This window comes from Tenrec ecaudatus, chromosome 3, assembly GCF_050624435.1.
Source record: "Tenrec ecaudatus isolate mTenEca1 chromosome 3, mTenEca1.hap1, whole genome shotgun sequence".
Classification (NCBI taxonomy): Eukaryota; Metazoa; Chordata; class Mammalia; order Afrosoricida; family Tenrecidae; genus Tenrec; species Tenrec ecaudatus.
In genome coordinates, this window is record NC_134532.1 from 8,182,292 (window position 1) to 8,254,380 (window position 72,089).

The 72,089-nt window shown below is 37.0% G+C and overlaps 1 pseudogene; it reads left to right on the forward strand.

Moving 5' to 3' along the window:
* Positions 1 to 28,889: 28,889 nt before the first annotated feature.
* LOC142443128 (signal recognition particle 19 kDa protein pseudogene) lies at positions 28,890 to 40,460 on the forward strand (annotated as a pseudogene).
* The last annotated feature ends 31,629 nt before the right edge of the window (positions 40,461 to 72,089 follow it).

Consider the following 72,089-nt stretch of genomic DNA (forward strand, 5'->3'; position numbering starts at 1 on the left):
TGGCACATTAAGCCTTAATTATCACAGATATGCCAATTATTTTTAAGTTAATTGATCTTAAGTGATTGCTTATGAAATATAAATATTATCTGTGTTGCCATTAGTTTCACTGGCATGCATAAATTCCTTTTATTTATTTTTAATATAAAGACTGAAAGTCTAGCCTATTGAAATTTCTATATTAGCATGTACATATTCATAAAATATTTTAAATTACTTACCAATAGCATTCGATACTACTGGTGTTGGGTTGGGTCCTCTAGAGGGGCAAAATCAGTGATGCCTGTATGTGTTATACATAGACAGAGCTTTACATCAAGAAATGGCTTTCACAGTTGTGGAAATAGAGAAGTACACATGGCAGCTGATGAACAGGAAGCAAAATGACAAAGTACAAACAGCAGAGGTCTGAAGCCAGCTGAATGAGTCCACAGTTGGTAGTCTATTGGTGGCTTCTGGAATGAGCAGGCGATTAAACAAGAGAAAATGGAGCCAGACAAAAGATCCAGTTCCTGCAGAAGGCAAAGGGTCAAAGAAAATTTGCCTCAGTTTGGTTTCTCTCTTATGAAAAAGGCTTATGACACTAAGCAGGTGTCATCAGGCTGCGACTCGATTGATAGATTAGAATGGATTCTACCCCTACACCCACTCTTAAGTGTCTAGTTGACATTATTCTTGACCATCACAATATTTGTGTGGATAACTTCAGTAAAGAACCACTTAATCTAATAAAAAAGTATTTAATATGCATAATCTACATGCTTTTTAAGTTACTGGCTACTGCAGCAGAAAGTACTATTGCATATTGTAAAATCGTTTTCTTATAAATATCAAGACACCATGTGTTTTCATTTCTATTATCCTAATTTTCACAGAGATTTGATATAAATGCAATTTAATCTTACAATGCAATATGCCTATAGAAAATCACAAATTGATTAGAGCTCAAAATCTCTGTTAACATATTTTGGAATTCTTGAATGAAATAGCTATAATATATGAAAAGAGATAAAATTGTATTTCACATATTACTGTTATAATCCAAAGTGTCAATATAATAAAAAATCAAGTAATTTTATTAGGAAAAGATTAAACATAATATGTCTGGTTGCTCAATCTGCACCCTTCCAGAGTAATTGTGGATCATGATTCACCACTAGAAATGCCTGGAGATGTAATGTTAACAGACTTCCTAGCTCATGATGTTATGTTTTAAAAAACAATATCAGCATTAAGATATATTGTAGCAAACTAAGAATAATTTATCAAAATGTATGACATATAGACTGGCATTTGTCCTTGGGCTTAAAGTTTTGGATACCATGGACAGTCATATAGGTAGAATTTGTCTTCATGAATGTCCTACATTAAAAAAAAAAAAGATAAACTGAGACTCAAGTAGGTGTACTGAGCACAGAGTCCACAGGCACACATCTCTCTCATGGGCTAGGAAGGAGATGTGCTCAGAAAGCTGAGCTTATCATCTCTGGGCTTTATCCCCAAACTATTCCTTTTAGTTTTATATTGAATCATTTGCTACTAAAACATGATCACAAGTATAACTAGTTATACTAACTGAGTATTTTGAGAGATTCACCCTGCTTGGGGTATATATGGGGTGCCTGAAACGGAACTAAACAACTGAATTATTTTTCTAAATTCTGTTAAATGAATCGTTTTAAATATGAATTTAAACTTTCTTTAAAAAGTTGATCTAGGGTAAAAATTAAGACTTGTTTTGGGGAAAATCCTTAAGTACATTAAGCCTTACATATATGAGAAACTATGCACATTTTAAAGTTAATTAACAAAAATCTTATAGAAACATGAAGAACATAAAGCATATTGTCACAAGAAACAATATAAAGCATAAGAAGATTTTGTCACAATGTTAGTCTAATAAAATGCTAAATAATATGAAGATGTTTGGTAATATGGATCATTCAAAGCATGCTAAATAAGGGGAAACTATGTATATATACTTATTTTAGAAAAAAAAGATGATTTCTTCAAAGTGTTTTCATGTTATATAGTATCTAAATTTTCATTAATATGCTATTGTTAGATTGGTTTGTATTTCTTGCCCACATTTTATAACAGTGAGAATGGAGGTTGCAATATTTGTACTGGTTCATAGCAACAATGAAAAATACAAATTTCCTCTAGTTGCTACATGCTTCCTCCCCCCACACTGTCATGGTCAAAATTCTACCTTGCAAGTCTGGCTAGATCAGAGGATGTATGCTGGTACAGATAGGAACTGGAAACACAGGGAATCCAGGGTGGATGATCCCTCCAGGACCAGTGGTGAGAGTGATGATACTGGGAGCATAGAGGGAGTGTGGGTTGGAAAGGGGGAACCGATTACAAGGATGTACATGCGACCTCCTCCCTGGGGGACGGACAACAGAAAAGTGGGTAAAGGGAGATGTCAGACAAAATACTAATTTATAAATTATTAAGGGTTCATGAGGGAGGGGGGAGCAGGGACGGAGGGGAAAATGAGGACCTGATGCCAGGGGCTTAAGTGGAGAGCAAATGTTTTGAGAATAGTGAGGGCAATGATTGTACAAATGTGCTTGACACAATTGATATAGGTATGGATTGCGATAAGAGTTCTATGAACCCCTAATAAAATGATTTTTAAAAAGTGAAAAAGTATACTCAAAATTTGTTACTTTAAGTAATTTCTTGTTCTTGTTGTTAAGTACTCGAGTCACTTCTTGTTGTTAGGGACTGTTGCATCATATTGAGCCATGAACAAGGAAAAGAAGCACTGCTTAGTGCTGTGATAGCTTCACAATGAAAGTTATGCTTGCATCCTTTGTTGCAGCCCATGTGTCTAGGTCCTTTAGAGAAGCCAATCCACAGAAACTCATATATATGAGAGAGTTTTATAGAAAGGTTAAGTGTGAACCAAGAAAACATGCCAACCCAGTGCTGCCCAAACCCACAAGTCTAACATTAACCTAATGTCCGACAGCAATCCACAAAATCCTCCTCCATCACACAAACCACACATAATGATGCCAATTGCAGGAGGAAAACCGAGTCAGTGAATGTGTAATCATCTGAGCACAGGCAGGGGTCTCCACACGGGTGCTCCCGTACCCAGGGCTGCATCAGGGTAGGTCCATGTGACTTCTCCTCAGGGATATCTTGCAGGACGCGAGCCTTGCCAGCTAAAACAGGGAACTGACTAAGCAGCTGCACCCTGGTCTGACCATCAGAAGGCAAAAGATCCGAGAACTAGAAAGGCGAGGCTCACTGAGCCATTTATCCCTCCGCCCTTCCATTAACCCTACATGTATTTACCGGCCAGGTTGGCACAATAAACTAACTACCTCACCATGTGTCCCTTCATTTCCTTGAGAGTCTTCTTTGATGCCCCAAATACCTGAGATAAAGTGTGGTATTCCACTCTTCTAAGAAGCATTCTCACTTTACTCTTATAAAAACAGACTTTCAGTTCTCCTATCAGTCCACGATTCCTTAAAAACCCCTAACCAGCACTGTAATACAAATGCCTCCTTGCTTCTGTGTTCTGCCTTCACTGTCGTTCAGATTTCACATGTACGTGCAGCCACTGAAGATTATATGACTTGGGTTAGAGACTCCTTGCTTCTCAAAGTGACATCTTTGCTTTTTAATATTTTAAAACATTCTGTTGTGGTAGATTTGCTCAATGCAAGATATCACTCATGCTTCTGTGAACAATAATTGAGGTACCAAGTAAAATAAAATCCTTACCAACGTTAGTTTTTCAGCATTTATCATGCTAATGTGATGTCTTAGCTCCTTAAAATCAAAGTTGGTTTACTTGATATTTTGACCTAGTTTCTGGCACAATCTTACAAAATAGTGGTTAAGTGGAAAACATTGCAATAAATGCAAGCTGGTTTGAACAACAGTGGGATATCACAGTGATTATGAGCAATAAAAGTGATTTATCCTTAATAAATTCTCAACGTTTAATGAATAGATTAGTAATGTCTAATGCACCTAAATAATTTGAATATTTAAATATTATGTATAAGAAATACATACTGTTTTGAAATTCAAAGACAAATTTATTTCTTTCCTAAAAACTTTAATTGCAAGTATATGAAATACAAAGAAAGAAAGAAACCCAAACTCACTGTCTTGGAATCTATTTCAAATCATAGTAACCCCCATAAGGGATTGCTGACTGTAAATCTTTGTGGGAGCAACCAACCTCAATTTTCTCCTATGGAGTAGCTAGTTGATTTGAACAATTGACCTTACTGCTAGTAGCTCAATACTTAACATTACCACCATGGCATTTTACATATGCTACCTAGATGCATAAATGAAAAATAAATATAGAAATTTCAATAGTTTTAAATGTAGCATAGTAGACACTGCGGAAATCATGTTTTATTCAAAATAGCAAATTCCTACCAGTAACAAATATAATTTCGAACTCATTTCAAATTAATTTCCCCTTTTCAGGTTTTTCATTAACATACCCCATGTGATTAACGTATATTTGAATGAGCAGAGAAATACTATAGAAGACAGTTCATAGTGATTATATTTATAAATATTCTGAATGCCAAAGTAAAAATAAAAATCTTCAAAGCTTTCTTAATATTGAATATTAAGTAATGTGTTTGAAACATTTCAAAACTTAGATTTATGTGTGATCAACCTGCTTATAATTTACTCAATATTTAGTCTCTCATTTTCCTTATATCTAGATTAAATTGTGTTTGATATGTCAATGCATCTAGCTAAAAGCCTACATATCTCACTTTTCTATAAATATGGAAGTGATTCTATGACCATTTATACTCAATGAGATTAAGACTACTTCACGGAGTAAATGTTCTGAGATGGCTTATACAAGGACAAGCTCATCTATCCTTTATTTGTACTCCCCCTTTGTCTTCTGACCACCATTTTCCAGGCACAGAGTAACAAGCTACCTCTGAACTTTTTGTTACATGAGAAAAATAAAACTTCAATCGTGTTACAACTATAAAACTGAAGTTTTGTATTGTTTTCTGCTCGTGAAAATGTCAATGACCATGTCTACAAAAGGCCTAGCACTCAATGGTATTGATTTCTCTGTGACTTGGCCAGAGAAAACATCTAAAAAACATGCAAAACTAGAAACCGTCTTATTAGGAAAGAAATTTATTCTTTCAAATTGTAAGAGCTGTATAGATACAGGTTTTTGGAAATAGCACAGTGTACATATCATCTTATTTTGATTGTGCTATTAAGAGGATGCTGAATCAAATAAAATGTATTGATGCATTTAAAATTATGTCAGTGATAACAAGGAAAGTGTTAAAAATAATTTTAATTCTTACTAACATTTAAAGTGTTTACATTGCTAAACATAAACAATGAACAATTTTTGGTAGTTAAGTTTTTGGGTCAACTTTGCAGGCACAAGATTCTCAGTAAATTGGCAGCTAAATCCCCCATGCTACCACTTATCTGTCAATTTGTGTTACTGTGATGGCTTGTATGTTGCTTACATGCTGGAAGCTATGTCACTGGTATTTCAAATGCTGGTAAGCATCCCAAAGTGAGCAGTTTTTGCCAGACCTTCCAGAGGAAGGACACACTAGCAAGAAGGAATAGGCCGTCCACTTCTGAGGAATTTGTTGTTGTTGGTGGTGGTGGTGATGGTAGTTGCTATTGAGTCAGTTCTAACCCATAGCATCCCTTTGCACAACAAAATGAAACACCGTCTGGCTCTGTGCCAACCTCACAATTGTTCCTATGCTTGAGACCATTGTTGTACTCACTGTGTCAATATATCTCATTCAGAGCCTTTCTGTTGAATCTGGTCCTCTACTTTACCATTCCTGGCGTCCTTTTCCAAGGACTGGAAACTCAGGACAATATGTCCAGAGTCAAGGAGAACATTGTATATGCTTCAATGTTAAATCTTTTTTTTTAGGACTGCTAATAAATGCCCTCAAAAGAAGACCAAAATCTTCACCACTGGAACAATAGGTAACATCATGAACATAGAAAAGATTGAAGTTGTCAAGGATTTTGTCTTGCTTGGGTCCACAATCAACGTGCATGGAAGCAGCCATCAAGAGTTCAAAGGGTAAGTTGCCTTGAGTAAATCTGCTGCCCAAGAGCTCTTTCGAGTTGTAAAGCCAGGATGTTATTTTGATGGGTAAGGTGCACCTGCCTCAAGCATGGTATTTCCAATTGCCTCATATGAAGGTGAAAGTTGGACATCGATTAAGTAAGACCAAAGAAGAATTGATGCATTTTAATTGTGCTGCTAAAGAATATTGAATGCACCATGGACTGCCCAAAGGACAAGCCAATGTGTCTGTGAAGTACAGCCAGATTGCATCTTAGAGGCAAGTATTCATGAATCCATTGGACATGTTATCAGAAGAAATCAGGGTCTGGAAAAGGACATCATGCTTGGTAAAGCAGAGAAGTAGCAAATACAAGGAAGATCTTTAAGGAGTTGGATTAGCAAAGTGACTAGAACAATGGGTTTTAAGCAAGGGAACAGTAGTAAGAATGGCTCAGGACCAGTTAATATTTTTTTCAGTTGTGCATAGGGTCTCTATTGGTTGAAAGCAGGTCAATGGCCCTAACAGCAACAACACACACATTTGAGAAGATGAGCCAAATGATACATGATGATTTGTTACCTGCGGTATTAACAAGAGCGTAACCTTGAAGAAAATTCCTTATATTGCCAGGTGTTACCAGAAAACACTCTAACCACCCATTATTATAAGATGTGGGGCCCGTTAATGTGGGGCTATTAAGAAATAATGTTCTAGGAAAAGATGAAGCACACTGCCAAAGTATGAGTTTTCTAATAATTACAACCAGAAAACTGGAGCATTAATATGAACATAGCTATTAAGATACAGGATAATCGTGCAAGAAACATAAAAGTGGATGAGCCTGTGTTAGCTGACATGAGTCAGCTGAGTACCCAGACTCTTTCCACTCAGAAAGTTAAGAGGGGAGCACACTGCATTATAGATGGTGCAGTGGCCTACAGTGGGTCAAGTTGAATACCACAGCTCCTTGATACAAGAGACAAAGTAGTAGTCAGCATAGTTTTATTTGTATGGACTTTTTTTTCAGCCACCACTAAACATACATACGGCCTTTTTCACAAGTACCTGTTCTTTGGGGGCAGGAGATATGCAGATTTTTCAGGGATTACTTGATACTGGTTTATAAATGACATCAATTCCAGGAGATCAAAAATGTTTTGAAGGCCCAAGTCAGAGAGGGACATATAGAAGTCAAGTTCGTAAGAGGGTCTTATCTCAGATGTGTTTCACAGTTGTCCAGTGGGTCCCAAAACCTATCCTGTAGTTATTTCCCCATTCAGGAATGCATAATTGGGCGTCTTCCTTCAACATCATCTGTTTCGAACAACTGCTTCTTCTTGAAAGTGTTGAATGTGGGTGTTTTCTTTTTGACAGTGTGCATTCCTTTCAATGCTTTTTTGTACTTCAATATTTTGCTCATAGATTCCTTCAATGTTGAAACTTGAGATTTGAATATCATTTTCAATTCTGTCAGATTGAGAATGTTCTTTTGTTTTGATTTTCAAATTCAAATTTTTGCATGTTTCATTATAATACTTCATGATTATCATTAGGACTGACTTTGAAAGGTTGTATTCAGCCCATTTAGCATGACTTAGAATCAGTTTAATGGCACTGAATTTGAGTTTGATTTTGAGGTATCTTTATGATCAAGGGAAAATTTCAGAGTCTCTTCTGACATCATTTTGATTTTTTCTTGTCTTTTGAATGAAATTTTGATTTCTCTATAGATCCTGTTTTTTATGTCATGCCAACTCATATGATGTTCTGTGCATTGTTTCTATTATTGTAATGGTCTTCAAGTTCAGGTTGAATAGACTCTAGATCATAGTTTGGCCTCTCATGAAATTATTTAAATTTCCTCATGAACTTGTATATGAACAATGATGGTATTTGTTCATATAGGTTGAAGACTTGATTCCTGCATATTTCTTCTGGCAAGGTCCATGTGTATGATCTTTGCTTATGTTACTGAGAAAAAAAAGATATTTGGAATGAATAAGTCATTGGTATTGTGAAATTCTAAGAGTAATTTCTATCACCAAGCCCACATTTTTCTAACTATTAACCCTCTCTTTATTTCTGATATTTGCATTCCAATCACCAGAAATTATCAATGCATATTGATTAATGTAGAATAGGAGTAGTTAAAAGTTATCTTCAATTTCTTCATCATTGGCTTTAGTGTTTAAATCTCAACAATAGCCATATGAGGTGGTAGCCCCCCACCCAAAATGTATATGTGTTACAAATTTGAAATATCTGTAAATTGATATTCAATGTTTTCAAACTCCAAACATGAAGATTAAATTCACAAGAGTTTGCTATAAATCCAGGTTAGGTAGATCTATAGAGATAGTAACTGAATTGATAACCGATTACCAGATTGGCAGGAGAAGATGGGGGTGGTGTGTGTGTGTAGAATGTGAGATAAAAGTGAGGACGAGAAGGAAATGTATGTTTTGAAATTGATGGTGGAAATGATTTCTCAAACCTTTTTTTTTCATTTTAATCATTTTACTGGGGCTCATACAGCTCTTATCACAATCAATATATGCATATATTGTGTCAAGCACATTTGTATGTATGTTGCCAGCATCATTTTCAAAACATTTTATTCCTACTTGAGTCCTTGGTATCAGCTCATCCCCCAAACCCCCACCCTCCCTCCTTCATGAACCCTTCCTTTCCAATTTTTTTTTCATGTTGTACACTGACTGCTCTGTCCCCTTGCTCATTTTTATTCTAACTCTACCCCTGTGAGGGAGTTATATGTAGATCATTGTGATTGCTTCCCTCTATCCCCCCCCTCCCCGCCACCTTCACCTTACCCTTCTGGTACTGATACTTTCATTATTGGTCCAGAGGGGTTTACCTGTCTTGGATTTCCTGTGTTTTGAGATCATATCTGTACCAGTGTACATGCTCTCGTCTAGCCAGATCTGTAAGGTAGAATTGGGGTCATGATGGTGGGCAGGGGGGAGAGCATTAAAAAAAACTAGGGGAAAGTTGTGTGTTTCATCAGTGCTATACTGCACTCGAACTGGCTCATTTCTTCCTTGGGACCTGTCTGTAAGGGGATGTCCAATTGTCTACAGATGGGCTTTGGGTGTGCACTCTGCACTCCCCCTCATTCATCTTGATATGATTTTTTGGCTCTGGGTCTTTGATGCCTGATACCTGTTCCCATAACCACCTCATGGTTACACAGACTGGTGTGATTCTTCCATGTGGGCTGTATTACTTCTGAGCTAGATGATCACTTGTGTTCTTTAAGCCATTAAAACCCCAGATGCTATATCTCATTGTAGCCAGGCAGTATCAGTTCTCTTTACTACAGTTGCTTATGCATCCATTTCCCACAAACCTTCTTTTGTTTGTTTGTTTATTTGTTTTGATTTCTTTTTTTCCCATTTCATTAGGGGATCATACAACTCTTATCGCAATCCATACATACATCAATTATGTAAAGCACATTTGTACATTCATTACCCTCATCATTCTCAAAACAATTGCTCTCTACTTAAGACCTTGGCATCAGGTCCTCATTTTTCCCCTCCCGCCCACTGCCCCCTCCCTCATGAACCCTTGATAATTTATGAATTATTATTTTGTCATATCTTGACCTGCCCAACATCTCCATTCACCCCCTTTTCTGTTGTCCATCCCTCATGGAGGAGGTCACATGTAGATCCTTGTAATTGGTTCCCCCTTTCCTACCTACCCTCCTTCTACCCTCTCAGTATTGCCAGTCATACCACTAGTCCTGAAGGGATCATCCGCTCTGGATTCCCTGTGTTTCCAGTTCCTATTTGTATCAGTGTACATCCTCTGGTCTAGCCAGACTTGCAAGGTAGAATTAAGATCATGATAGTTGGTGGGGGGATTGCATTTAGGAATTAGAGGAAAGTTGTATTTTTCATCGTTGCTACATCACACCCTGACTGGCTCATCTCCTCTCTGGGACCCTTGTGTAAGGGGATACCCAGTGGCCTACAAATGGCTTTGGGTCTCCACTCCGCAATCCCCCTCTCATTTCTATGGTAAGATTTTTCGTTCAATAGAAGAAAGTATTCTTGCATTGAGGGAGCACTTGAGTGAAGGTCCAATGTCCTTCTGCTACCTTCATACTAAACCTATAAATATATGCACATGGATCTATTTCATCATCCTCATATATTAATATATTTGCATAAGTACATTTCTTTATCTAAACTTCTATAAATGCCCTTTGCCTCCCAGCTCTTTCCTCTATTTCCCTTGACTTTCTACCTGTCCCACTGTCATGCTCAGTTCCCAACAGGTTCAGCAATTCCTCTTGGTTACATTGCCCTTAATCATGCCCTACCAGGCCTCCCACACCCTCCTCACCACCGATTTGGATCACTTGGTCCCTTGTCCCTGGGCTTGTAAACACCATTACCTTTCCCACCACCTCCCCCTCTCCCATGTCCCTCTGGAACTGTCCATCCCATTGTTTTCTCCCCCAGATTGTTCATTCAGCCTATCTTATTTAGACAGACCTGCGGAGATAATAACATGCACAAAAACAAGACAGAGGAAAACCAAGCAACAATATACAACAAAACAACAATATATCAATGACAAAAAAAAAGAAGAAAGAAAAGCTTGTAGTTAGTTCAAGGATTGTTTGTTGGCTTTTGGGAGTGTTTTCCAGTCCAGTCTTTTGGGGCATCACGCCTTGGCCCAAAGTCCATCTTCAGCATTCCCTGGGGAACTCACCCTCACTTCCCTTGCTGTTTTTTACACCCCCTTAGTGTTTTGCCTTGGTATGGCGGGATCAGATCAGATGCAATTCCCACACTGTGTCTCCTGTGGTGTCCCCTGTAGGGCTATGGGTCAGTGAGGGGTGTTATGTCTCATAGTGGGCCAGCCATGTGGTCCTATCTGTGGACTGGCTGCTCTAATTGGGAACATTGTCCTCAGGGCCTAGTGGGCCAGGATGTGCTCCACTCTCTCCTCCTCCCCCTTCAGCTGCTTCTGTGTGCTTTGATCAGATATGTCCCTCTCCCGGAGCTGCAGATTCAATGCCGTCCTTTGAATTAAATTCTTCTGGAGGGAGGGGTAGGTGTCCACTTAGTAGTTCAGATTGGGGCTGGTCCCCCAGACCTCTCCTCTGGTTCCCTACTCCACTCCGGCATGTTACATTCACATTTTGGAGCACTGGGTTGAAGTCTGGTCCCTCTTTCCCTCCCCTTGGGTGGGTTAGTGCTCTGTGCCCCTGCTACTCATTTCTTTTGTATTATTATTTTTTCCTTTCCCCACTTCCTTTTCAGTTGTCTACCATGTGCTTCCCTGTATTTTGGCTTGTCCCTGTGATTGAACAATTAAATTGTATGATATGTGAAGAACATGCCAATAAAACTATTTAAAAAGTGAAAAGTAAACAATCACAAACAAAAATATAATAAGTATTTGACCTACATCAGAGCCATTTTTAGAATGGAATATTGAAAATAGAAGGCCATCACTGGTTAGGAACTATCACTATATTAAATATATTTATTCATCTTAATAATTGTAACATTCAATTAAACTGGCTAGAGGAAGGTATTATGTGAATTGGCAACATTTAACAGCATTTTCACTTGTTTTATAAATAAAATTATATTCACAAACTTTCATAGATTTAAAAAATATCTTTGGAAACTTAAAAGTAAGCTTATATGGTATGGCCATAAAAGACCTTACTTCTCTCGAACATGCTTGCAATTATATCTTAATATTTGAAGAAGAGACATCGTTCGGGAAAACTTGTGGACAAAAGAGAAGTATGCAATGACAAGAGGAAGTAAATACTACAGCCCAAGCCACATTCCTAACAGCATATCATTACCTTTTATGCCAACTTAACAAAAGGTATTTTTCCCTTTGAGCCTTGCATCTTTCTGCTTTACCACATCAATACAGATCATTAAGTCTAAAGTAGTGTAATAACTATGCAGGTTGATGCTTGACATTGACATGAAATACATCCATGTTACACTATTCTGAGATTTGGAATGAAAGGAAATCATTAGTTTTTTCCAATACACCCTTGAAGATTTTGAGAGAGAATATTAGTATATCGTTGCCAACAATAGATTGAGTACAGCACTTCATAGAAGTATTTTGTTAGTTGCATGGAACAAAAGCAACTAAAACCTGTATGAAAAAGGCAAATAATTAGGAGATTGGATCGCTTAAAGTCCAAAGAGCAGTTCTCCCTGTAGGATGCAGTCGAGAGTTTAGTAAATAAACACATGTAATATGTTGCAGAATTAGATAAAAAATACACGGAGCTGACTTGAACGGTCTCAGGCTGATCTCCCATTTGGTAATAGGGAAAGCAAAATATCACTATTTTTACTAATTATTATTACTAATGGTTATTTAAGAAATTTAATGATGATTTAAATAAAAATATGCATGAATTTACAGTGACATAAACATAGAGGAGAGTATCTTTTCTTTTAAAATGCTAACAAATAAATAATATTAATATATATATTTCAACTAGTAAGTGTATAGAATAATAATCATCATGATAGGTCAAAATTTAAGGGTGAAATAATCCTAGGAGGCAGGGTATTTTATGATCTGAAATTAGCACTTTACCTCTTCCTCAATTAGTACAAAAGGAGAGATATGCCTTTTCACGGGCATATCTCAAGCAGCAATTCAGAGTCTTGATCAAAAGCTTAAGGCTGGCATTTCCCATAGTGCAAGAGCTTGACCACCTGTTTTCTGATAAGGTGCCATAACAAGTACCTAATATTCGTACTATAATGCTTTGTCAAATACGCTGAGTTCAATTCAAATCTTGAAGCACAGCAAGATTAATCGATACTGCAAAATGATTTTCAGTACATCAAACCTAGATTGTTCAAAAGATATCAAGAATAAAAAAATCTCTGGAGGTGCTGTTGAGTGAGCATTGGGCAGCTAATCACAATGTTAGCAATTCATATTTACTAACGACAGATGGTGGGACATAACTCAGGGGAAGGAGAAACAGCTGCAAAAATCTGCTAATTATCAGAATATGGAGCGTGAAGTATGGCTCTAGGTAGAGCGTCACTGCATCAAAAATTACTAGATGACATTCCACTGTTTCAGGAGGTTGCATACGAACAAGAACCAATGGCACTGAAGGGAGACATTCAACTGTATTGAAAGCATTAACCATAAACAAGGCTCCGGGAATTCATGGAATACCCATTGAAATGTTTCAGAAAGCTGAAGAAGCACTGGAAGCATTTACTCACCTTTGCCAAGAAATTTAACAGCCTGTTACTTGGCCAACTGACTAGAAGGAATATACATTGGTATCCACCTCAAAGAAAAGTGGACCAACAGAATGTTCAAACTACAAAACAATATCATGGATATGTGATGATCATCCAAAAATGGTTTCAGCAATCTATTAACAGGGAACTGCCAGAGGTTCAGGCCAGATTCAGAAGAGGCCATGGAGGAAGAGATGTTATTGCTGATATCGGATAGATCTTGGCTGAAAGCAGAGAATATTAGAAGGCTGTTTACTTGTGTACAATTGACTCTGCCAAATATTCAACTGTGGGGATCATGACAAGCGATGAGTAACCTTGCGAAGAATGGGAGTGCCAGGATCCTCCATTGTCCTCATGTAGAACCTGCACATGAATCAAGAGATAGTTGTACAAAGACATCAAGAGAATGTGCATGATCTAAAATCAGAAAAACTGTGCATCATAGCTCTATCCTTTCACTACACTTACAAAGAATGTGGCATGATAAGCAGTAGACATGACCTTACTTGCTGAAGGTGAGAAGGATTGAAGCACTTGCTGATGAAGACTGAGGATTTCCACCTTTAGTGTGGATTACAACTTCATGTGAAGTAAACCAAGATATTCAATTGTTCCAAGAAATAAAATTAAGATAAATAATTACGAAAAGATCGAACTTGTCCAGGGTGTTTTCTTTCTTGAGTCTGCAATCAATACTCATGGAAGCAGCAGCCATGAGATCTGAAGACAGTTGTATTTGGTAAATGTGCTGTACAATACCTCTTTAAAGCATTGAAAAGCAAGGATATTACTTTGAAGACCAAGTAAAGGATGGGTGACTCAAGCCATGATATTTGTGATTATTTTATATGCATGTGAAAATTGGACAGTGAGTAAGGAAGACCTAAAAGGAATCGAAGCATCTGAATCGTGGCGCCAATGAAGAATATCGAATATACCACAGACTGTCAAAAGGAAAACAAGACTGTCTTGGATAAAGGAGGACAAGAACGCTCCTTAGAGGCAAGCCTGTTGGGACTTTGGCATCGTTATTGAGGGAGACCAATTCCTGCAAAAGACAGCATTCTTGGTAAAATACAGGGAAGGGGAAAGAGGATGATTCTTGATAAGATGGATTGATACAGCGGCTGCAGCAATGAGCCTAAGCGTAAGAACAAATGAGGATGGCGCAGAAGGAGACAACTCAACACCCAACACCAGCAGTCAATAGTTTAGCAAAAGAGGTATGTTAGTGTGTATCTATAGATTTATTTCTTTACGTATCGCTATTGTTATATCTGCATCTATAGTTACCACCACTATATATTTTTATTCAGAGAAGAATGTTATATAATTTTGGAATGATAATTAGACAAAACATACAATGGAAATCTTTGAAAGAAGTTTGTTGAACCTGCTTCATGACTCTTTTTGTGTTCCATTGGTCACAGAGTGACTACCTGTTTAAATGTCTCAAAAAAGAGAAAGACAGGGAGTATTAAGCTTATTCTGGCCATGGAACTATAGAATTTAAAGTTTCAGTTATTGAGAGATATGAAAGGATAGATGTGAGACATCATTTAGTAACTTCTGCTGGTGAGTTGTCAATTGAATTAAAAGGTTAGCTAGGCAGACATGTATAAAAGGGCCTGAACTTATTAATGCTTGCTTATTCACCTTTTGTTCCCCACTTCCTCATTTCTGATGGGGAAAGATTCTTATTGGGCAATGTATGCTATCAAATAATGTTGGTAACTCATTATTACAATTCAGTGTTTTTCGTAGTTTTGAAAAATCACATTGACAATTTCAAAGAAAACACTCTTATATGTAAAACAAAACTGATTTCTCACAGAACTTTCACAGAAGAATAGTGCTTGGTGGAGCTAAGATAAATGAATGACTGAATGAGAACAGAAGTGTCTAAGTAAATAGCTTAGTGAAAGAGATCATTTTGTGTTTCCAAGGATTGGGAAAATTTGAAGGGAGAGAAGAAAGGCTGTCACCAATTAGATTTTCAGGAAAACTTTGAGAAGAGAACAAAGAGACAGAATTTATTGTTATTATTAATTGGGAATGAATACATTTATCATCTCACTCCACAGTTCAATCCTGACCAAACGAATTGTGCATTTGCTACCACAATCAATTTCCAAACATTTCTATTCTACGTGGACTCCTTGACATCAGCCCCCATCCCCAAACCACCACTTATTATGGTTTAGGTTCTGTTTCAAAAATTAAATGAATTCTTTATTTTTAATGAACTCTTGAATTGCTTTATTTGTGTTTGTCATACTACTGCTTCTTTTGAGGGTATCCCATGAAGCCTCAGTTAGTTGTTGCTGTTGGGTGCCATTGAGTAGTTTCCAACCCAAGGGATCATGCGTACAACAAAATAAAATGCTGCCCTGTCGTGCACCATCCTAACAATTTTTCCCATGCTTGAACCCATTGTTGCAGCCACTGCGTTCATCTAGCACTTTGAGGGAATTCTTCCATGACAATCCACTTTACCAAGCATAATGTCCCTCCAAAGGGACTGGTATCTCCTGGCAAGATTTCCAAAGGAACTCCGATGAAGTCTCACTATCTTTTCCTCTAAGGAGCACATTGGCCCTGCTTCTTCCAAGACAAATTAATTGCCCCTCTGACCATGGTACTTTCAATATTCTTCTCCAGCACCTCAATTCAAATGTATCCGTCCTTTTTCAGTCATATTTCAATGCAGACAATTATTTCATATTGGTCTTTGAGCCACAGTCTCTGTAACTCCCCAGAAGGACATATTTCTGATGGGTCCGGTTAAGAGAGGATGGAGAAATAACATGAGAGCCTTCCTTTGTGGAATGACTGTCAATGGGTTAATGGATCTTGCCAACATGCTTGATATGAAATGAACCATCTCATAAGCAGAAACTAAGGTTTTCATTCCCAAGAGATAAAAGATCCAGGAGTGGAGCGTGTCTTTACATCTGAGGATCCCTGTGCATTGCAGTTCCTTGATCCAGGAAACAGCCTTGACACCAAAGGAGCAGCATCAAAATGAAGAGTCAGCACACAGTGCAAGTCATGCTGAAAGTCTCTGAGCAGTTGGTTGGCTTGTGGAGTGAGGTGGGTACATCTGGGCACTGAATCGGGGGAGCTAGATCTGCTTACCTACAGAGTTCGAGCTGAGTGCTTTCCAAATGAAGTTTATGGTGGAGGGTCATGTTCCTTAATCATGTATTGCCAGCTCCAAAGGAGCATTATAACCTTGAAGGAGTGGGCAGAGGCCAATGACTCATGTGGTTGAGAAGACAAAGATATCTGCCCGTGGGCCCAGTTGTAAAGAGGCTGTGCTCTCTGAATAAGTCTCGCCTGACCATCTGGAATCTGTTAATTTCCTTAATAAATCTCATAATCATGAGTATTGTCTGTGAGCTCTTTGTGGCCATTTCAGTGCATAGAGTGCTGTGGGAAGAAAGTATTTTGTCTGAAAAAGTAGGGTGAGCCATGTCTGACCTCAGCATTAGAGCAATCTGCCTGGAGAAAGGAGGATGAAGAGTTTTCATGTCTTTCCCTCTTGTCAGTCACCCGCCCCCTGCCCTCATGTCACAGAAACGTACTTGAGTTTATGTGTGTGTCATACAGAATTAATGTTTTGTATAACATTGCTGTTAGTTGCCATCAAATCACTTCTGACCCATAGTGATCCTACACACAACAGAACCAAACACAGTTTGGTCCTGTTCCATCCTCCCAATTGTGCCTATACCAGAGCTCATTGATGCCACCACTGTGTCACTCCATCTCTTTGAGGACTTTCCTCTTTTTTGCTTCCTCTCCACTTTACTAAGTATGATGTCCTTCTCTGGGGACTGGTCTCTCCTGACAATGTGTGCAAAGTATGTAAGACAATGTCTTGCCATACTTGCCTCTAAGGAGTACTACTTCCAATGTCCTTTGTCAGTCCATATACTTTTAAAAATTCTTTGCCTGTCCTTCAATTCAAATTGTATCAATTCAGTTAGTTACATTGGCTTTATAATTAATATGCACACATTGGAAAAGTATTGCTTCATACTGACACCCATGATTTAACCAGTGAATATGCTATAATATAGACAATGTAAAGCATGAAAAAATACGATTAAATGAATTGGTGTAATATTTTTAAAATAAAGAAAGGTATTCTTGCAATCTTAAGAATAGCTTGAAGAATAAGAGCAATCCAAGGACTGTTCCTATAATTAGAAAAATTTCATTAAATGAAATCATTTTTTACTTAAATTATACTATCATATTTTGGTGAAATAAACTGTAAAGTGGGTTAAGGATGTTCATATCCATAAAAATGTGTCTGATTTATTTTTGAATATAAACCCTTCTGCATTTCGTAACAGGTAGTACAGCATCTTGTTCTTCCCTTTTTTCCTTCACCGAACAGGAAGAAAAATCAGTTAGGATTCCATTTTTGTCCTATTTATTAGAATAGGCATGTGTGTCATGTGTAGCAAGAAGGTTAGCAGGTATGGGCCACTAGAGAAGTGTGCTAAAGCCCATGCTACCGCTTTAACCCCCAATTGGCTACATTTCTGAAGAGAAAGTGAATTAAGCAGAGACAGGAGGGTCACTGGAGAGAGTGATGCAGAAAAATAGGTTAAAAATGATATATTTTGTAGTGGCAGATTGATCTTCACGTCTTCTCTGCTGCTCATAACATGGATGTAGGGTTGTGCTTGTACCCTTAAATTCCTGGCACACTCCTAAATTGTTGAGCAGTCAGAGCTAGAAGCCTTTATACGGAACAGTAGTTAGGATAGATTTTGTCCAACAATTTTCAATTAGCAGGTTCATTTGTGATACTTATTCTTGGATTCATTCAGTATTTATTGAATGCCTGCTATCTTCCCAGGCACAGCAACTAGTTTGGGAATATACAGATTAATGAGATGCTTTCCAGTTTTTAAAATACTCATGATCGAGTGAAATAGATTCCAGTATAAACCACATAAAACCAGCTAATGATGTCATGGAAACAAAGCTCTAGGGACATGGTGTGAGAATAGGAAGACAACTAGAAAGATTTATTTTTTTCATTTTTTTTAAAAATACACACTAAGCTGAACATGAAGGAAGAACATAAAGTGCTCGGTTGAGAGAGTGAGAAATATATGTCTAGACCCAACAGACATAAGGGAAAATGACTGTATGCTAATGGAAAATAGAACTAGTTTTGTGCTGATATAACATGTATAGGGTTAGGTTCAGGGTCAGGGTATTAAAAAAGAAAAAAAAAGAAAAAACAAACAAACATGTATAACATGCAGTATTCACCCGTGAATAGCACACTGGAGCCTGTCTGAACAGAAAGGTCATGACCATACAGAAAACAGAAAACAAGGTCATGCTCAGTCACTGGACTTTTTAGTTTGTGTTTGATTACTCTTTGTGTTTTCATTAGATTATTGCTTATTTTATTGGTGTTGGTTGAGCAGAATTAAATTGTTCATCATCTACATTGACTTATTTAATTTTATCATTGGTCACTATATAGGTCATTTATATTATATATGTATGTGAATATATATTTATATACATATGCATATATAGCTTTATTTTAAGAGTATGATTATATACCTTACATTCAGCATGCAAAGTTACATATTGATCATGACCGATTTATATATGTGTACACATACATATAGCATTTGGTGTTTAAGAGTATGAATAGTTATGTACATTCCACTCATGGTGCAAAATTAAATATTCACAGTAATTGATTTGTTCATATGTGCGACCACTTCATTCCCTTATCCATCACCACCAAAGTTAACACGCCTTTCAATCCCGTCTTGATCATTGTTTTCTTAAAAACATAATTTGATACCTGGTTTATTATGCTAGGACTGTTGTTGATAGAGGCTGTCAATTTGGATTCAACACATGCTTACCTTGCATCTAACAGAGCAGACACCTTGGAGAGTCTACCATGCTCACAATTGTTGCTCTGCTTGGGAACACGGCAACCACTGAGCCAGTCCATCATATTTAAAGTCATTCTTGGTTTCTCTACTTTACTTGACCCACCTGATGACACGTCCACAATGCAGGCAACAAAGTTTTGCCATCCTTAGCACTGTGGTGATACTTTTTCAAGGGAATATTTGTTTGTTCTTCTGGTATCCCTGGTATGCTGAAGGCAGTTTCTAAAGGTAATAATTCAAAGGCATCAATTGTTTTTTGATTTTCCATATTCAGTGTACAGTTTAGGATGCACATAAAGTTACTGAAAATGCCATGGCCTGCTATTTGGGATCTCATGCACCTAAGCCTTTAAGTGACATCTTTACTGTCTAACACTTTAAATGGATTTTTCATGGAGGATTTGCCAATGCAATTATCTATCTTTCAAATCTTGACTGTCACTTCCATGGACACGGATTCATGTAAAAGGAAACCATTGACAACTTCAAGCCTTTCTTCATTTATCATAATGTAGCTTACTTGTCAAAGTAGGGAGAAATTTAGTTTTCATCATGTCGAGATTCAGATCCTATAGTTGGTAAAACAAATTACTACCCAGTACATTCCATTAAAAAATGAATATTGTCTCACAGTTCTGAAAGTTAGAAGTTAAAACTCAAGTTTCCTGCAAGACCATGTTTTCTTAGAAGGCTTTACAAGATCATTTCTTGTCTTTCTTAGCTTTTTAACACCAAATGTTTCTTTGCTTGCAACTTTACCATTTGTCCCTCATCTCCGGGCAGTCTTTCTGTCTGTCCTCTTACACGAGACAAGAGAGGTTGGATTAACACCCTTGTTATTGCAATATGATCTCTTATTAACTGACATCTTCCAAAGCTCATTTCAAAACAAATAGTGTGGATTTCATTTGCATAGGAAACATACTTAGGATTTCAACATAAATTTTAGGAGGACTGAAATCAATCAGTAGTCATCATCTTTGTCAAAATTTCTATGAATTATGTGGCTTCATATTAAGCACTTTGGAGTATTGTACTTCATTCATTCTTTTTGAGATTAAAAAATTTTTAAATGCTATACTGATAATCTTACATCATAAGTTCCCAAACTTAATTGGCCACCTACCCACTCTTCCATAATAAATAAACCACTTACCCCTTCCACCTCCACCCCTTCAGCAATTAAAAACTTTTGTGCTATGGACTATTTTCCAGGATAAAATGTAGATATCTGCTTCTGCAGCCCCCTGTGTTGCTACTCGGTTGATTCCACTGAGTAAGGAGATCATTCCTACTGCCCCCGGGGAGGAGTCCCACTGAGTTTGGGGAAGACTGGTTTACTCTACAAGTGTTGTTAAAGATTTTTTACTCTAAGAAATGTCTAATATTTTCTTATTTAAATATTCCACAGTTGATTTATCCATGCTCCTGTTGCTGCACAGGTTGCTGCTGTACTACATAGTGCTCCAAATAACACCAGCAGTCCTCAGATCTTACACCACCAACATATTTATAGTGTGTCCACTTTGTATGCCAGATGAAGTGAAGTACGGAGATTGTAAGGGTAGCACATATTACAATGTGGAGGGTAATGTCAAATGTTTTGTTTATTTTAATGGCTATACCAACTACTCATACACATTTGTGCGATTTGTTAATCACGTATACTAGACTATAATGAACCACTCTTTTAAGCACATAGTATTGTCACATACTTTTATTTTTTCTGTTTGAAAATACATAGAGTTGAATCTCATTTAGGTTTCAATTTATATTTATCTTATCATAAATATGATTGAATACTTCTTCATATCTTCACTGACCATAAGCATTTGCCTTTTCTATAAAGAACTTTCTCAGGCCGTCATTTTCATACTTATTTTTAGAAGCTCTGTGTATATTTTATTGGCTGTGTGAAACAAATATCTTGCTCTAGTTTGTAACTTGTACATTTAATTTTATAAGGTATTTTTTGATTTACAGAATATTTTTATTTAAATGTTATCATTGTTAATTATCCTGAATTCAGAAATAAAAACAGTTTCATTTAATAGCAAATGTTTTAAATGATTTTTGATATTTAGCTTCTTAATTCAGATTATTTTGACTCTTGTTAATGGTATTTTCTAAAGGGATAGTACACCATGTTTCAAATGAATTCGTATTTGTTCCTTTCTAAAATTTATATATGCCGTATGATCTTGCACTATCATATTGCAATTGAGCCCTGGTGTCATATGTATATGCATTAGGCTACCAACAAGCAGGTCAGCAGTTTGAAACCACCAGGAGCTCTGTGGGTGAAAGTTGGTTCTTTCTACTCCCCCAAAGAGGTAACATTCTTGGAAACACATGGGGGTAGTTCTATAGGGAGGCTATGAGTCAGGAATAACTGTATGTTCTACAGGGATGCTATGGGTCAGGAACAACCATAGATTCTACAGGGATGCTATGAGTCAGGAACAACCGTGTGTTCTACTGGGATGCTATGGGTCAGGAACAACGGTATGTTCTACAGGGATGATATGGGCCAGGAATAACTGTATGTTCTACAGGAATGCTATGAGTCAGGAACAACCGCATGTTCTACAGGGATGTTATGAATCAGGAACAACTGTATAGCAGTGAGAGAGAACATATTGGAAGTATCATAAAAGACTCTGCATTTGGTTTTCTATTCTGTTATTAGAATTATTCATTCGCATTCTTTAATACTTAATGCTCTAACTAAATTACATATTAATCAATATGACTTTATAAGATGTGATATCCTGCAGTGCAAAATGTCTTTTCTTATGATTGAAGTGAATTGGCTGTTCTTTTTACATTTCTGCATACATTTTTGAAATAGCCTATCAAGTGTATAAAAGGTCTTCAGAATCTTAATTTGAACTGCATTGAATTAATGTAAATTTTGTGAAAATTTTAAATATTTGCAATATTACTTTTCTATTTATAAATAAATGATTTCAACCCACTATCTATTTTAGTGGTTTATCCCAAAGATTAAATAATACATTGTATATAAATATTAATTTTTCTTGTTAATGTATTTTCAAATAGTTAATATTCCTTGGGGTCATTTTAATTGCTAAAATATTTCCGTGAATTTCTGCATATAAAATTTAGTGACATTATTCACATTCTTCAAATTTTGCAATTTTTTAAATACTATCCTTGCCACTATTAATTTAAGCTCACTGCTCCTTAAGCTTCACATGCAACATTTCAAGTTGTCTTAGACAATTTTATCCTACAATCATACAAACACTTAATTTGCTAAAAGTGCCAGGCTGGAAGCAGGCATATTTCATCAATTAAAATAACAAATACTTTGGCTCAAAGATTTCAGACACAGAATCTGTTGTTTCGTTGTTAGGTACCATTGAGACAGTTCCCTAGGGACCCCGTACATGAGAGAAGGAAGCCCTGCCCCGTTCTGCGCACAATTGTTCCTTTGCTTGAGTTTATTGCTGCAGACATGGTGTCCATCCATCTCCTCTACATGAAATCCTTCTCCAGAAATGGATCCCTCCTGCTAGGTCCAAGATATGCTAGAGGACGTCTTGCCATCCTTCCCTCTAGCTACTGATCTTGCTGTACTTCTTCCAAGTGATGCACTTTCTTAGTCTTTTAAGTGAAGATGATCTCAGGGGCATGGTTTCAGTGGTCCATCCAGTCTTAATTGCTCCTAAAGGTCCAGACTCCACTGAGAATTTGCAAATATACCACTGCAAGTCCGTGAACTATTCAATGTGGCTCTTCTAGCTATATTCTCTGCAGCTACCATCAAAAGACCTTTCCGGATGGATGTGATTAAAATCGGGGGGAGATACAGTACTACCTCAAAAGCAGGAGTGGGGATCCCACTAGAATCAAGAGCCAGCATGGACCATGATATCCTAGTGCAGTGAATCGCCTTGATCCAGCGACGCCAGAGTGGCAAAGTAGCAGCAATAGAAGCTAGAGTGTAAGACACAGGGGTGGATGGCTCAGCCCACAGGGCAAGTGAAACTGAGTGACTTGGGGCAGTAAACTGGCTTGGAGAGTAGGATGAGTTGACTTTTCTTTATAGATCTGGAGCTGGCACTGAATGCCTTTAGGTGGAGGCTTACTCAAAAGGGAGACCCTGGGCACTTAATCCAGGGAGCTGGGTCCATTGCAACAGGCAAGGGAAGCTAAGGGCATTGGATTGAAGGATCACAGCAGAATGGCGTGTCCTTAGGCAATTAATAGCCACCGTGGATGCGAACTTTGTGTCATGTGATGACTGAACAATTCTATCATGAGCATTTTCACCTGAAGTGTTATCTATTAATTGTGAGAATTATCTGCAAGTTTTTTTTTTAATTGTAAGAATTATCTGCCAGTTCACAGTGACTCTTGCAATGAATTATGGAACCATCAGAAAACTAGGTAGTGCTGTGAGAAACAGAATTTTAAAAAGTAGAGTGTTGGGTGAGATAAAGCCTGATGTGTTTTTGATCAGGATTCTTATCTAGAACTTGATCAAAGTCTTTGGCAATGATAACCGGGTGCCATATGTCTCTTCCGTTCTCATGCCAGAGGAGGGAGGCAATGGTTCAGGAGGCATGCAGAAATATATTCACATTCCTCCCCTGATACCTGGTTTTTCTCCCTTAGTGGATTCTGATAAATTGAGGCCAATCGTTGTACCTTGGATTACTGCTTGCTAGTTTTCAAAACCCCATCCTTATGTAACCAGCTATGAGGTAGAATTTAAGTATGGCCTTAAATTCAGGGTCTTACGCGTCCACCAGTGAAAAATATGATATTTATCAAATTCTTTCAGATTTCTGGAATTATTTATACCTTTTGTGGTGGTGGGGGGATTTCAAGGCATAGGTCTTACATTTGATATGCCCTGAAGTATTTTATTGTATAGGTGCTATTTTAAATGCTATTACTAAATTTCTACTTTAACTTGTTCATTGTTAGCATATGGAAAATAAATGGTTTTTAAAAAAATATTGGCCAAAAAGTGAGCAAACTTGAAACCTTTAGCTGCTCTGTGCCGGTTTAAAGACTTACTACATCCACAATCAGAGTATCAGGTATACTTTGGGCTATGATCCTTAAGGATAGCAAACACACTAGCCACCCTATGGGTGTAAGACGAGGCTGTTCTCATAAAGATTTACAAAACCTGAAAAGCCTGTGTAGGGTTGCTATGAGTTAGGATGGGCTCATGGCAATGCATTCATATAGCCAATCCCAGTTTCTACTGGTAAAAACAGTTTTCATCTTTCCATGCAGTGTACATTCCTTTAATTTCTAATGAATAATGGCAAGGAGCCCTTGTGGTATATGCAATTGTTACTACCCTCTAAGGAGATGAAGCTTTCTACTCACATGAAAATTTAAGGTTTCAGAATCCACGGTGACTGTTCCATCCTGTCCCATGGAATGGCCACGGGTCAGACCTCACTGGAAGACAGGAAGTTTGGCTTAGGATAAGATAAGGGAGTTTTGTACGACACAAGGACATATAAAGTTAGCATTATAATTTTAATTTCCTTCTCTAATGTTTGTGAATGCCTTGATTAATTTTCTAATGTTAATTTCCAACCTAATTTTAGCATTCCATTATTCATTTTGAGTTCCGCTTAATAGCATTTCTTTAGGCGGTAGTTCATGGTTTTTCTTCATTAGGATCACTTTGTTTCACTTTGGTATGGTTATAATAAGAGCCATATCAAATGAGTTCTGAAATATTTCCTCCTCTTGTTTTTCTGAAATAGTTTATGTAATATTGATATTATTGCACCTTCAAATAGTTTGCTCAATTCACTGGAGGTACAAATATCTTAGCGCTGATTTTCTTAGGAAGAAGATTTTATTCACTACAACACAGACTTATTTAAGAGATACGGGGCTATTAAAATTTTCTTTTTCTACTTAGGTCAGTTTTGGATGTGTTTTAAGGAATTTTTCCATTTTGTTTTAAATTTATTGAAATGAACTTCATCATAATATTCTTCCTTAATTAGTTTTAGGTGGATAGATATCCAGTAGCATTCGCTCTCATCATCGGTGCTGTTCCTTTGAGCATTCCTCCTTTTGGAGCCTGCTCAGATTAGCTAATCGACAATCTTTTAAAATAATCATAACAACTTTTAAAATCATTATTTTTCTCCCTTTATTCATTTTCTGTAGCCTGAATTTGTGTTCTTGTATTTTTATTTAGAACATTTTTTGGATAATTTACCTTTTCTTCTTCAAAAGATGTATGCTATGGTGGTGGTAAAGGGCTGGGCAGCTAACCTTAAGGTCAGCAGCTAGAACCCACTAGCAGCAATGGTGGTGGGAAAGGTGGGGCTATGCTATGCAGGAGAAGGATGCGGCTTTACACTCTGTCAAGATTTGCAGCCTCAGAAACGCACAGGAAGAGTTCTATCCTGCCCTCCAAGGTTGGAACGGACTCAACGGCAGTGAGTTTGGCTTTGAAGTTGTACTTTCTAATATAAAAACTTACAACTTGAACTTTCTCTCCAAGCCCACTTTTACCTATATCACAATAATTTTCATAGATTTTCATTTTGTTAGACATTTTCTGACTTCACTTGCAAATTCACCTTTCACTTAGTGAAAGCCTGTTGTTTATTGCTAAAAAACCAAAAAGAATGATGAACATTATCCGATAAATTTGCTATAGATTTCTAATTTAAGACCATTGTGGTCAGAGACCATATATATACACTTCTAATTTATTAAGATGTACTTCCTTTTTGTCAAGCAGATGGTTTGTGAGAGTGAATGTCATACATGCCAGGTAAAGAATGAGCAGTATCTATCTATTAGTTCAAGTCAATCGATAGTGCTGTATAATTTCAAGAACAAACTGTGCTTTACTTTTTTCACATTTGTTTAATGTCTTTATACTTACAGGTATTTTACTTAATGTATTTTTAACATTGTGATACACACAGGATTTCTATTTATTATTAAAGAATAAACATCTGTATCATCATAAAATATATCTTCTAATATTTCATGTTCTGAAATCCAAATGATATGATCTCACTGTAGGCACCTTGTGTTTAGGGTTTCCATGGAAAAATAGTTTTCTTCATTTTATCATTCAACCTAATTTTTGTGCTTGTATTTCACTATATATTTTAAAAATATATTTACAGGATAAAATGAGTAATCCATTATAATGCAAATTGCTAAATTTTATATTTTCCTGTGTTGGTTGGACAATTTATATTCAGTGTAATAACCAACACAGATTTGCTTAAATCTGTAATTCTCCTCACTATTTTTAACATGCGCTACATACTTTTCCTCTTTCTTAACTTTTAGTAATTTAATAGTTTCATTACCTATGTATTTTCTGCTATATGCTTATTAATCATACTTCTTTCTAGTTACTGATTGCTCTGTCTTTAATTTATCATATTCTACTTTCAATAATATTGTAAGACTCAAGCATCTAAATTTCCTTTCTGTTGTACTTTCCATGTTTTACATGATACGCTGTTGCTATTTAAAATTTTGCTTTAGCTTTAGGAAATTATTTTTTATGTTGGCAACGTATGCCTTTTTTATCTACTTAATTCAATTCTTTGCTGAACTGTGACTGAAATCTCCCAGCTGTTTCCAGGCTTTCTCAACTCTGCATTCCACCTCTTAAACTAAATGAGTCCCCCTGTGCTGTGCGGGTTTCCTTCCCGCATCTTTGGTCAGAGAAAGAGAGTCAGCATAGGAATTCCTTCTTGGTTACTCCTTCCAATGAAACAACGTATCGCACAGTCTGCTTTTTGTCTTAATACTTGGTCCATTGACATAGATGTTTATTCTTAGTGGTTAAATCAATTCCTTATTATGGTAAGTGAAACTTCATGTTAACTATTTTTAATGACCATGATACATTTGGCAAAAAAATGAAAGTTAATTAAATGTACTTATTGGAAATTACTTAATTCATACAGCATTTATGCAGGCAGTCCCTGGATTCCAAAAGAATTCATCCTTATAGTGTCTTAAGTCTTTAAGCAGAAAACGTAGGTAAGTCAGAGCAGGTGCATAATACTCTTATATAGTAATACTGCAGTGGAAGATAAAAATTTGAATTCTGTTCAGTGATTTAAAATCTGGACTTGCAACAAGGGAGAATGATTGCTGCAATAAGTAAAGAATGTGTTGCCAGTAGGGGATAGTTCAATCATTTTAAAGTATTGGAAAATTTATATAACATGAAAGGGCAAGTCAAAGTTTTCTGTAAGTTGGTCATGCTTAACTCTTGGAAACTATGTGTAGTGGAATTCTTGAAACTCTCATGGAAAATGCGTTATTTTTGTATTAAAATTTTGAGTGCTCTTGCTCAGTCCCTGAGCATATATTGATGTATTAACAATAGATTTAAAGGTGTTCTTGGAAAAGTAGAAACATAACTGATGAAACAAAGCCAAAGAGACTTATAGACACTCATCTAATTCCTGGGTCAACTGCTTAGAATGATGTAAATACAGTTGACATTGCAATAAAGAAGTCTCAATGCTCTATAATGTCTGTTCAATGATAGAATAAGTCTTTAGTGGCTGAAAATAATATATTTTATTTACATAAAAATATACCTATGCCAGCTTAAACTGTAATGGTATATTAATTTACTTGAGTTAGATACATCTGGAGAATGTGAGTAAATTTTCTAAAAAGAGCCAGTAACAATTTCAAAGTTATTTCTGTTGTGTATAATACAGTATTTATATAAATGCCCAACACATGAGTATACTAGGCACTCAAAAACATTTGATAATATAAAATATATATGATGAATTCTGACATTGAACAATCAGGTCTAACTACAGTAGAGTTAAGCCTAAGAAACTAATAAACTGCACAAGAGAGATGCTCTTGCTTCATATCCTATATTCACACATTAACATATTAACTAGGTGTGGGAAACAGAATGGGAAGATAGTGTATATCCCTCAAATAAAGAATAAAGATGAATTCCATATTCTCATATTGAGAAGCTTAGCAGGCTGGTTTTCTAGGGTGGAGGGAGATCTTCATCCGTGTGAGTTACAGATGAAACCAAATCATGATCTCATAATTAATATTGCTCTCCACTCCATCCTCCCATTATAATGCTGCTTTAAAATTACCTCTTACAAGCACATGGCTGGTTGCCATCTATGCAGCAGTTTGAACTATAGGAACAGACATGGGCTCTTTCTAAATTCTGAAGACAGCCACTTTCCCGTACCTGCCTCAGCACTGATATTAGGTTACTCTTCCAATATCCTCAGGGACCTTGAGGGTTAGGGTACTGTCCACTTTGTTACATATGTGTTTACCTGCAACTAGGGGGGCTTGCATGTCCCTAGAGTGTATATAAGCCTTGGTTTGAAAAATATTTTCTCTCATGACATACGAACAGCAGAAAATCTGGTCCACGTGCTCTCATAAGAATTTGCTCATGAGGACTGGAGGAATGCAGTATGTCCATACAGGGAGCAGGGCACGCTTTTAGACTTCTTTAGCTTGCCAAGAAAGTAGGATCTGAGAAGGTCAAGGTGGACCTCCTAGCCACCACGATGGCCAATTACACCAACCCCAAGAGGAAATGTCTCAGCTGCGGGAAGATTGGTCTTTTTCAGAGAGAATGCTGGCAGCTGAGGCCAATCAGTCGAGATGGGAGAAGTAAGCTGCAGACTACACCAGAGCACAAGGCAGGCTCACCAAGTCAGGTTCAAAAAACCCCCAGACGTTGCCCTTGTTACCAGAAGGAAACTCCTTGGGCGCATAAATGCTGCTCTTGGTTCAACAGCAGAGGAATTCTACTAGCAGACAGGATGCAGCAGGGGGATAGGGAAGAAAACTTGCTCCAAGCCGAAGCCAGCAGAGCATGCATGGAGGCATGGCTTCTGCTTAACCCAGCAAAGGAATCCTTCAGTACTGGTCCCCCTAGTGGCATTTAACCCCCAGCTTCCCAGCAAGGGGCCGAACCTAACCAAACTGGCAAAAGCCCAGTCTTTGTTCTTGCTGCAGTAAGTTTAATTAACCAGCACAAAGCTCAAGCACACCCACATCAGTCTGTTGAAAGGAAGAGCAGGAGCTCCTGCTTGAGAGAGCAGTACAGTTTTTATCGGGGATATTAACCTAAGTAGTCAAGGCGTTCAAATCAATAGAGGAGGTAATATTAATCAAAGTTATGAAGAAAAGCTAAAAGCTGTAATTAAACCAGATATTATTAAAATTGGTACCTGGGGTCCACTGCCTAAAAGAACTCTAGGGTGTTTATTAGGAAGATCCAGCCTAAATTGTCAAGGTGTTCAGATTGTTACTGGAGGTATGGATCAGGATTATGAAGGAGAAATTAAGACAGTGGTTAAATCTGATGTACCATGATTTATAAAGAAAGATCGCATAAGCCAATTATTTTTGCTCCCTTCCATTCGTGGATTTAAAGTTTATGCCTCTCAAGAAAGGGCACCTGAGAAATCAGACTGGTCTATAAATCAAGGGGTCTTTTGGAATGCTGTTGTGAGGAAGCAACATTACCCCGACTTGAAATTAGAAATTGAAGGAAAAAGGTTTTTAAATTCTGGATATGGGGTCACTCCCTTAAGACACCAACAAGGGCCTAAGACCCATTCACAAACTGTTAGATCTCTCATGGAAGAGCTATACCTCGGTCCATGACTCCCCAATAGAAAGAATTCACGCAGAAGCCTGGTTTATGATCCCAGTAGGTTTATAGAGAATAGTAGCAGTTTCAGGTCCTACAGTAAATGGACCACAAGCCAGACAGGGTCTGCGGCACAGTTGCGGGACTGAGGCCTAGCTGCTCAGACCACAGCCCTGCTGTGCTGCCTCCTGTAGCAGCCTCTGGGAAAGAAAGAGAGCACCTGGGCAAAACCTTTGGCCTTTTCAGGGCCCAATTAGGATGCGTGGTTGACAATACTGGTTGACCCCATCGGCTGAATTGAAGTCACCTGGCCGAGATGGACCAATCAGGTATAACGCCCACCTAGGTGTACTGCCCTTTCCTGACCGGAAGCTCCAACCTCTGAGCATGCATAGGGGACATCCCAGTCCCTGTGCTAAGCTAGCTGACATAACTTCCCCTAAATCCAACATGAAGGGAATGACAGAAGTAAAACTATGGGAGAATACCACAAAATGATAAAAATCCTACAGTGTCAAAGCCTTGGAGGGCAGTAGAGTCTAATTAAACCTGTAGTCACACGTGTAAATGTATGGGGAAAAGATCTGCTTTATGTAAGTTCAAAAATGGCTAAACAAAGTTTTTGACAAAAACTTTAAATTTTTCAAATTATCCTGAGTGTGTTAAGTAAATTCAGCAGTTGCATCTGATGTCAGTTTTTTGTAAGCTTCCTCTGCAGCTAATGAGCTCTCTTGCTTCTCTGAGAGCAAGGATGACAATTTATATAACAATGAAGTCTATTAACTGGTTTGACAGGTTTAAAATCAAGCTAGTTGTCTGCGATTTCTTATAGTGCCATAAAATCTCCATTATTAAAACAGAAGGGGGAAATGAAAAATTCTGTGTATGACAAACTTCTTTTAGATATTTTTTACTAAATATTTTTCTTCTTTATTAAAAACTTCTAACAATTAAACAATATTATTGTGAAGGGAAAAATATATAAGAGATTCTAACAAAACTAGGACAGATAAACACATGTTTCACCTCTACAGAAACAGCTGATCCTGAGAAGACTCAAGAAGATGATATTTGGGATCTGGGTCCTGTAAGAAACACTATTCACTTCTGCTTTTTTGTGTGTTTTTTATTTTGTTTTTTTGGGTTTTTTTTGTTTTTGTTTTTGTTTTTTCAGGAGAAACTAGTTGGATCCCACTGAGGAGGGTGCAACCATGCTTGGAGAAAGATGAAAGACAAGGAAAAGATGAAAAAATTCACCCAATCTGAGCAACGATTTTGTTTCTAGGTTACTAACAGCCCAAAGGGAAGGGCTATTTGTTTATATTTTCACCGGCAAAGGAGGTAAGTGGATTGTTCTTCAGCCAGCAAGGCCCAGAAGAAAAGCAGCTCATGCTGTGATGTGAGAGTTGAGAAAACAGCAGGGAGGCCTCTGTCCTGTGGCTGAAGTTATTCAAAACATCAAAAAGACCTCACAGATTCCTGGGAATGGCCATTGCTGACTGCTCAGACACTTCTTCCATTGCTGATGCTGTCCAAGACCCTTGGGGACTCTATCTTGACTGAACATTTTAGGCAAAAGTGACTGGACAATTACAACAGACTGCTCATTTGCTAAAGATCAAGATGATGGACTGACAACATCAATTAATGCTAAAATGTGAGTGGAATGTAACTGATTTCTGTGTAACTCCTTACCCATACAATGCAACCTTACATAATTGGGGTTTGATTAGAAAACATTTGCAAGGTTTAAGGAAGGGAGGCATTTAATTAGATGTGAATCAGCTAAAAAGGGACATTTTCTATACATCCAAGGATGGGCTTAAAGCATCCCTTAGCTCTGTGGTGATTAAATAATTGGTAGATAAATTGGAGGGACTTGACCCACGGGCATGGATTCAGAGTATTTCACATAGCCTGGGTTCCAGCCTGACTATGCTGCTTATAATCATAATTTCTGTCCTGGCAATAACATGCTGCTTCTATAGAAAGCTTAGGCATATGAAAGAGAATCATGTAGCCTCTTACAAAGGGCTGGCTGCCATCTAGCTGGCAGCTTTAACTACAGGCAAAGACATGCCATTGCTCTCTAGGTTCTGAAGGTAGCCTTCCCCCTTACCTGCCCCTGCACTGGTGTTATATACTCAGGGACTATTAGGGCTAGGGTAAAGCCAGCTTTGTTACATTTGTCGTATAGAAAAATGTTACATTTGAGCTTTGGTTGGAAATAAATTCTCTTTCTGTGCTCAGACCTGGCTCCTGAAGTCATGGCTGCCGAGGTGAGCCTTTGCATGCTTTATCTTGTTCCCTGACTCTTTAATGTACCCCTCCATTACACGACTGCCACCTGGATCCATTAGGCTGGAGGGCTAGTGCCCCACAGCTGACTTTAAAACTATTTTCTAGATTTTAAAGTAAGACTGACATAGATGAGTCAGTCATATAATTTTTACTTCACAGAAGATGACATATTAAGGCAAAATATTTGTTTTATGTGCTGATTGTCTCTATAATAGCCACTGTTTTGCAATTATGGGCATGTAAGAAATCCTCTTTTGCCAGAAATCCCTAGTCATTGGACTGCAGTTTTGAAGTTTGTTGGACTTTTAAAGCAAAATTAATTCAGTGATTTTTTTCCTGTACTTCTCTGGAATACAATAATACAATATGAAAGAACTTGGGGAAACTAGCAAAGCAAACTAGAGGATCAATCTAGTTCAATTATTCTTTATAATCGCATGGAGAGATTTTTCTTGCTACATCTTTCTCAGGAAAGAGATAACAGAAAAGAAAATTGAACATGACAGTTCTACATTACTGCCAATTACTAAGTGAGAAAAATATCACATATAAAACTCTTCATTCTTTTTATTAGAAATTTAAATCTGTCTATAATGTCATTTTTTATGAAATTATGGTTTGAGTGATCTATATATTGAATTCACAGAATTGCCCAAATTAATTTTAATGTGGATGTCATTGATCTGAAATATGGTATACAATTATTATTCTACTGTAATATAGTAATAAAATTGCATACTATTAGCACATATACAACTATTAGTATGGAGAGTAAAATAATATACCAAATCAAAAATGCAAACTTTTCTTCTATGATGGAATCAATAAAAACTCCACCTATATAATTTTTGCCTATTTCCTTTTTGTTTGTTTTCATGCATGTTACTTTTAAAAAGTGAAAGAGGTGTTAAGTCAGCATGAAATATGTAAAGGTACAGCAATACATAGATTGCTTTCTACAGAAAAAAAGTTGAGGAGAGTTTGACCTGGTTGCAGGGAGAATCTGGCTTCTCAAACATATTTTGAAACAAATGGACACCATGAACTCAGAAATATGTCAAATATTTACTTTTATCACAATTATTTTAATTTTAAGAGCATAAAGTTTCTCAAGACTAAGATAAGGTTAAAATATATTTGCTAACAATTTTCAGAGTCCTGTGCATATAGAATTAGATCCAATTAAATGAAATTGGCATGTAAAATAAACTCTAGCCATGCTCACTGCCAAGGAGCATTTAAGCTATATTTTTTCTAAAATACATAGTTTGGTTTGTTCTGTTGGCAATCCATTTTATATATGATATTATTTGAAAACAACATAATTGAAAGCAATCAATTACCTTTCCATCTTCATTATTCATTAATCAGCCTTCACAGAACTATGAAGTAAATGAAAACTCAATGGCTGAGGTCAGGGGCACCTGAATCTCTAATTAATTTATTTTAACAAATGTTCCCAATGCAATACATCATTTGATTTCTTCTTCGATTTGGACACGATCATTAATTGTGAGTGTAAGTGAAATGAAATACTGGACAATGTTTATATTTGCTCCGTATACAGCAGAACCCCAGTACTTGACCTCATCAGGTCTCCACGTTAACGGATTTCAACGCAAAATGTAGAGAAGATTTTGCATGATGAACAAAACATCGGAATCCAACCTTTACTCACGTGATTTTTGTAAACAAAAGCAGTTTGTGTGTCAGTCACTCGACATGAGTTGGCGTTGTTACTATGCGTTGTTTCAACCGTTTGCGGCCGTGTTCCAAGCGTTTTGCATACTTAGCTTTTGTGAATTTTTATACTGTTTTTAGATAAAAAGCATGGGTCCTAAGAGTTTTTTAAAAGAATCATCATCATGATAAGGAACGGATTAACCGTGTTATCAATATTGTTAATGATAATTTCATACACCCTTTTAGAAAACAATTAAGGAAATGCCAACAGCAAACCACATTAGACAGATTTTTTTTTTTAAAGAGAAAGTCAGTCAGGTCCTTGGGAAAAAAGGCAAAGAAGCGGAAAAATCTCCTGCAAAGCAGCTACCAGTTGATTTTATGGAAGTAGACTCCCCTTCTAAACAATGACTCTCTCCATACAGCACCTCCTCTCCACATCCACGTCCACAGATCCAGATCCTCATCAATCTCAAACTATGGGCCGCACTGTAGTGGCTAAAAACTCTTTAACGTTGCGATTCTTACTTAAATTACATCATTGGACTCTAAATTTATTTACTTTGAATTTTCTGTGCAATATTCTGTATCAAAAGGCAAGGTTAGGGTAAAAACTTGGTAGTCAGGAATATATCAATCCATTTTCTGTTATTCCTTATGGGAAAAAATTGATTTGGAACTTGACTGTATCACATCTCAATGTTCCTCTACAATATATTAGCACTGAGGTCTGTGGAGATATTAGGATTCTACTGTATCATAATATCACTTATGGTCCAGATGTAAAAATTTTTGGTTTTAATACATTGAGGTGAAATCAATACTGCCTGTCTTTGACCTTCAACAGTAAGTATTGCAGATCAGGTCCAAGTTTGGGTTATTTTCATATTGCAGGCTCTTAATGACTCTTTCTGCAATCACAATGCCTTGTTCTTCAAAATGCTCACCATGTGGGGTATTTACTCAGCACACAGCTAGGAAATGACAGTGAGGGAATCCAATCCTAACATACACACCTTCCCTAATTTAAACCAAGCAGCACTCTTCTTTCTTCTTAAAATAACAGCCTCTTGGTCTACGTACATATTCCACATGAGCCAAAATAAGTGTTCTGGAGTTTCCATTCTTCACAAAGTTAACCATAAATTGTTATAATACACATAATGGAATGACTCTGCATGTTCAATAAAACAAGCACCTTTTCTAGTATTTTCTACTCAGTAAAATATATTTCACATCAGAAATGTTATACTTCATGTCATGAATCGATGCTTGTGAATTTTGGTGCTGCTGAGGAGTATTGAAAGTACCACAGACTTCCAAAAACACACACACTTGTCTTGGGACTAGTACAGCTAGACTACTTCAGCGAAGCAAGGGCAGTGAGACTTCATCTTACAGACTTTAGATATGCTACAAGGACAGACTTGTGCTGTGTTTTTGCCATTGAGTGGGGGTGACCAACAAACTGACAGACAAGTGATGGGTCCATCCTGCATACAACAGAATGAAATACCACCCAGTTATATGTCACTTTTTTGATTGTTCTTACGTTTGAGCCCATGGTTTAATCCACTGTGATCCATCTCATGGAGGACTTTTTCTAGTTTTTACTGCCCCACCAATTTACCATGCATGATGTCCTTCTCCAGGACTGGTCTCTCCTGCCAACATGTCCAAAGTCCATGAGACAATGTCCCGCAAACCTTAATTCTATGGAGCAATATGGCTGTATTTCATCCAGGACATATTTGTTTGCTCTTTGGGTACAATATTGTACTTATGATATTCTTCATCATCATATTAATTCAAATGCACTGAAACTTCTTGGTCTTCCTTACTCAATGTCCAACTTTCACATGCAAATGAAGCTATGGAAAACACCCTGACTCCAGTCAGGTAAAGTCTAGTCTTCAAAGTCACAGCCTTGCTTCTCAATACTCCGAAGAGCCCCTGTGCAGCAGATCTACCTAATGCAATCCACCTTTTGATCTCTTGACTGCTGCTTCCATAGCATTGATTGTGTATCCAAGGAGGACAACTTCCCATATCCCTCCATTTATTATGAGCCAGTTATGAGGATTTTGGTCTTCTTTACATCAAGTGGAAGTCCATACGGAAGCCTACAATGCTTTATCTTCATCTGAAGGGCCTTCAAGTCTTCTCATCATCAGCAAGCAAGTTTGTGTTATCTTCGTACTGCATCCTTCAATCCCAATGGGGAGTTCTTTATATAGTCCAGTTCTCTAATTATTGGCTCCGCATACAGATTGAATAAATATGGTGAGTGGCTACAATCCTGATGCAGATCATTCCTGATTTGAAATCATGCACAACTTGTTCTGTTTGCACAACTGCCTCTTGATCCATGTAGAGTTTCCCCAGGAGCAAAATTGTTTAGGAATCCCCATTCATTTCAAGGCCTACTATGGTTTGCTAATGATCCACACATTTGAATACATTTGCATATTCAAACACAAGTACACATATTTCTGGTATTCTCTGTTTTTAGCCAAGATCCATTTGACTTAAGCAATAACATCTCTTGTTTCACATCCTCTACTGAATCTATTCTGGACTGCTGGCAGGTCCCAGTAAATGTACTGCAACCATTGTTGAATAATCTTCAGCAAAATTTCACTTGCCTGTGAAATCAATGATATTATTCTATAATTTGAGCATTTTGGGGGTCATCGTTCCTTGAAATGGATACAAATACTTCTATTTGTTTGGCCACATAGCTGTCTTCCAAATTTATTGCCATAACTGAATGATTGTAAACAGTACTTCATCAGCTTGTTGAAACATTTCCATTGGTATTCCATTAATCCTGTGACTTTCTTTTTGACTAACATTTCTTTCTTTTTCCTGACCCTGACCTTGACTAAAATTTCAATGCAGCTTGTACTTCTTCCTTTAGCACCACTGGTTCTTGATTCATGTGCTGCTCCTAGAAATAGTGGAGTGTCGATTAGCTGGTTTTTGTACAGTGATTCAGTGTATTCTTTCCATTTTTTATGCACCCTGCAGCATTCATTATTTGTCCAATGAATTTTTCAATACTGTAACTCAAGGCTTGAATTATTAATTAGTAATTTTAGCTTAATATATGGTGACCCTTTTCAGCTTTCTAACTAGGTCTTTGCACATGTCATAATAATATTTTTGTCTTCTCAAACAGCTTATTGAAATTTTCTGTTCAACGCTTTGACTTCATCATGTCTTCCATGTGCCTTCGTTTCTCTATAATTAAAAACAGGTTTCAGAGTCTCTTCTGACATCTACTTTGACCTTTTCTTTCTTTCCTCTCTTTGAAATGACCTTTGGCTTTCTTCATGTTTGATGTTCTTGATGTCCTCAAACAGTTCATCAGATCTTTACTGTTCAATGTGGCAAATCTGTTCTTGAGAAGCTTTCAATAGTAAGATGGGATAAACTCGACGTCATATTGTGGTTCTCGTGGACTTGTTTTAAATTTCTTCAGCAGCTTTCTGAATTTACATATGAGCAATTGATGGTCTCTTTCACATTCAGTCTTTGCCTGGTTTAGGCGACTTATATTGAGTTTCTCCATTAACTCTTCAAACAGAGGCAATCAATTTGATTTCTGTTTATTCCATCTGGAGAATCAATTCTGTGCTGTTGAAATAAGTATTTGAAACTAACTAATCATTGGTCTTGTAATCTCTATGGCCATCGCCAAGACCATATATTCTAATTATTGTTCCTTCTTCTTTGTTTTCAATTTTTGCACAAATTTCCAATAATTACAGAGCATCTTGATTGCATGTTTAATCAATTTCAGACTGAAGACATTAGTAGATTTTTTCAATATTTGCATCAGTAGCTTTAATGTTTGTTGCATACATGTGAGTAATCATTGTGTTGAGTGGACTTCCTTGTATGCTGACAGCCATTAGGCTATCATAGACAGCAAGTTCGATCTTGAATTGTACTTTTAAAGATTAATACAAAGCCACTCTTCTTGATCATGTCATTGCAGGATAGTAAACCATATGATTTTCTAATTCAAAATGGCCAGTACCAATCCAGTTTAACTTATTAATGCATTAATGGCTAAAATATCAATCTTCTGGAATTATATTTCATTTTTAACAACCTCCAATTTTCCTATATTCATAATTTTGTTGCACTTCAAGTTCCAATTATTAATTTGTTTGGGGGGCTGTTTCTTCTCATTTTGAGTCTTGCCTTATTAGCAAATAAATGTCCAAATGGCTTTAGTGATGCAGGCTCTTCTCCATCAAAGTAATTATGATCAGCTCTTCTTTGAGAAGGCAGCTATTTATCAGTCCTATTTTGAGTGCCTTATAACCTGAGAGGCTCATCTTTTGGAGTATGTCTGCCAGTTTTATGCTTCTATTCATGAGGTTTTCAGTAAATGATAATGTGCTGAGACTGTCCATAAGGTTTTCACTGGACAATTCATTAGAAGTGGCCAGGCTATTTAGTCTTAGTCTGTAAGCACTACTGAAACCTGTTCACTTTGGTTGACTCTGCTGGTATTTAAACTACCAGTGACAGATTTTTCACCATCACAGTAGCACACAAGCCACTGCAGTCTGACAGAGACAAATGGTAGATCAGAAGAGACTATTGTTGTTGTTGTTGTTGTTGTTGCTAGGTGGCATCAAGTCTGTTCCAACCAATAGTGACCCTTTGCACAACAGAATGAAAGACGGCTGGATCCTAGGCCATTATCACAATTGATTGTTCATATTTTTCCAAGTTTTTCTATTTTCCAGGACAAAGTAGTCTCTGAAAAAGGACACGATACTTGATAAAGTAGAAGAACAGCTCAAAATAGGAAGGGCCTTGCCAAGATAGGATTGATGCAGTGGTTGCAACAATGGGCTCAAACAAGAATCGTTGTGAGGATGGTTCAGAATTAGGCAGTGTTTCATTCTTTAGTACATAGGGTCGCTATGCGTTGCTACTGACTCAATGGCATCTAACAATGTGTCCTCCTTTCCATCTATGTTGGCTCACAGGCAGCTCCCTGCCAATGTGCTCCAGCAATTCTTTCTAATTATATGAAACCCTTCAGCTACACGTGATGGTAATGATATTATTAAATAATTTCCACATTTATTGGATCATGTTTCTTTGGAAAGGGCACAGATATATATCTCTTCCAGTTAGTTGGCCAGGCAGATTTCTCCTAAATTTGGTATAGTACTTTCATCATTATGATCATTTATTGAAATATCTCAATTAGTATTTCAACAATTCCCGTCGTGCCATTCCTCCTTAATGTTTGCTATGCAGTTTGTATATCTTCCATCAATACCATTGGTTGACCAATTATTTTTATAGGGTGACTCTGTAATCCTTCCATTTTCACTTGATGCTTTCATTGGCCCATATAATCCTTTGGTATTTTAAGTTGGGTCGATTTATTTTTTAACTTTCTTTCCACTTAGCAAATCTCAATTGTTATTCCATTTTGTTTTCTAATCCCAAGTCACTGAACATATTACTCTGTTACTTGATGTTCTCTTCTCAAATGCTCTTTGAAATCTTCTCTTATGCAAGATTAGTTCATTATCTCTTGCATTCATGTTGCCTACTCTACTTCAGGAACAAGTTTCATAACCTTTTGTGACATCTACTTTGGTCTTTTCATTCCCTACTGTTTTTTAGGACCTTTGCTTTTTTGCTCTCTATATGCTGTGATTAATGTTATCCCACAACTCATCTAGGGCTCAATCATTTGTTTCCAAAGTGTTAAATCTATTCTTGGCAGTATTTGAATGCATGTAAGATATACTCTGGTCATACGCTTTTTGGATTCCGTGGATTTGTTTTCATTTTCCCCAGCTTCAATCTTGGAATTGGATCTAATTGTCTATCTGTTCTGCAATAGTGTCCATGCCTAATTCTGAGTGATGACACTAATGAGGATCTTTCCACAGATATACTCAACTTGCCTCTGACAAAGTTCATCTGTATAGTTTCCAGTATGTTGACAAAAGTATATATTTACGCTTTTTTTTTTTTTACGAGTTGCAAGCTGGCAGGTGGTGTGGTCGCCCTGCGTGGAAATGGCCAGCGACGGCCTGCGGTTCCCTGCTGACCAGGACAGGTTCATCTGCATCTACCCTGCTTATCTGAATAACAAGAAGACAATCGCGGAGGGGCGCCGCATCCCCATCAACAAGGCTGTTGAAAATCCTACAGCTTCAGAGATTCAAGATGTATGCTTAGCAGTTGGACTTAATGTATCTCTTGAGAAAAATAAAATGTACTCTAGAGAGTGGAGTCGTGATGCTCAGTACAGGGGCCGAGTCCTTGTCCAGCTGAAACAAGAAGATAGCAGCCTCTGTTTGGTACAGTTTCCATCACGTAAGTCGGTAATGTTGTATGCAGCCGAAATGATACCTAAGCTAAAAACAAGGACACAAAAAACAGGTGGGACTGACCACAGCAAGGAGAAGGAAGTAAAAAAGGAAAAGGCAAGAAGAAGAAATGATCAGGGACTAGAATCAAGTCTATGGGACTCCAGTAAGACACACGGAGACCTCCGCTGTCTACATGAGAGACGCAGAAGAAACTTTGTTTGCATCTGGAATGAACTGAGACTTTTTGTGCCTCCCAGCTACTGAATCCAAGTTGACAATGAAATAAATACACTTGAACATTTTTATCTTGCTTTTAAACAATATAAAAGAACTGCCCTTCAGTGCATTTTGTGGATGAAAGAAGAATATTTTTTAAATGGAACAATGAACTGTACCCTAAGTTATCTGAAATCCTGTTTATCCTCTGTGCAAACATGTTTGAGATAAATTTAATAGCATTTGAACCAAATAATTTGTTCATCTTTTAAGTTAATGGAACAAAGTTTGACACGATTAAAAACGTATATATTTAAAATGAATACATCATTGATCTGTCAAAATTCTACTGAGAGATCTCCAGTGTCATTTCTATCAAGAAAGCCATGTTCTCCAACTATGGATCCATTTTATTTACTTCCAACATTAACATTATCATCATACTATTTATCAATGGATGTTGATGGCAGTTTTGTCCAATTTCAAGTTGCAAAAGTCTATAAAGATCTTCAATCTTTTCAAGATTTCTTTAATGGTTAGTGCATTAATTTGAATCATGGATAAAGCTCCTGGTCTTCCTTGTGGGTATATAGACATTTCCTACATTGGCAACATCATACTTCAGGGTATATCTCAAACAGTCTTTCAAAAATTAATTCAGTGTCATTCCTCTTCAATTTTTTATTCGTAGCATTCTCGACCATGATTGTTTGATTCAAATTGGTAATGCCAGTTTACACCTACACTATTTCATTTATTACAATTTTCCATTTTTCTTGGGTTTAAGTATATACATTCTATGCTCCTATTATAAATAGATTTTCCCCTGCTTCTTCCCATTTTCTGCAGTGCTCTCTCAATATATGAGAATCCTAGAGCTATAGTGGGCTACCAGTTATGCTGTTAACCTATGGTTAGCAATTCAAAGCCACTAGCCACTCTCCAAGAAAATGATGAGAGTTCCTGCTCAGGAAGACCACATGATCAGTTGTATTCTGTCCTTATAGGGCTGTTATGAATTGGAATTAATTCAATGGCAGTACGTTTGGTGAGATTCTGACAGCTTCTGAAGGTCCCAAAAGCTTTATTCCATCTAAGGCATGAAGATGGATTCTATTTCATGTAGGCTGCTCTTTTCACGTCTTATTTTGAATGTTTTTCAACCTCAAGGGCTTGTTTTCTGTGCATAAATTAAGTTTAATTTCTACTATTTCTTCAAAATTAGTTGTGGAGGGGGTGACCTCATTCACATGGATAGAAATTAAATTCTTATGGGAATAGAATGGTGGATGGGTTTGAATTGCAGATCTGTGGTTAGCAGCTGAAGGTGCAACCCACTATACAGCCAAGGCTTCTTATACAATGACATATTTTTCTCATTTTCTATTACAACAGTGGGGTTGAATGAGGATCCAGATTCACAAGGAATTTGAGATTTGATTTCTGTGCTGATTAGGCCTTATTGCACCAAAATATTTGTTACAAGTTTCAGCAGAGCCTCTTATCGAGGATTGTGTTGATACAAGCATACTTCCTAGATTTGAGAGTGTATGTGTGTTTTATGATTCATTAAAATTAATTTCATTTATGTCTATATCAGTGTAAAATATTGCAACACTTCAGCCAAGCAGCTTACTCAGTCTCTCTCTCTTGCATTGGCCTTGGTGCAGCAATAAGGTACTTTTATGGTATGCCTGATTTTCTTTGTCCTACAAGTCCCATAGATATTTCTTTTGCTCTTTCCATCAAAATACTCATATTCCCGAGAGTAAAGAATTTTTCATTAAAGTGCTTTATTTTCTTTACTACATGTTTCTATTTATTTGTTGGATTAAATGACTATCATTATAGGATAAACTTAATTATTATTTGTCTTGTTCTCCATCATCAGAACCCATTTTGTTTTCTGAAAATTTTAGAAATGATAAATAAGTTAAATGGTTCAAAAAGTAAGTTTGAAAATTTTGCAGACACTGTCCATTTTTTAAAGACAAATATCTCTAAAAACTCTATTAAATCCATGTCTACATTGAGTCAGGAGTAATTTTTTATTTTAAAATATTAAAAATGATCAATATGTGTTTTTTTCATTGTTTAATATGCTAGATACAGGAAGATGCATCTGTCATCATAGCTGATGTTTTTACCCAGAGAAAAAGGAAGGGTAGAGGACTTGAATCACAGGTGAAAGAAATCTACTATTCCTGTAAGTGTTTTTGAGAGTTATTAAGAGCTACTTGAAAAACTGCAATAATCCGAGAAGGGCACATGAAAACATATAAGATTCATCATTTATCACCTGATCAAAAGTGAGTAACAATTGCCCGAAGATAGTGCTAGTAAAAATCAAATAAGGTTATTCAAGCAGAAGGTGGAAAATGTCAAAAAGAAATTGCAACTTCTTCATTTTTGTTAAAGGCAGTATTACAATTCTATGAGAAAGCAAAAAAACAAAACCACATATATCTACTATACCTTCTAGCCAGAAGATGTTTGCCAAAAGATGGAGTAGAATTTACATAGCAACACAAAATGTTAAATGTATGTGGAAATAAAATAGCTTGATTGACTCTTGATTAAATGAAACATCATACCCAAACTTCTGAAGGAAAATCACAGACAAACTCTCTTAAAATTTTCTTCTTCTAAACTGAAAATATACTATTTTTTGGCTTGAAAATAAATTTCCTTATTTTACATATATATGGAACTATCCATTATAGGGTTATGAGTGATTTTCATTTTTACTTATGCTTCACCACAAGTATTATGGGGCAGTATCAATTTGCTTCATGGTTACGTTCACTGACACGGCAATGTTTCTAAGATTGAAAAAGCAATTGTAACTTAGCAAGCAAAATATATTGTTAGTAGTTATCCTATAATATATTAACTTATTTTTACCCAAAACATTGATCGTTTTAGATATTTAATTTGAAATCAAATGTGATCTGAGATGTCATTTCATTACATAACTAATATTTAAAATATTTTATCATATAGAGTATTTAGGCATTCTTGCAGTTATATTACTAATTAAAATATTCTCCATTATGAAACAAAAAAGGTAACAAATGCTAGTTATGTTAAGAGTTCATAGTGTTTCTTAAAGTCTCTTGACTTTATTTTCCTCTGAGAATATATTTCTGTCCCTTATATCAACTTAAGATGCTTTCCATCATTTCACTATGGTTGATCTTTCATGGTATCATTCAGCACATTACTCTAATTCTTTGCTATAGTCACCCTCACTTGCAAATATTAACTTATCAGAGTCTTAGGAACTTCATGGTTTATACAAGTAAAGAAAATTAGGTAATGTGTTTTCTGGATGCAGTCTTGCTAAATGGAATAATCATGTGTCATACAGTAGATACTTATAAAATATTTATTAAAAACCAGACTATTTTGAATATTTAATTATTAAAATATAGGTGACTTTTTTCATGAAAATAGTAAATTATATATTTAAATATAGCAATATAGATAAATAAGGGTACAAAACATTAAAAAATTCAGTAAGTAATAACACATTTCCAATTTTTGACATTTTATAAATACTTTAAAAATTCATACACAAAGCATACACACCTATAAATTTGGGGAATCGTGGCAATAGACAAAATAAGTAATTTTCTATTTTCATGTAACTTGTACTTTTTGCTTAATATTTCTAGTAATTCACAAATATATAACTATATTTTCCTTCTTAATGGATGGAAATTTCCTAATTGCTGATACTCACCTTTATTGGCAATGTGCTTACAGTCCTAGCCTATGTGATTATATATATGTTAGAATTAAAAATAACATTACCCAATATCATTGAATGGATTCTGATTCATAATGATTCTATAAAAGATTTCTGTGATTGTAAATCTTTATGAGGCCAGACAAACTCATCTTTCTCTTGGGTTTGAACCACCGATATTGCAATCGTCAGTCTATTGTTTATTCCAGCTCAATTGGTAATCCTTTAGAAAAAAGAAATGAAAATGAAGTCAATTTATCAAAGTTTATATTTATTGAACATAAATAAGTAATTGATTTTCTCTGTATAATAAGAATATTCTCTATGTTTAGAGTTAGAAAAATATAGAAATTTTTGTCTGAAAGGAATAAAATAAAATATATCCAATTACTAATCAGCATTTTCCTAAATTAACAAATATAAATATTTCATACTTTGCAGGCCACCTGGTCTTTTTCACACCTTCTCTTGTTGATCATTATATCATGAACCAAGGGTGAAAAACGCATTTTTAAAAATCTGTATAAGTGTCTCACAAAAAATATTTACAAAAATATGTGATCAGTCTACTGGTCATAGTTCATCTACTGCTTTTCAAGAGAGAGTGAAAATAAAATATCAGAATTAAAAATAGAGTTTTGCATCATGGTTTCCACCTACTCTTTCTTTTGCAAATATTGTTATCATCAACATCCGTTTTTAACAAAGTGGGTATTCCCACCTCCTAGCTGGCACTGGAACCAGCTGTAAAGGCAGCTGTAAAAACTGCTACTTACACTTTATACTACAGTATGGGCTGGGCTGCAACAATTTTTAATTGCCAGGAGGGCTCTGAGTAATTATTTTTGTATGTTTTCTGAAAGGGGGATGATAAACCAAAATTTCTGGGAACCTATGATAGACAGTTTTTCACATCAATCCTTGCTTTCATATAGTTGTCACGTAAGGACTATTGGTTGTATTTTGAGGTGCCTTCTAATATGTTGGAACCCATAGTGGATTTATGTACAATAGAACCAAACGCTACCCAGCCACTTGCATGTTCACAATCAAACCTTTGTTTGAGCTCATTATTATAGAAAAGATGCCAATCCTGCTCATTCAGTGTCTTCCACCCTTTTGCTGACCATCTCTTTAACAATGACGATATACTTCTCCAGGGACTGTCACGCCTGACAGCATACCTAAAGTCAGTGTTTATATAACTTATCAGCCTCACTTCTAAAGATCATTCTGTCTACATTCTTCCAAGAAAGACTTTGGTCCTTTTGGATATCCCTGGTAATTTCAATACTTTCACTAACACCCTAATTCAAATACACCAATTCTTCTTCAGTCCCCCTTTTCCCTTGTCCAGCTTTCACATGGGTATGAGGTGACAGAAAATGACATACGCACACGTTAGCCTTGAAAATAGCATTTTTGCTCCTTAACGCTTTAAAGGCTTTACAGTAGATTTGACCAGTAGGTCATTTTATTCCTTGACTGTTGCTTCCAAGAGCAATTATTGTGGATCCATGTAAAATGAGATCTTTGATAATATCAACTTCTTTCCACTTATTGTGATGCTATTTATTGATCCAGTTGTGAAGATTTTGGTGTTGTAATCCATACTGAAGGTTGTATCCCTTGAACTTCATCAGTTTTAATTACTCCTAACCTTTAGCAAACAAATTTGTGTAATCTGAATATCACAGGTGGCTAATTAATCTTCCCCCAATCCTGTTGAAAACCTTGTGGAAGGCAATTTTACTTTGAAAAAGAAGGTCTCAGAATGCTCTCAATGACACGGGGTTCATTATTTAGGTTTGAGTATTTATAAATTACCTGGAATTCTTCTGTAGGAAACATTTGTCTTTCCTCCCCCTTTTATTGAACTACAGTAGTGTGGACTCATGGGAAACTTATTGTATTAATGGGTCTTGATATCATTCTCTAATAAATTTTATTAATTTTAAGATTAAAATAGAGTGCAATTATTATATAACATATCTATTTAAATAATATATATTCGTTCTGTTCTAATATATAAAAGGAGCTTCAAGGTAAAATCTTATTTTTGATGGAGAGACTTTATGTCAATTTGCATCTCTATGAAGGTAGAAGTGGAGTCTAGTCTATCAATCAGATCACAGACTAAAGGTGTCTTATTGGGCATGTGGCCTTTTCATAGGAGCTGCTGTGGGAGCTTCTTGCTCTCTTGTCCAGTCTTCTCTGCTTGACTGTGCCCCATGTCTTACATCTGGACCCAGGGACCTACCTAGCCTGCCTACTCTGGAAACTGTTGGAACCCTGTCAATTTCCTCCTGGCCATGGAATTCATAGATCTCTACACCCAACAACCTGTGATCTCCTAGCTTCCCACTTCATCTTCCTACTCAATCTGCCAGCATGGGTCTGAGGGCATCTTGTGAGCACTGGGCCCACTGACTTAATTTGGGCTGAGCTGGGTTGATTTCTTGATAAGAAATTATTTACTTAAATAAAGTTTTTTAATAAAGTCATTTCATAAATATATATAACTGATTTTTTTCTCTAGAAAATACACACTAATTTGAGATGAGTGTTGGTTAGCATAAAGGGTAATATTATTATAAAGAAATAGATTGAAGAAAAGTTAGGCATCAGAAAATCATTTGACCTATGACAACCTTGTTTATATTCAAATTAGTAGTTCTTTATAACATTTCAAATGTGATGATGAGATCATTGTAAAAAGATTTTGCTGTTGACGTTCTTGGCAAGATGAAATTTGTCAATGCTACCATTTGGCATGATATGCATTTTCAACTACCATTATTTACTTGACTATAAGTATATTATTTACTTGACTATAAGTGTGTGTGAGTAAAGTAAGTTCTATGTTTGTTCATTTCAAAAGGAGAAGTTAATAAGTAATGAGTAGACAAAATTTGTAGAACATGTATCTTTTTTTGTCTAGAAACTGTATTCTTATACAAACACATTCTATATTTCACCTGCATAGTGTGATAGTAAATTTCATGATTCAATTCAAATTTATACTTGTCGAAGAGTCTCTTGTTTTTGCACTTCTTGTGGGAAGAGAATTACACAAAGAGTGAACAACAATAAGAACAAGTGTTTTCCTACATTGTGATAGCTCACTGCCTTCTAGTGGATTTTGACTCATTATCAATGTATAGGGCAGGGTAAAACTGTCCCCGTGCATTTCTGAGTCTACAATTCTTTATAGGAGTAAAAAGCTTTATCTTTTTTTCCCATGGAGAAAACTGCTAACCTTGCAGTTAGTAGCCCAACACATACTCACTCTGGTGTCAATGTCTTCCACATTGTGATAGTTAAGATTGTATGTCAACTTGACTTGGCTTGTCTTTTCAGCGGCTGAGGAGGTAAGTTGTAAACATTTTCCTAATGAGATATAGAATATTGTAATCACTGTTACGAAAAGATTTGCTGTAAAGGACAATAAATTGAAAAGAAGTTTGATCAGGGTGTGGTCTGCTTCCAATATAAATAGACTCAATAAAAAAGCTTTCTAGCTCCCTTCCAAGTGAAAAAAATCCTTAATGCCCCACTGGGCATTTACTTTTAAAATTGATTCTTAAAATGTTTGTTATAAAGGCCATAGTCTAGGAAAAAATGAAGGTACCTGCTTTTTTCAGCCCTCCTAGATCATTCCTACACCTCAAGGAATGGTCTAGAAACTTTGGAAACCTTACGCTAGGTGATTATGTGTTTGAGACTTTCCTGCAATTCTGTCAGAAAGGGAACTTGGTAGCGTTGTTGGTCCGATTTACAGCAGACAAAGTGGTAAATTAAATACATGAGCACAGGCTTTCTGAGTTAAAGTTCATGCACTGCATAAAAGATTTATGTTTTCACTTGTGACTTGATGGAGAGCCTTACTTCTCACAATAACAGAGCTGATTTTGCAAGAAAAACAAACCTGGGATCGTAGTGTAAGATTGGCTAAATTACTATGCTAATTAAATTACCAGCCTCAGTGCTGTTTAACGTTAAAGTGAGGCTATTGAATGAAAAGAAATGTTACTGAAACTCGAGGATGGGAAATACGGACAGATAATTAGAAAATTTCGGACAAATTTTCAATTTCATTGAATCAGCCCTCCTACCATCACGTGATGTAATCTGATGAGTCGTTATCTGAGATAGTGTCTTAGGTTACATTTCAGAAATTCTCTTATAAAGCACTGAATGCTGAATATTAATTTTTTAAAAAGCTCTACTACCCATTTTTGCTTCAATACCTATTACTATAATTGTGACTTAATAAGTATGATACACTCTAGAAGAATTGCTTGATTTTTCTAGTACATACAAATAAAAATCTAGAGTACAAGTGTGATCATGTATTTAAGGGTGTGACGGTGCAATGAACAGAAAATTGAATCAGTTGAGTTTATTGATAAGGATATACTGAACATAGATACTTCATCCAATGTTTTAGCTTGAGATCTTAGGAAATGATTTAATAGATATCTAAAAACTTAATGAAATTTATCAGATTTGACCGACACATCAACCCATAGAGTGTGTAGATAATGTACCCTAACACCTGACTACAATGAATCTGATTGGATTCCATAGTGCTAGGGGCCATGTGGAAGCACTTAATAAATGAAGACAATGTGTACATGAGTATTGTAATGGACTGCAGAACCCAAGTTGAAATCAGAAAAATCTGATTCATATGGCTGTATGGCTTCGTTTCCTCAGGAAGAGTGTCCTAAGCAGGGAAATATATGGAAAATCTGTGAAATAGTTACTTGATATTTTCAAGTAGAATAATTTTAGATCAAGTGAGAGTCAATGTAACTTGAATCTCTAGAACTGTGAATCACTGCCCCTCCATCAGGGATGTCCCAGAAAAAAGTGTATGAAAGGCTTTAATAATAGCAAAATCCAAGCGGCAACCTTCGAGCTACGCGGCAAACTATGTGGATACATCACTCAAAAGTAGCCCACAGCAGCACTACAACCACTTTTTGAAAACTCATTGAAGGGCAGTGGTGAAAGAAAATTCCTCTTGTTGGCACACTGGTCTTCAAGCATGTGCCTGGTTCTTATTTTGCTGAGAAGGAGGCGTGACCAGAAGTGTGGCTGTAAATTGATTTATGGGCTATGGGCAATGGTTTGCCTCTATAGTTTCACCTGAAAAGGTACATAATTGGAAACTTGGTCAGAGAGAGTTATGGGAACAAGGTGTAAGGATAGACTTCTAAATTGATAAAAATGTGAATATATTTGTATATCATGTGGATTTTCATAGACACTTTAACTTGGCAAAATAGAATTATAAAAATCTATTTGTGAAAACTAGTCATTCTCTTTCCATTGCCACTCCTGTCATTACTCAATGGGCTCATGAACAAATTAACCACATTGGCAGAAATGACGGTAATAAAGGACAGGTTCAATTGCATAGACTCCACTTCCCAGTACCGACCTGGCTATGCCCACTGTTGAGTACCCAACTCTCTAGAAGCAGAGATCTACCCTAACTCCCCAATAGAAGACCATATCTGGAGATCAATCACCAGCATGGTGGCAAGTTAATTAAATTATGCCAATTTTTGTAATGGAAAGGGCTGGATTTTATACTAACTGGAATACACATTTACTTTGAAGGTGGTGTTTCCCTCCCTATATGGAATGCTCCTGCCAGGAAAAACCACCCATGGACTTGCAGAATGCCTAATCCCTTGGGACAGTTTCCCATAGATCATTGCCTCAAATCAAAGGACACACTTCACAGCAAATGAATGTAGCAGTGAGTTCATGCTTATGGAATTCATTGGTCTTACCATGTTTCTCATCATCCAGAAGCAGCTGGTTTGATGTTTTGATGTTGTTGGTTTGTTAGGGGATATCTAGTTAACTATGGTCCACAGCAACTTATGCACACAAAAAACAAAACACTGCTCAGTTGTGCACCATCCTCACAACTACTCCTATGCCTAAACACATTGATGCAGCCTCTGTGTCGATCCATTTCATTCAGAGCCTTCCTCCATTTTGCCATTCATCTACTTTATCAAACATGATGTCCTTCTCCAGGGGCGGGTCTCTCTTGACAATATGTGCAAAATAGGTAAAAGGGAATCTTGACACTTTTGCCTCTAAAGAGCCTTACTTCTTTCAACTCAGATCGGTTTGTCTTTGTAGCAATACATGATACTTTCAATATTCCTCTCCAGCATCACAATTCAAATGCATAGATATTTACATGGTCATGCTTATTCAATGTCCAACTTTCGCATGCATAAGAGGGAGTTTCCCTGCCCCCCATGCCCCAAAAAATAACTGAAATTACACAGGGTGGAGTGGAGCTTTTGTAGTAGTACACATTTCCCCCTCTTTTCTTTTGTGATGGCTGATTTAAGAGAGAAGCATGCAGCTGTGAAACTTTGTTTCCTGCTGGAAAAATGCCACAGAAACTGTTGTGATGTTGAACACAGCTTACAAGTAGATCCCTATGGGGAAAAAAAACTCAAGAGCATGAATGGTTTCACATTTCATAAGAGGTAAAATGTTGATTGATGTCAAACCTAACTCTGAATGTCTGTCAACTTCCTGAAAGAATGAAAATGTTTACTCATACTGCATTTGGAATTCATTCCACCAGGTTAGACTATTAATCAAGCTTTCTATTTAGAGGTTCTAATATCTAATGATGTCATAAAATTGCATGACCAAAAATGCCTGATTTTTGGCAGACATGGTTTTGCCACCACAACAAAGCAGCCATCTTATTGCGCCAGAGTTTAGCAAAAAACAGCATGCCTCTCTTGCCCCACCCACCTCACTGAACTGACCAAGTTCAATGCATCATCTCACACACCCCCAACACACACACACGAGTGAAAAGGGATGTGAAAGGACAGCCAGTTGACCATGTAGAAGAGGTGAGGAAAAAAAGGGAGGGAGGTGCTTTCAGCCATCCAAACATATGAATTTAAAAAATATTTTCAAGAATGGAACTGCAGATTTGACAAATGTATTAAATGTAATGGAGAAAACTTTCAAAGTGATAAGGTGGTTTTGTAAAAGAAAATTAAATAGATACCTGAGGTAGTTAGTTTATTGTGCCAACTTGGCCGATAAACACATGTGGGCTTAATTGAAGGACAGGAGTATAAATGGCTCAGTGAGCCTCGCCTTTCGAGCTATCTGGTCTCTTGCTCTCTGATGGTGGGACCAGTGTGCAGTTGTCTTAGCCAGTTCCCAGCTTTAGCTGGCAAGGCTCACTTCTTGCAAGACATCCCGGAGGAGAAGCCACATGGACCTACCCTGATGCTTTCCTGGGTTCTGGGGCACCCGTATGGAGACCCCTGCTAGCGGTGAGATGTTTATACTTTCACTGACTCGGCTTTCCCCCTGCAGTTCACATCATTATGTGTGTTTTGTGAGATGGAGGAGGACTTTGTGAATTGGTGTTGGACATATGGGTGAATGTTGGACTTGTGGGCTTGGGTAGCACTGGGTTGGGATGTTTTCTTGATGTGCATTTACCTTTTATATGATACTCTCTTATACATGAGTTTTTGTGGATTTCTTTCTCTAAAGTACCCAGACTGACATTATAGCTGGGGGGGGGGGGCAAAATTCAGGGTTTTTGGTGGGCAGGCTAGCCCCTTCAATGATACAATGGCAAATCCCATGGCTTTGGTCAGACACACCTTAGTCCTCAAAGTAATATCCATGCTCTTCAAAACTCAAGAGACATCTTGTGCAGCTGATTTACCTAAGACAACACATCCTTTGACCTCTTGACTGCTGCAACCAAGAGCACTGATTGTTGATCCACATAAGACAAAATGAGTGATAGCTTCAATCTTTTCTCCATTTATCATCAGCTTACCTATTAGGAGAATTTGGGGCTTTCTTATATGGAGTTATAAATCATATGTAAAGTTATAATCTTTGATATTCATTAACAAGTGATTCCCGTCCTCCCCACTTTCAGCAAACAGCATTGTGTTATCTGCATAAATCAAGTTGATAATAAGCCTTCCTTCAATCCTGATACTGAACTCTTCTTCCGATACTCCAGCTTCTCTGATGATCTGCTCAGCAGAGAGATCGAACAAGTGTGGTGAGACAATACAGCTCTGAGACACACCTCTCTTCATTCTAGCCCATGCAGCATTCCCTTGTTCTATGTTTTGAACAGCCTCTTTATCCCTGTCTCAGTTCTGAATGGCACAATGAAATATTCTGGAATTCCCCTTCTTCTTCAGGTTATCCACAGTTTATTATAATTATTATTATCCACACTGTTGCATACCTTTGCATAATCAATGAAACACAAATACACTTTTTTTTTCTGAAATTTTCTGCTTTGGACCAAGATCCATCTGGCTTCAGCAATTGTCTCCCTAGCCCCATGCCATCTTCTGAATCTGGTCTGAACACCTGGCAGTTCTCTGTGATTGTACTGCTGTGAAATGTGTTGGATGGTCTTAAGCAAACTTTTCCTTGCATGCAATATCAATGAGTTTAAGCATTCTGCTGGCTTGATAGAATGATGAAATGGTCTCAATTATATCACCAGCCATATGGCAATAAAGTTAAGGTTTCAGGCAAAATTCTCGCCAAGGTAGAAACCAAATTTACTGCCATGAAGCGCAGTCAAACTAATGATAACCTTAGGGAAGACTTGCCCCTCTGGATTTCCAAGAATGCAACTCTTTATGGAAACAGAACCCTTCATCTTTCTCCTGAAAAGCATTTATTAGTTTCAAAAGGTTTATCTTGTAGTTAACTGTTCAATGTATATCCCCTCAGTTCCTAGCCATAGTGACCCTATATGCAGAACAGAATGAAACGCTGCATGGACCTACACTGTCTTCACCATTCTTCCTCTTTTTCACTAGTGTTCTGCCCCATTACCTGCAAATCCTAGCAAGTAGTTTCTCTAAAGGACCTCTAGACATTAGTTTCGTGCACTTTTGCTTCCAGAAACAAGCTTTCTGACTTGCAAACCTTGAATTCATCAGTGCCCACAATGATCCTACTTAGAATAAGCCTCTAGCAAGATATCAGACCCAAAAGCTTGGGACTTGTCCATCTCTCCCTGTTAGCCTTTCTGCAAATATATACACATAAGATACACTTGTTTTGATCCTTGAGAGAACCTAGCCTAAGACCTAAATCCAGAGAGACAATACAGTTTCTATTATCTGTGCTTTCAAGTGACCGACAGGAGAGATGACATGATCCCTTATGCATTCAGTATTCATAAAATATTTAAATGCTTCTACAGTAATGAAGGAGCCCTGTTGCTGCAATGGTTAAGCATTAACTCACTAACCATATGATATGCTCAGCTTTTCCATCCCTCCAGATGCTTGTTGGGAGAAAGGTGAAATTGTGATTCTAAAAAGTTATCAGTCTAACGTATCCTACTGTACAGTTTTATTACATCCTATAGGGTATCTGTGAGTCAAATAGACTAAAAAAGGACACGACAACGTGTAATAGTTATAGCTAACTCCTTATCGTATTCAATTTTTCAATAGGGATGTCATTCTTTTCTATTATGATATATAGTTATGAAAATTGATTGTTTTTGCTCTTTTCTATGATTAGATTGACTGTGCTGGCCATAAATTAGATCAAGGGAAATATCAAAGACATGGAATTTATTACTTTATTCTTTGACATATTTGATAAAGGTCCTGTTTCTTTCCTTCATAATCTGAAATACTGATTTCTTTTGTGAGAATTGAGATGAGAATCCTCTCTTCCAAATTTATATTTCCATTAGTATAAACCTAAATTTCTCTAACTTGTGGCTTTTTAAATTCCTCTCATTAGCACATATTTCTCAAACCCTGATGGTGTAATGGGTTAAGCACTAGGCTACTAGTAGAAAGGCCAGCAGTTCAAATACAGCAGTCTCTCTGTGGGAGAAAGATGAAGCTGTGTTTACTCCCATAAAGATGCACACTCTCAGAAACTCTATATTTTCACCTATTCAATATTTAGAATAAATACATGGAAAGGGAGCTTTAAAATGTACATTGAAATTTTAATTATTTTTATTCCATTTTTTATCAACTATTTGACGCACTGTTTTCTTAAACAAGGCATTACATTTCTAAGACTGACTCTTTACATGTGTGCAGATTATTGGAATCTAAGAAAATGAATAATCATTTCATTATATTGGGAGGATTCCTGTTGGCAAAATTATTAAATGCTTCACTACTAACTGAAGGGTCAGTAGTTAGAAACTATCCAGAAAGTATATAGTGAAGTGGTTTAATACACTAACTTCAAACCAGCCAGTTTTTTAATAAAAGTGTTTGAGTCTCAAAATTATTTTTTCAATGATCAAAATTCATGAAGTCACAGCATAGAAGTGTCAATTAAAAATTATTGCAGTCCATTGACAAAGTATGTGAGGTAAATTTTCCATGATAACAGTAACATATTTATTATAAAATTAAACCAAAGTTATAGATAGAACCTCTGTCAGTGGATAACAATACAGTTCATAATGTGATAGATACTATAGACTATAGAACTATTCAGACTTTTTACAAGGTGTTTCATAGTTATCTTATTTTCAGTATGATATAGATATTTGCATAGGTTAATATGCATCAAACTCCTTTCAATCAAATATAACCACCTGAAGATGACAGAAATAGTAAAAGTAAAGCTAAATCTTGCTTGATATCTGAGAGTACATTGAAAAGTGGACAATGCTGATGTACATAGATTAAAATTTAACACCCTATAATTTGTTTTCCCTTTTGGCAGATTTTAAATATATTGTAGTTTTAAATTTTTCTGTTACCTTTTAAACAAATTTTTCCATGCTTTATTTAATTGGGTTTTTGTTTGTTTTTTTTTTGTTTTTTTTGCCTTTTGGGTGTCTCTGTGTGTATGTGTGTCTTTATATGAAACCCAGGAAGTATAAATATATAGAGACTATACCGGGATTAATAGTTTCTTGGATTTGGGGTAGGAAAAAACACTCCAACCAAACACACCACGAAGTGAATGCCAATCCATAGTGATAATAGAGGACAGGGTAGACGTGCTCTTGTGAGTTTCTGAGACTATATATATGCAAGAGTAGGAAGCCCCTTCTTTCCCCGACTGAGTGTCTGGTGGTTTCTAACTGCTGACCTACTTAGCCATCCAACTCATAACCACTATGCCACGAGGGCTTCCATTGTGGCCATGGGATTTGGGAGGAAATGGGGAGCTTAAAACAACAAGTCCAGGAAAAAATATTCTAAAATGAATTATGACGATGATTGCAGAGCTCTTTGTAATGTGTTTGAACTGTTGAACTGTATGATATGTGAATTATGGATCATTGACACTGCTAAAGACAAGTTTAATTATGAACACTTTGTGAAGAGGGAAATGGAATGGTTACATTATATTCATGAAAAAAATTGGTGATTTACTCAAAAAATTTCAAGCTTGCACCTGTTCTATACTTTAGAGAATATCTGTTCCATTGATGGTAAAAGACTCTATTCCCTGGAAAGCCAGAAAAACCTCACAAAATGAGATTTTGAAGAGAGACAGATATTTTAAACCTGTAAGTAGTGCAGGTGAACCCTACACAGAAGGTAATAACTTTGTGTCTTCATCGAATAAGGGAATAAGGGAAGTAAAAAGAGAAAAATCAAAAAACTGAGATAATAGATGAATTGTTGAATAAAATCTTGATATATTTTATGCTTCTAATGGAAGGGCAAAAAAAGATCTTACTTAGCCTTAGCATATTTCACACATACCATGTGCCCATAGATATTTTTAACTGTACAATAAAATGATGATTTCTGATATTTAGCAATTTGATAACTTTACAATATAATGTGTACAAATTTTAAAATGATAAAATATATACCTTATAAACAAACATACAAACTTAAATAAAATTCATTCCACTGTGCAGAATTTTCCTCGACTCATTAATAAAGTAAGCTGTTGAAATAATCATATTACATTAACTTAACAAATATGTTTGTTATTCTCTATTGTATGCATGTTATACAAATAAAGGTAAAATTTGCACAAATTAGGGCTCTAATTAAGATATGATCCATATGCAAAATATAACACTTGCACTAAGAGGTGCAATTATACACACCTTTTCTTCCTCAACAAATACAAATTTTAAAGGATTATTCACATGAAAGGTGGATTTAGAAAATGGCCCAGCCCTGACACAGGATATATTTTGGGTGATCTTATGCATTAATTTATGCTCTGGGAACTAAATTAATAATCCTGAAATGATGCCAGCGCAATTTTGTGATGAATTTTAATGGGTTTAAGAGAATTTCTTGGCAATTCATCCAATAAGACGTCCATCTCAGGAAGGATTCTATAGTGTTTTAATGAGATTGTAAGGAATCAAGAAACTTAAAGTATTTGTTTTACAAAGATCTGTTTACACTAATTATTTCAAAATTTTACTTACACTGTAAATACATATGATAAAAGGGGGCTTTTGAGTGTGTTCTTATAAGATGTTTCTTTAGTTTTAAATTTGATGTAAAATTTGATTCATTCTCAAAGTGAGAATCAAGTTTATGTTATTATTCTAATTAATCTTTGTGGACTTTTGTATTAAGAATCTGAATCTTTTGTGTTAGTCTGGGTAGACTAGAGAAAAAAATCCAGGGAGACTCATATATGTCTAAAAAAAAGCTATATATAAAAGAACAATTGTATATTGAGGAAACATCCGAGCCCAGTCCAGATCAAGTCCATAAGTCTGATATTACCCTGTATTTCAATACTAGTCCATACATTCCTCTTTAGACTCACTCAGTCATGCAATGACCCTGAATACAGAAACATCAAAGATCAGTGGTGGAAAGCCTTGGAAATCCAGTGGCAGAATGAGTGCTGCAAGCATCTCAGCGCTTGTGTGTGGCTCCACATGGCTCCTCCAGCTCCAGGGCTTTGGTTCCATCAGCGAATCTCCATGTGGCTTGTCAGCAGGAAGACAAAGTATAAAGAGTGTATCTGGCCTCCAGTGATCTATTTATATCCCTTGCACCTCCAAATGAGGTCATCAAGCCGTAACCTGATTGACAGGCTAGACTCCAGCCCTTCTCAAGTTGACAGATTATGTAACTGCTATAGTATACATATATTCTAGAAAAAAATAATTGTGGCAACTTTATTTTATTGTTTCTCTACAAAATTTTTAATTTATTTTTTTTCATTTCTAAGGTTATTTAATCTTTTTAATGGGTAGTAATCACCACATTGTTGATTTTTCCTACTATGGTGGCTTGCATGTTGCTGTGATGCTACCGAAAGCTATGTGACTGGTGTATTCAAATAAAGTTTGAGTTACCCAAAGTGAACGGTTTTCAGCAGAGTTCGCAGACTAAAAACTGACTACCAGGAAGGAATAAACTGTGCACTGTGGAGAAATTAGTCATTGAAAACTGTGTGGATAATGTGGGACCATTGTCAGCTAGTGAAAAACTTATGAACAATAGGAGAACATTTTCAGAGATAATGACAGAAGATGTGTGACTCAGGTTCAGAAGGCTCTCAAAGTATGACGGCCTTCTCAAAGCACAGCTGTCTGCAATGACAGGAATGGAGGACAGCTTTTGAATGTAAAGCCATTGGACCTTCATTTGATGATGGGTAACAACTCAAAAGGAAAAGAAATAGCTTTGAACATCTACTATTAATTGAAACTTGCAATGCACGCAGCATAAGCTAAGAAAATTGGTAGCCATGAAAAATGAAATAGTACGTGAACCCCAGAATTGATGGCCCTAGAGGAGCAGCAAGTAGAATAAGGGTTTCAGGGGGTTGGGTGGGGGTGGGAGTCACAGTGGTGGTCGGATTGGGGGGTAGGCATATAAAAGAGTATGTTATGGAAGTCCAGGAGTAAAAGAATGTTTAGAAACTGATTGTGGTAGCAATCATGCAGTTATATTTGATGTGATTGTACTGTGGAATGATATGATATATATCTATATCTTAACTCCCAATTAAGAATACATATTTTAAATGAAATAGAATGCATAAAGATTTCTATTCTAGGCACTAGTGACCTGATATAAGCTGGTATTGGCCATTTTGAATCAGAAAATCATGAAGTGGTATTACTATGCTGGACAGGAGCCACTGAAGAGGAATGGTATGGTATTCACTGTCAAAGAGGGTGTTTCAGGATCAATTTTGAAATACAGTGTTATCTGTCAAAAAATAATATATGCCTGTTTACAAGGAAATACCGAAAATATTACTATTATTCAAATTTATGCACTAATCACTAAAACTAGTGATGAAGAAATTGAATTATACTTCCAACATTGAGTCTGAAACTGATCGAACTGCAATAAAGATGCATGGCTAATTGTTTGTGATTAGATTGTAAACACTGAAATCAAAGAGGAAGAAATAGTGGTTAGAAAATATGACCTTGGTTATATAAACAAAACGGAAGATCGCATGATGGAAATTTTCAAGATTAAGAACTTCTTCACTACAAATTACCTTTGACAACAACAAAAAAAGGCGACGGTACATGTGGACTTCATCAGATTGAATGCAAGATATCAAGTTGACTACATCTGTGGGAAGAGATGTTCAATATCAGAAGCTGAAACAAGGTCACAGACAGAATGTGAAACAGATCCTCAGTTGCTAATATGCAAGCTCCGTGTTAAGAAAAAGAAAATATTTTAAAATTCAAGAGCAAAATATGGCTTGGAATATATCCCACTTGGATTTCAAGAACATCTCAAGAACAGATTTGATGCATTGAACAATAATGATAGAAAATCTTATGAGCTGTGGGATCACATCAAACACTCATGCATGGAAAAAGAAAAAGGTCGTTAAAAGAAAGGAGATGTTCCAGGTCAAGATAGCTGACTGGTCACATGGAGAGTTAGTACCTCTTCAAGAACCAAGAGAAAATCAACAGTCCTAACTCTATTGCACTCTCTCATACCATGATTGATCTGAAATATCCACCATTTTCCCACTACACCTCCCGACATAACTAGCTACCCCTATATAACCCCACCACCTGCTACCACTAACAACTACAGCACGATCTCAAGAAAAAAACATAAATTATCAGTTCACAACACACACAAAAGAACATACACAAATAAGTGAACAACACCAGATCTAAAGGAAATGGCTAAAACCAAACAGGTTACAGAATTATCAGAAAAAAAAATTCAGAAGAATGATGATAGCACACATGCAACAGATGAATAGAGAGTCCAAGAGAAAAATGGAAAGAGCAGAAAAGCTAAAAACCTCATTATAAGCTTTACCAATAAACTCCAAACAAAAACACAAAAATCAAAAACTATGATAACGGAATTGGGCAACACTATAAAAGAACAGAGAGCCAGAATTAGAGAGATGGAAACCTAAATTCATGAGATTGAAGACAAATCTTTGTATTCCATTCAAAATATGCAAATAAGCCCCAGGAAAGTTTTAAACAATATGGGAAACAAGAGGAACAGTCTATGAACTATAGAAATTCCAGAAGAGGAAGAAACACACCCCCAAAAATCCACATAGAACATTTTCCTCGCATAAACAAATGATCCAGGAAACTGAAAGAACCTCCATCAGGATAGACTCTAAATGGAGAACTCAATGATGTAGGGTAGTCAAAACATCCAACTTCAATGTCAAGGAAAAACTCTAAGAACACCCTGAGGGAAAAACAACTGTCACATACAAGCGACAGCCAATTTAATAAAATAAACTCTGATTTTCAACAGAAACCATGCAGACAAGAAGACAATGTAGAGACAAATATAACGTTGTGAAGGGAAAAGCCTGTCAACCAAGAGTCTAGTACCAAGCAAAACTATCACTCAAATATGTTGGAGAAATAAAACTACTTCCAAACAAGGAGATACTAAAGGAATTTGCCAAAACAATACCATCACTACAAAAATGTTAATGAAATACTGTGTAAAAAACAAAACAAAAACAGCAACAAACAAATCTGAGAGTAACACACAAAACAATTCCTAACCAAAAAAACAACACACTCAATACAGTATCCATTACATCACAGAAATAGACAAGAACAGAGAAATTAAATATGACATACATACAGACAAACACACAAATACAAATAAAAATTGAAAGGGTTAAAAAATTGACAAACTTCTGGCAAACTTAACAAAAGAAAAGAAAGAGGTGATGCAAATATCTAGAATTATACATGAAAAGGTGACATCATAACCCATCCAAATAAACTAAAAAGAATAACAAACTACTACAAAAACTGTATTGCAACAAATTCAATAATATAAAAGAAATGTATAAACCACTCAACCCCTCAAACTACTGGAGATAGATGTTGAAAACATCAATAGATTAATAATAAAAGTAAGTTATTAAGAAACTTCCAACTACAAAAAGTCCAGGACCAGATGGTACCACAGGGGAATTCTACAAGTAATCAGAGAATAGTTGTCATCAATTCTACTGCACGGATTATTCTACAATAGAGGAAAGGACTACAAACTCACAAACTCATTCTGTGAAGCAAGCATAACCCTAATACCAAAAGTAGGCAAAGACTCCACAAAGATAGAAAGTTACAGGCTAATATTCCTCATGAACATAGATGCAAAAATACGTAACAAAATTCTGGCCAATTGAATTCCAACAACGTGTCAAAATATAATTCACAACGACCAAGTGGGATTAATACCAAGGATGAAGTGATGGGTCAACATTCAAAAATTAATCAGTGTAATTCACCACATAAAACAAGGCAATGAGCAAAATCCACATGACTACATCATGAGATTCAGTAAAGGCATTTGACAATATCCAAAATCCATTTCTGATTAAAAATAGTCAACAAAATAACAATAGAATGGAAATTGCTCAACATAATAAAAGCCATATTTGGAAAACCAACAGCCAACCTCCTGGTCAATGGGAGAAAACTAGAAACATTATCTCTGAAAACAGGGACCAGACAAGCATGACTCCTATCACCATTCTTAATCAGTAGTATATTGAAAGTCTTCACCAGAACTTTCAGACAAACAAAAAGAAAATATTGAATACAAATAGGCTAGTAGGAAGTGAAAGTCTAGCTATTTGCTTCTGATAAGTTTCTACATACCGAGAACTCATAAGACTCCACAAATAGACAGCTGGAAGCATTCAAGGGAATTGGCAGAATACAACATTAACAAGCTGACATCCATTAAATACCTGTAAAGTTATGAGAGCTTCGAAAAAGATATTAAGAAAACAATACAATTCAAAATACCCCCAAATTTTAAAATAATTAGAAAAAATCTAACCAAAGAAGCAAGAAACCTATACAAAGAAAACTACAGGACACCATTAAAAGAAAGCCCCAAAGACCTACATAAATGGAAGACGATTCCATGTTCCTGGATAGAAAGACCTAATATTGTGAAATTGTCAATACTATGTAAAGCACTGGTTCTCAACCTTCATAATGCCACGACCCTTTAATACAGTTCCTCATTTGGTGGTGACCCCCCCACAACCAGATAATTTTTTCATTGTTACTTCATAACTGTGATTTTGCTACTGTTATGAATTGGGCCACCCCTATGAAAGGGCCATTCTACCCCCAAAGCAGTAGCAACCCATCAGTTGAGAACCGCTGACCTAAAGCAATCTACAGCTACAATGTAATTCCAATCCCAATCCCAAATACATTCTTTAAAGACATGAATAAAACGAATCACCAGCTTTATATGGAGAGGGGAGAGATGCAAGGTAAGCAAATAACTTCTTTAAAAGAAGCAGGTAGGAGCACTCACACTACTTGGACCCCAAAACCTACACTGCAGCCACAGTAATCAAAACAGCTGGGTACTGGTACAATGATAGAAACATAGACGAGAGGAACAGAACAGAAACCCCAGAAGTAGATACATCCACCTACAGACAACTGTCCTTCAGTAACGGACAAAAACTATTATAACGGACAAAAACTAGTAAGTGGGATAAATACAGCTTCTTCAACAAGCCTCTCCATATGCAGAAAAATAATCAGGAGTCACATATCTACTCTTGCACAAAGATGAACTCAAGATGGATTAAAGACCTAAAGGTAAACCATATAGTTATCAAAATCATCAATGAGCTATTTGGGACAAACTTAAGGACTCCTTTGCAGGACATACGTAGGCTACCAATGATAATAACGGAAGCACACACAGCAGAAGACAAAATAGATGACTGGGACCTACTAGAAATAAATGTACAACCAATGGCCTCATTAAAAGAACAGAACACGAGCACATAGACTGGGAAATTTTTTTTTACCAATGACACAACTGACAAGGGTCTAGTAAGCAAATTTTACAGAACTCTACAACACCTCTGTAAGAGAATAACAAATGACTCAATTATAAAGAGGACAAAGACACGAACAGGCACTCAAATGGCTAACAAACACATGAAAAATGTTCATAATCACTGGTCATCCAGGAGGTGAAAATTCAAACTGCAATGAGATAGCACAATATACCTACAGTGATAAAGAAAAACTCACTGCCATCCAGTCAATGTTGACTGAGAGGGACTCTATGGGACAGGGATGAACTGCCCCCTGTGAGTTTCCGAGACTGTAACTCTTTATGGGAACAGAAATTCCTGTCTTTTACCTAAGAAGCTATTGGTGATTCAAACTGCTGACCTTGTGGATCATAGTCCAATGCAAATTAATATTTCAATGAGATACCACCTTATACCCACAATGATAGCCCAATTTAAAACAAACTTGAAAAACAAATACTGGAAAGGATGTGGAGAAAGTGCAACTAGTGTACACAGTTGATTGCCTTGCAAACATATACAACCACCATAGAAAGCAATATGACACTACCTAACAAAATTGAGACTGGAAATCCCATAAGATCTAGCATACAGCAATATACTACTATTGAGTATATACCCTAAAGAAATAAGATACTTAACATAAACACATGTGTGGTCTCCATTATTTTTTGCAGTATACTTCACAACAGCAAGAAGCTGGAAAAATCCAAGTGGTCAACAGTAGAATATGGATAAATAAATCGAGATGCATCCGCACAGTGGAATACTATGCATCTGTAAAAAACCACGATGAAAGCATTAAATGCTTCATCAAATGGAAGAGCTTGAAAATATAAACAGAAGGAAGCTACTCAATCACAAAAAGCCAAATATTGTGTAAGTCCACTATGATGAAGATGTAGGCAGACTTCTGCTCTCGAGTCATGTAAGCTTCTCATCCAGTCTCCCAAACAAAGAGGTAGAGAGCTTGCTTAGTGTCCGTCCCCCATCTATATGTACATCTTAAAGAGCATTTCAACAGAGGAGAACGAACCTCAGTTGGGCTCATTCCTTCAGGAGGGAAGAAGGGGAGAACACCATTCATTTGCTGCCATATAGTATAGTAATTAGGTCACATGAAATCAATAGACATTCATACAAAAATGATAAGGGAACCTTATTTGGAAGTGAAATCAATATAGAAATAAAGTCCCCAAGGGGACTACCTATGGTTTGAAGGAAGCATGCCATTTCTGCTAGTGGGTAAACAAGCAGGATGAACTTCCCAAAGGAAAACAGAACAAAGCATATAACTACTTATTTAGGACCCAAGCGGTGTGTGACAGTTACATAAACTCCTGGCACCTTGAGGAAAGGGTGTAGTATAGCCTGTCAATCAGGGTGCAGCTTGATGACCTCATTTGGTGGTGTGACAGAGATAAATAGCTCACTGGAGTCTAGATACACACTTTCTCGGCTGCACATACCTGTTGACAAGCCACATGGAACTTCACTGATTAATCCAGAGCTCTGCAGATGGAGGAGCCACCTGGAGACCCACATCAGTGCTGAGATGCTTACACCACAAGACTATCCACTCAGTGGCCTGTAATCTTCTAGTATTCAGCATCATTGCACGTGTTGTGTGAGTCTGAAGATGAAGTTATAATCTGGTATCAAACATATTGGCTAATATTGGATTTATGAACTTGATCTGAAGTGGACCGGATGTTTTCTTAACATAAAATTGCTCTTTGAAGTAAAGTTCTCTATTACACACCTGTGAGTGTCTCTGGATTTGTTTCTTTAGTTAACCTGGACTACTAGCACATTATGGTAGCTTCAGAGTGGGGTACTAGAGACATAAATTGTGACTATGGAGAATGGGTGCTTGTTTGACCTCTGCACGGTAGTAGTTTTTTTTTCTTTGCCTAGCCAGAGATCAAATATGACCGTGCAGTTTATTCTATTGTTTTCCAGAAAGAATATGGGAAGTTAAAATTTTGATTTTGATTTTTGGTTTTTGTCTTTTGTTATGCCAGTTCAAAATGGTGAAAATGAGTCGAATAATGTATATTTTAAGTTCAGGGGGAAAACTTGCCTCTTGAATTTCTCAGAGACCATAGTGCTTAGTGCAAATGGCTAACAGAAAGCCTGGACCTGGCTTGATTCAGTCAGAGGACTAAGGCCATATTTGGCATCAGTAGAATAGTTTAGATAAAGTTTAAGATAAGGATTGAACTTGTCTGTTTTAAAATTCAGTTGAGAATCTACCTTTACCAGGTTTATACAGTTCTGTTTATTGTTAATGATATATGATTGATAGAAATGATTATTGGGGAGTATGAAAATAGAGAGCATGAAAGGCCACTTGCCTTCAAACATTAATTTGAATCATTAAATAGGTTAGGACACGCTTGCAAAGAAGGCTCTGAAAAGTGGAGCCCCACCCAGTGTCTTGAATGCTCAGGACATTTATAGGTGAAGAGACTTGCCTAGGGGGCAGATGACAGATTGAAGAAAATAAAATGAACACTTTGTTTTTGTTTTTCTTTAATATTGAACTATTGATTGTGGCCAGCACTAAAAAAAAAAATCTGGACCTGTGAAGAAGCTCCTGTTTAGGACTGAGCATTAAGGAGAGCCTGTGGGCAGGTTAAAAAGCTTGCTAAGTGATCGCCTGGATCCATCTGTTGAATGGAATTTGGAAACATGGCAATAAAGAGATGATGGGTTGAATTTAGCCACTGACTCCCGTGGACCTGGTTTACAGAGACTAGGGGAGAAGATAAGAACCGGTTAACTGGTCTGAAGTTCATGACCTAGCACAAGGGGGATAGAGTTGTTGAGAATCTGTGATGGGGCACATGGTCAAAAGGTGATGTGGCCCATGGGCACACTGGTGAGGGTAAGTTGGGCAGCCCACCTGGAGTTGGCCAGAGCCCAACCAAAAAGAGGTTTTTGAGTCTGTGAACTGGTGAATATTGCTGCCGACTTTATGGATGGCCTGTCCTGATTTGACTTTGCTTATGCATGTAGACTCACAAGGTTCCCACTGGAATGAAGATTCTTCACATCAAAGAATGTGTTTGTCTCCTCAGCAATGGGTTGATGTAAGAGGCCAGTATAGGAATTGGACACAAAATTTGGGAGGATAAAGGCATGAAGTGGCTAGCTTATAAACTTTCATAGGTGGGGGAAATATATTAATAGGATTATAGGATTACAGTGTAGGTGTTCACTTAACTAGTCAATTGTTAGGCATATTTTTGTTTGGTTCATTTATGGTATGTTTAAATGAGACTGGCATATATTGAATTGAATGCTTTTTAGTTTTATCCTGTTAGGAGAAGATATGATTTCACTATTTTGTTTTAAAATTATATGTGCCTAAAAAGTTGGGTAAAAGTGTCAAACAAACAAGGAATGGTCTGTGGCAGTTACATGAACTCCTGTCAACTTGAGTAAGGGGTGGAGTCTAGCCTGTCAATCAGGTCACAGCTTGATGATCTCATTGGAGGCCGAACAAAGTTAAATAATTCACTGAAGGCCAGAAACATGCTATCTCTGTTACACATTCCTGTTGACAAGCCACTTGGGGCAACACTGATGGAGCCAGAGGTCTGAAGCTGGAGGAGCCACATGGAGACCCACACCAGTGCTGAGAGGCTGACACTGCCACTGTTTCCACAAGAGTTTCTACTCACTGAACTGTCATCTTCCTGCATTCGACATCATTGCACATATTATGTGAGTCTGTAGAGGAATTTTTAGACCAATCAGACATATAGGCTAATATTGGACTTATGGATCTGATCTGGACTGGACTAGTATGTTTTCGTAATAAACAATTACACTTTGATGTAAAGTTCTCTTTTACACACATATGAGTGTCTCTGGATTTGCTTCTCTAGTTAACCTGGACTAAAACAAAGAGAATAAGCTGGATACACTGTTCTTTTACTTATTGTTTTAATCATTTTATTGTTGGCTTGTACAACTTTTTTCACAATCCATACATTCACTGTGTCAAACACATTTATACATATGTTGCCATCATCATTCTCAAACCATTTGATTTCTACTTGAGCCCTTGGTATCAGCTCATTTTTCCCCTCCCTCCCCGCTCCCCCCTTCCCCATGAACCCTTGATAATTTTTAAATTATTATTTTGGCATATCTTACACCATCCAACGTCTCCCTTCACCCACATCTCTGCTGTCCATCCCCCAGGGAGGAGGTTATATGTAGATTCTTGTCATCTGTTCCCCCTTTCTCCCTCACCTTCCCTCCACCCTCCTGGTATCCCCACTCTCACCACTGGTCCTGATGGGTTCATCTATCCTGAATTCCCTGTACTTACAGTTCCTATCTGTGCCAGTGTACATCTCTATCCAGCCAGATTTGTAAGTAGGATTGAGATCATAGTGGGGCGTGGAGAGGAAGCATTCAAGAACTAGAGGAAAATTGTATATTTCACCCTTGCTACACTGCACCCTGACTGGCTCATCTCTTCCTTGCAGCCCTTCTGCAAGGGGATGTCCAATTTCCCACATATGGGCCCTGGGTGCCCACTCTGCACTCCCCCTCTTTCACAATGATATGATTTTTTTTTTTTTTTGGTCTTGGATGCCTGATACCTGGTCCCTTCAATCCCTTGTGATCTCACAGGCTGGTGTTCTTCCTCCATGTAGGCTTTGTTTTTTCTCAGTTAGATGGCCCCTTGTTTATCTTCCAGCTTATAAGACCCCAGATTCTATATCCTATGACAGCCAGGCACCATCAGCTTTCTTCACCGCATTTGCTTATGCACCCGCTTTGTCTTCAGTCATTGAGTCGGGACAGCCTGGTGTGCTTGCATGTGGGTTTTGTTGTTTCTCAGCTAGACGGCTGCTTGTTTATCTTCAGGCCTTTAAGACTTCAGATGCTGCATCTTTTGGTAGCCTGGCACCATCAGCTTTCTCCATCACATTTGCTTGTGCACTCATTGTCTTCAGTCATCGTGCCAGGAAGGCGAGCATCTCTGACTGCCAAATTGTTAGAACAAAATGTTCTTGTGTTGAGCGAGTACTTGAGCAGGGGCCCACTGTCCATCTGTTTCCTTAATACTAAACCTATAAATATATGTACATAGATATCTATTTCTCCCTCGTCATATATAAATATATTTACATCTTTATATTACTGCATTTAAATCTCTATGACTGCCCTTTGCCTCCTAGATATTTCCTCTATTTCTTTGTACTTTATTCTTGTCCCACTATCATGTTCAGCCTTCATTTGGGTTTTAGGAATTCCTCTCGGCTACATTGTCCTTGATCCAGCTCTGCCAGACCTCTTTCACCCTCTTTGCCACTGATTTTGGATCAGTTGTTTTTCCCTTGTCCCTCGGATTGTTAACACCCACTTCCTTTCCTCTGCCTCCTCCTTCTCCTATGTCCTCCCCAGAACTGTCATTCTGTTGTTTTCTCTTCCAGGTTGTTTATCCTGCCTATCCCTTCCAGGTAGACATGCTATGTACTTCACAAGACTGAGTACAACAAAGCAACAATAGAAAGTAAAACAATAGCCACAACAACAACCAAAGAAAAAGCCATATAAATAGTTCAGGGTCTATTTGTTGTCCTTCACGAGTACTTTGCAGTCGAGTGTGATGGGGTGCCATTCCATGGCCCCACATCTATCCCTGGGGACTTCATTTCTCTGCTCCCCACCCCTGCTTTTTTTGCATGCCCCCAGAGGCTGGCTTTGACATAGTGAGCTCAGGGCAGGCACAATTCCCGCCATATGTCTCTAGTGTTGTCCCCAATGGTGTCGTGGGTCAATGAGGACCACTGTGTCCCATGGTGAGGCTGGCCATGTGGTCATATCTGTGCATTGCTGCTCTGAGCAGGAACATTTTCCTCAGGGCTTGGTGAGCCAGGATGTGCTTCACTCCCTGACCCCTTTTCCCTGCTCTTTGGTTCCTGTGTGCTCTGATCAGACAAGTCCCTCTCCTTGAGCTGTAGTTTCAGTGCAGTCCTCTGATGTAAATTCGTCAGGGAGGGAGAGTGGTGCTGTCCACTTAGTTGATAATGGGGCCGGCCCCTCAGGCCTCTCTATTGGTTCCCTGCTTCATGTCAGTGTGTTGCGTTCTTGTCTTGGAGCTCCGGGTTGAAATCTGGTCCCTCTTTCCCTGTGGAGACACAATCAACACCCTCCCCCTGTGTGGGTTAGCTCTCTTCCCCCAGCTATGCATACCATTTCCATGGATTACATATGTATCCCTGAGTTTTGTCTGGCCTTAGCCATATTACTTGGACCTCACCACAGGGACATATGTATACAGTAGCTTCTTCCTTATGCCCCTTTTGAAGTTTTTTTAGCTTATCTCAGCAGACCCATGTAGTACTTGTCCTTTTGTGCTTGGCTTACTTCACTGAGCATAATTTCCTCCAATTCTTCCCATGCAGTGATGTGCTTCATGCATTCATCACTGCTTTTTAGGGATTCCATTATATGCATGTACCACTGTTTTTTAATCTACTCATCTGTTGATGGAAATTTGGGCTGTTTCCAACTCCTTGCACTTGTGAACTGTGCCGTGAAGAACATTGGGACACAGATGACTGGCCGTGGTTTGGTTTTTGTCTCTTCTTGGTATGTGCACAGTAGGGGGATTGCTGGGTCATAAGGAAGTTCAATTTCCAATTGTTTTAGGTATCGCCAAATCAGTTTCCACAATGGCTGACATATCTACAAGTCCACCAGCAGTGGACAAGGTTTCCTATCTCTCCGAATCCCCTCCAACACTTGTTACTTTCTGATTTCTTGAATTGGGCTAACTTTGAGGGTGGTATCTCATAGTTGTTTTAATTTGCATTTCTCTTATGGCTAGAGATCTGGAAAATTTTCTCATATATTTATTTGCCATTTGGATTTCTGCCCTTGAAAACTCCTGCTCAGGTCCATTGCCCACCTCCTTAGTGGACAATTGTTTTTTGTTGTTGTTGTTGTAGGTTAGCAGAGTATTGTCGATTTTAGTAAAAAGGCCTTTGTCTTATGTGTCATTGCTAAAGATGTTTTCAAATTCTGTGGTCTCTCTTGTTACTTTCTTCATGAGTTTTTTTCGATGTACATAAGTGTTTTATTTTCAGTATATCCCACTGGTCAATTTGTGGCTCCCCTGTGTTTGTGTCCTTCCCAATGCTTGGTAGCCTATGTAATTACTGTCCCAAGGCTCTCAGGTTTGTCCCAATTCCCTCATGAATGACCCTAATAGTTTGGGATTTTACCTCAAGATATAGATACACTATTCTTAATTAAACACTTTTGACCTAGTTTCTATCCAGCCATTGGTGACCAAGGTTATGTGCCATGTGACCAAGTTTGTGTACTGTGATTTAGACTTGGAGCTTTCATGGAGCACAACATTCTTATATACCACACCAGAAGTATTGGATGTGAAAACTCCAATAAACAATATCTCAAATTTAATTGCAGCCCTTGGATAAGACTGACATTCCTTGATAGTTGACTGTCACCCCAAGGCTTTGGAAGTGGCAGTTGATGGACTTTGGTTCAGATAACCGGCTTTAAGGGTATCCAATGAAAACACACCCAACACCACCATAAATTTGCTATTTTAATACCTTCCTTGCCTTATTGTGACATGTATTAATCCGATAGACAAAGTTCTGCCCTTGTGGAAGAATGTTAATCAAAATGTTGCCCTATCACCAATCTCCATTATCAATGTAGATAGTTTAATGAGTACAAATCAATAATTCATGGAACATGGTAAGAGTCCAGTCTATACTTCATTTTTGAAACCGTGAGTTAAACTACATACCATTGGCTAACTTAAGACATCAGCTGAAAGGCTTTATGCTCCAGAGGGATGATTGATCATGGTCTCTGGTATAGAATGATAATGAAGCCTCCAAGGTGAACTACAGATATATATGGGTGTGTGTATACACACTCATACACACACACACACACACATATATATATACATATACATATATATTAGATCTATTAATGGATTTTAGGCTCACACTTGATTGTAACTCCAGGCTAGAAATAGTTCATTCTTATGACCTTATGACATAATCCTGCTGTACGCTTGTCTTTCTAAAGATATCACTGAAGAACTTGGTGCTATAGCAAAGTATGGTGAAGAAACCATATGGTGCATGATAACCATATGGCTATCAGAAATAATAATATCTAAGATCTGAAAGACTTGTCTTCAAACAAACAGCCATCTAAGTGACCCATTAACCAAGTCCACATGAAAGAAGCACACCAGCCTCTGTCATCAAAGGATGACAAATAATAAAATCCAAGAAGGAGAGAATGGTGAACACCAATTTACAGAAACCGATGCATGACAGTGGAAACCAAAATCCATTTGCAGGTTCTCTTCATGGATTAACGCTTTTATGAATACCCTTTAACCATAGTTGAGGTTTGTAAATAGCCTAGCTATAAGCCAGAGAATATTGTAAATACTCTCATCACTCACTCACTTGCTTCCATCCAGTTGATGCTAATTCATAGTGACCATATAGCACAGAGTAGGACTTCCCCTATAGGTTTCTGAGACTGTAAGTCATTAAGGGAGTAGAAAGCCTCATTTTTCCCCCCTGTATCTATCTTCGATGTAGCATGGCAGATGTAATTTTATTAAATGTGATAGTTGATCATTTGCTGTACCTTTTGATCCTTTAAAATATGTTTTATATTTTAATACTCCCATCTTTTTTTCTTGATTGGGTTTTTATGTGGTTTTGGTTGTTGTTATTGTTGGTTTTTAAAAAAATATTTTTATGTGTCTCTTTGTGTGCTTGTTTCCTAGTACATGAAGACTAGCATGGGTGAAGTTATAGAGACAGTAACTGGATTAAGAAATTACCATGGAATGTAGAAGGGTGGTAGGAGGGAAATGAGGCGATAATAACAATGACAAGAGGGAATAAAGTGTACTGGAATAGATTCTAGAGATGATTGTAAAACTCTTATCAATAAAACTGGACTACGGAAGTATAAGATATGTGAACTAAAGTGTAAATAAAACTATATTTTAAAAAATACACAAAAGAGAAAATATAAAAGTAGACGAAGTCAAAATGTGGAACAGGAAATTTCAAAGGGTATCTCAAGAAAACAAAGTGAAAGAATATAATGAAAAGATGCAAATTCCTAGAGTTACCAAACCAAAAAAGAAAATATCTTAAACTTAAAAAATTCAAACCTGAGTTGAAATATTAAACGATTCGTCGGGCAGCAACAAAAAACAATTGAAAAGAATTGGCAAAATGCTGCAAAAATGAGTTCAAGCACAGGACAGCTGTGAGTATGGCACAGGACTGGGGGTTGTTATTTCTGGGTTGCTGTTAGTTGGAACTGACTGGCTAGCACCCCACAACTACTACCTGTAATATATTCCTTATTTGTCTAAAGCCTTCGCAGATAATAACAATGACCACAGGGATAG